The 72,089-nt window shown below is 43.5% G+C and overlaps 2 protein-coding genes across 5 annotated transcripts in view; one reads left to right on the plus strand and one right to left on the minus strand.

Annotated features, from left to right (window-relative positions):
• LOC110501877 (cobalamin trafficking protein CblD) overlaps nucleotides 1–1,335 on the plus strand; it is a 10,784-nt gene extending 9,449 nt beyond the window's left edge. For all 4 annotated transcript variants that reach the window (XM_021579728.3, XM_036959325.2, XM_021579727.3 and 1 more), the window contains exon 8: nucleotides 151–1,335. In XM_021579728.3, the coding sequence (XP_021435403.3) occupies nucleotides 151–351 (201 nt within the window). In that variant the 3' untranslated portion in view covers nucleotides 352–1,335. The remainder of the gene's footprint in view (nucleotides 1–150) is intronic.
• Nucleotides 1,336–19,436: 18,101 nt separating this feature from the next.
• On the minus strand, nucleotides 19,437–57,610 carry LOC110501878 (ly6/PLAUR domain-containing protein 6). Its single transcript, XM_036959327.2, has 5 exons — nucleotides 57,374–57,610; nucleotides 30,760–30,933; nucleotides 25,892–25,990; nucleotides 23,681–23,811; nucleotides 19,437–22,197 (listed from the first exon to the last, which is right to left on the minus strand). Exons 2-5 carry the CDS (start codon nucleotides 30,875–30,877, stop codon nucleotides 22,024–22,026), a joined length of 522 nt encoding a protein of 173 aa, XP_036815222.1. The 5' UTR covers nucleotides 30,878–30,933; nucleotides 57,374–57,610; the 3' UTR covers nucleotides 19,437–22,023.
• Nucleotides 57,611–72,089: the final 14,479 nt, after the last annotated feature.

The following is a 72,089-nucleotide window of genomic DNA, read 5'->3' on the forward strand; positions in this document are numbered from 1 at the left end:
ACAAACAGTACATACAGTTGTGACACAGTGATGGCAATTGTGTGGTCTTCTTGCCAATTGAAATGGATTATAATTGTTAAACTAAAGTCTTTCAAACATAAACAAGCAGTATTCAGATCTTTCCCTAAATGTCTTCTGTCTCTCTTCCAGTTCTTTGGGTCGTACACCAACAACACACTGTTTGAGACCGACGAGCGGTACTGTAACCTGGGCTTCAGCATCGAGGACCTGGGCTGCTGCAAAGTCATCCGCCACACCTTGTGGGGAACACATGTTTTTGTGGGGACAGTTTTCACCAACGCACCTCCCGATAGCCTTATCATGAAGAAGCTGCAAGGGAACTTAACCTGAATGATGGGAGAGTGTCTGGCATGTGGTTGCTATTATACCTTGATGTGTCATGGCCTCAACACAGGCCTCAACTACTGTTTGGAGAGCTGTTTGTTGTTCACATTTCTATAGAAACCCTCAAAATAGTACTAGGGTGAAATACCCACACACATGGTCCCTGAGGGTATTACCATTAGAGTATATGTATTTTTTTGTGTCTGTGCCAGACAGTGTTTTTTTTCCCCTTCGGTGTGTTGTGGTTGAAGGCCTGATTTTGAAAAGTGTCTCTCGTGCAACATTTTTTTCTCAGAGACTTAACTGTAGAAATAAAGGTTATATTGAATGTGAAATAGAAAGTGGTTAAAGCTGGGTTGACTCTGTCCAGTTAGTAGAATAAGTCATGTAGTTAGATATAAAGGTGGGTTGACTCTGTCCAGTTAGTAGAATAAGTCATGTAGTTAGATATAAAGCTGGGTTGACTCTGTCCAGTTAGTAGAATAACTCATGTAGTTAGATATAAAGGTGGGTTGACTGTCCAGTTAGTAGAATAAGTCATGTAGTTAGATATAAAGCTGGGTTGACTCTGTCCAGTTAGTAGAATAAGTCATGTAGTTAGATATAAAGACAATAAGTCATGTAGTTAGATATAAAGACAACACGGGGGATCTGCTGCTGCACATGACTTGGGTTGATCACCCGCCATTTTTTTATCAGAAGATAAGGGTTTACTTTTCTGATGTCATGAGATGAATCTCAAGAGCTCTTATTTGATCCATGTTACCTTCAGAATAGAGACCTCGTGTCTTGTTCACAGGTCCTGAGATCCAGTTAACCCTCAAATCCTTGAATATTGTGCTCGTGACAGTAATCAGTGCACTTAGGTCTGAAAGAGACGGGTATTGTCTCGCTCTACAAAATCAGCTGTTTTAGAAACGGGTCTGTGATTCTTGAGGCTGCTTTAATCCAGAAGTTCACACGTGAAATGCAATAAACCGAATAATCTTGTCACTGTGGTCAGTTCTTTCAGGGTGAAGGGAAAGAGGTTATTGTTGATTAACTAACCTTCATAGTACTAATACATTGATATATATACTGAACAAAAATATAAACGCAACATGTAAAGTGTTGGTTTCATGAGCTGAAATAAAAGCACACAAAAAATGTATTCTATATGCACAAAAAGCTTATGTGTCGTAAAAGGGAGGGATATAAAACTAAAATTATAACATTTAGATTGTAATTATTTGTCATCATGACCCACAGCTCTCATTGACTGTAAGAGGCACGTGTTGAACTTGATAAGCTGAAATGAGCACCTGTCGGTTCAGGCTGTTTTCCTGGAAGGTGTCAGTAGTAGGGCGTGTATGTGGTACCATTAACATTCATTGACCTCTACTGTTCCAACAATCACACAGCAGATGGGACATAATCTCCTTTTAGACACCGGGATTATTCCCTGCATCATTTAGATGGGTCCCTTGTCCACACGATCTGAGATGAATTGCCGTTGTTGTCTTTTGTACCTAGTGGGAATAATGCGTTCAAATTCACTATCCTTGTTCTTGCAGTCTGAACGTTGTAAGTACGTTATTGCTATGAGCCCAAAATCTAACTCTAACAAACACCCAACAACATAGCATAGGCCAGTAAACTATCCCACAAAATTAACTTGGTCAACTTTGGTATTTTTGTTTGTTGGTATTTTATTAGGATCCCCATTAGCTGTTGCAAAAGTAGCAGCTACTCTTCCTGGAGTCCAACACAGAACATTAAACAAGACATAATACAGAACATTAATAGACAAGAACAGCTCAAGGACAGAACGACATAAAAAAAAAAGGGGTACTTACTTGTAATTAATGAGTACATTCTTCAGGCAGAAATTTCACTACTCTGGACGTCTCTGACTTAGAATACGTGGACAACTACAAATACCTAGGTGTCTGGTTAGACTGTAAACTCTCCTTCCAGACTCACATTAAGCATCTCCAATCCAAAATTAAATCTAGAATTGGCTTCCTATATCGCAACCAAGCATCCTTCACTCCTGCTGCCAAACATACCCTCGTAAAACTGACCATCCTACCGATCCTCGACTTTGGTGATGTCATCTATATATTAGCCTCCAACACTCTACTCAACAAACTGGATGCAGTCTATCACAGTGCCATCCATTTTGTCCCCAAAGCCCCATACACCACCCACCATTGCGACCTGTATGCTCTCGTTGGCTGGCCCTCGCTTCATACTCATCGCCAAACCCACTGGCTACAGGTTAACTACAAGTCTCTGCTAGGTAAAGCCCCGCCTTATCTCAGCTCACTGGTCACCATAGCAGCACCCACTTGTAGCATGCGCTCCAGCAGGTATATCTCACTGGGCACCCCCAAAGCCAATTCCCCCTTTGGTCATCTTTCCTTCCAGTTCTCTGCTGCCAATGACTGGAACGAACTGCAAAAATCTCTGAAGCTGGAGACTCATATCTCCCTCACTAGCTTTAAGTGCCAGCTGTCAGAGCAGCTCACAGATCACTGCACCTGTACATAGCCCATCTGTAAACAGCCCATCTATCTACCTACCTCATCCCCATACTGTATTTACTTATTTGTCTTGCACCTTTGCACCCCAGTATCTACTTGCACATTCATCTTCTGCACATCTACCATTCCAGTGTCTAATTGCTATATTGTAATTACTTCGCCACCATGGCCTATTTATTGCCTTAACTCCCTTATCTTACGTCATTTGCACTCACGGTATATAGACTTTTTGTTTTCTTTTGTTCTACTGTATTATTGACTGTATGTTTGTTTATTCCATGTGTAACTCTGTGTTGTTGTATGTGTCGAATTGCTATGCTGTATCTTGGCCAGGTCGCAGTTGCAAATGAGAACTTGTTCTCAACTAGCCTACCTGGTTAAATAAAGGTGAAATAAAATAAATAAAAATGAACTCTGTCGTAACCAGCCATGACCGGGAGGTCAGTGGGGCGACGCACAATTGGCCGGTAGGGATATCCTTGTCTCATCGCGCGGGCCGGGCGCAGTGCGCGCTAACCAAGGTTGCCAGGTGCATGGTGTTTCCTCCGACACATTGGTGCGCTGGCTTCCGGGTTGGATGCGCGCTGTGAAGCAGTGCGGCTTGGTTGGGTTGTGTATCGGAGGACGCATGACTTTCAACCTTCGTCTCTCCCGAGCCCGTACAGGAGTTGTAGCGATGAGACAAGATAGTAGCTACTAAACAATTGGATACCATGAAATTGGGGAGAAAAAGGGGTGAAATTCAAACAAAAAAATAATAAATGTGATTTGATTTGATTTGACAGAGAAGAGCTTGGACTGGACTGAGCTGGAGCTGCCCTCCTGTAGGGGTGGGAGGGACAAAGACCTGAGGTGGCAGAATGGAGTGCTCAGTTGGGGTGTAGGGTTTGAGCATAGCCTGAAGGTAGGGAGGGGCAGTTCCTCTTGCTGTTCTGTAGGTATGGTTTTGTAGTGGATGCACGCTTCGACTGGAAGCCAGTGGAGTGTGTGGAGGAGCGGGGTGACATGAGAGAACTTGGGAAGATTGAAAACCAGGCGGGCTGCAGCATTCTGGATAAGTTGCAGGGGTTTGATGGCACAAGCGGGGAACCCAGGCACATCTAGTTCCGGAGTATGGAACTAATCATGGGGGCCTGGAACTAATCATGGGGGCCTGGAACTAATCATGGGCCTAGAACTCTGGAACTCTAGTCGGTTTAGTTGTGTGCTAATCATGGGCCTAGAACTCTGGAACTCTAGTCTGTTTAGTTGTGTGATTTCTCTCCCATCAGACAGTGAAAGGTTAATGGGCGAAGCAAGGCCCCATGCTGCTGACAGATCAGGCCATGAGGCACACAACAATTAGCCCAAATTCCAGGCAGGTTGCGAGACAGAGACAGTGATGGTTGGCGAGTGCCAGGGAGCAAACAACTTAACCTGGTTGTACTATCTCTGAATCCCGCAACTCTTCTGAAGTCTGGTACTACCGGGCATCTCTAACCATGGCCTCCTAGGTTTTAGTCTCAAGTTCTCATCACTACATACAGCAGGCCTACCGACTGTGGTTGACTGGGTCTGTCAGTCTCACAGATCAGTCTCGGTTCAAACACGAAGTACTTCTTATTTCTGCTCACAACTCAATGTTGACACTGGCTTTGTATGCCAGTGTCAACACTTATTTTTTTCTGTCATTGTGATTTCTGCTATTGTGTTGATGGAATATGACATGAAAGTAAAGTGTTTAATGTACGATTAGTCAATCAGTGTGTATTTCCATTTATCGTCCCCACAACTGTAACCAAGGGGTTAGTGTAAATATTATACATACTGTACAGTATGTGGATGAAAACTCTATGGTCCCCGTTTCCTGTCTAAAGAATAGAGGTCGAGGAGGTTGTTCTGTTAGTGATGAGAGGGGTTCTTGTCATTTCCTAAAGTCTGACTCCCTCCTTGGAATTACTTTCTTAAGGAAATGGCAATGGCCCGCCAGACAAGAAAAAGCTGTCTGTCGGTCTTGATATGAGCTGATTATGGATTGATCCTGTCAGCAATACAAAAAATATCCGATACTGTTACTGTGGGGTTTCACACATGCCGGCAGAATTTATTACATTAATTCATCTTTATTCATATTTAGTCAAGGTTGATAGCTAGGTCAGACTAGTTGCTTGTTAGTTTGCATTAAAAAAAAGAGTAATTAACATCAAACCTGACTTCCAAAGACAAATCATTTCCGACATTCAATTGAAATAGGATAAAAACATGTTTAGCCTGTATTTATTATTAAAAGACCCCATTAATCAACTGTATCACGCACACACTTCTTGTGATAAACAGGCTCCAAGGACCACGTGCAAAAACATTAAGCATACAGTCATGAGAAATCAGCGCTTGCTAAGTTTATTGTTTCAAGTTTACTGAGTCAGGGCCAGTGTTCAGCCAGGCCAGGAGGATGTACCTTATTGTAGGGAGTGGGAAAGAACAATGAAGAAACAAAACTATCTATAATTCATTATTTCCTGTTTAATTAACTGTCTGAACTCTACTGCATTCCTTCAAATTGACATGAATCTATTTCAAAACATATGCCGGTACCTCGTCTGCATTACATTCATGTACAGAACATCTCTGTGGCAGAGCTTTCATTCAGATCCCCAGAACCAGTTTTCATGATCCACGTTCCAAACGTTACAGACCTGCTGCTGGCCCCAGTCAGTGACAGTGTAGTCAGTTACAGACCTGCTGCTGGCCCCAGTCAGTCAGAGACAGTGTAGTCAGTTACAGACCTGCTGCTGGCCCCAGTCAGTCAGAGACAGTGTAGTCAGTTACAGACCTGCTGCTGGCCCCAGTCAGTCAGAGACAGTGTAGTCAGTTACAGACCTGCTGCTGGCCCCAGTCAGTCAGAGACAGTGTAGTCAGTTACAGACCTGCTGCTGGCCCCAGTCAGTCAGAGACAGTGTAGTCAGTTACAGACCTGCTGCTGGCCCCAGTCAGTCAGAGACAGTGTAGTCAGTTACAGACCTGCTGCTGGCCCCAGTCAGTCAGAGACAGTGTAGTCAGTTACAGCCCTGCTGCTGGCCCCAGTCAGTCAGAGACAGTGTAGTCAGTTACAGACCTTCTGCTGGCCCCAGTCAGTCAGAGACAGTGTAGTCAGTTACAGACCTGCTGCTGGCCCCAATCAGTCAGAGACAGTGTAGTCAGTTACAGACCTGCTGCTGACCCCAGTCAGTCAGAGACAGTGTAGTCAGTTACAGACCTGCTGCTGACCCCAGTCAGTCAGAGACAGTGTAGTCAGTTAGAGACCTGCTCTGGCCCCAGTCAGATACTGTAGCCAGTGTAATTATATATACAGATGAAGTCGTAAGTTTACATACACCTTAGCCAAATACATTTCAACTCAGTTTTTCCTGACATTTAATCCTAGAAAAATGTACTGTCTTAGGTCAGTTAGGGTCACCACTTTCTTTTAAGAATGTGAAATGTCAGAATAATAGTAGAGAGAATGATTTATTTCAGCTTTTATTTCTTTCATCACATTCCCAGTGGGTCAGAAGTTTACATACACTCAATTAGTATTTGGTAGCATTGCCTTTAAATTGTTTAACTTGGGTAATATGTTTCGGGTAGCCTTCCACAAGCTTCCCACAATAAGTTGGGTGAATTTTGGCCCATTCCTCCTGACAGAGCTGGTGTAACTGAGTCAGGTTTGTAGGCCTCCTTGCTCGCACATTCTTTTTCAGTTCTGCCCACAAATTTTCTATGGGATTGAGGTCAGGGCTTTGTGATGGCCACTCTAATACCTTGACTTTGTTGCAAGCCTCACCCTTTTCCCTCCAAACATAACAATGGTCATTATGGCCAAACAGTTCTGTTTTTGTTTCATCAGATACTTTCTCCAAAAGTATGATCTTTGTCCTCATGTGCAGTTGCAAACCGTAGTCTGGCTTTTATGGCGGTTTTGGAGCAGTGGCTTCTTCCTTGCTGAGCGGACTTTCAGGTTATGTCGATATAGGACTCGTTTTACTGTGGATATAGACACTTTTGTACCTGTTTCCTCCAGCATCTTCACAAGGTCCTTTGCTGTTGTTCTGGGATTGATTTGCACTTTTCACACCAAAGTACGTTCATCTCTAGGAGACAGAACGTGTCTCCTTCCTGAGCGGTATGACGGCTGCGTGGCCCATGGTGTTTATACTTGCGTACTATTGTTTGTACAGATGAACGTGGTACCTTCAGGCGTTTGGAAATTGTTCCCAAGGATGAACCAGACTTGTGGAGGTCTACAATTTTTTTTCTGAGGTCTTGACTGATTTCTTTTGATTTTCCCATGATGTCAAGCAAAGAGGCACTGAGTTTGAAGGTTGGCCTTGAAATACACCCACAGGTACACCTCCAATTTACTCAAATTATGTAAATTAGCCTAATAAAAGCTTCTAAAGCCATGACATTATTTTCTGGAATTTTCCAAGCTATTTAAAGGAACAGTCAATTTAGTGTATGTAAACCTCTCAACTCACTGGAGTTGTGATACAGTGAGTTATAAGTTAAATAATCTATCTGTAAACAATTGTTGGAAAAATTACTTGGCTCATGCACAAAGTAGATGTCCTAACCGACTTGCCAGAACTATAGTTTGTTAACAAGAAATTTGTGGAGTGGTTGAAAAACAAGTTTTAATGACTCCAACCTAAGTGTATGTAAACTTCCAACTTAATTTTTTTTTTTTTTTTACTAGGCAAGTCAGCAAACTCTTATTTACAATGATGGCCTACAATAATCCCAGGGTTGTCCAGAGCCAGGACGGGTGCTCTGTCTTTTCATTCTCATACCCACAACCACTTAATCCTGTTAGACCTTCATGCCAGGGAATTCATTCAATTAAGACACAGATTAGCACAGGGGTTTGCAATGAACTACAGGACTGGGTTTTGGGCAGACAAAAGCAAACACAGTTTACCTGACATAGACAGAGGGTGCTTCTGGGAAAGCTGCGGTGTGGGAGTGCTGGGCATAGAGAGCTTTGCAGCATGGCACATAGTTGGATCAGTAGAGCACAAATGTGTGTTGCCAAATTGGAGGTTAGTGATTTCCTTCCATACCAACTTTCATAACAAGCAAGCAATTTTCTATTTTTTTACACTTATAATCAGGTGTGAAAAGTTGGTTCTGTTCTTCTGTTTTACTGTAAAGGGGTCAGAGAACCCCCTCCATCTATCCGTCCGTCACGCTCTCCCTAACAAGTTGCCATGACGCAAACTTCCATAATGCATCTAAAACAGTTACACTTCCTGGATCACTTCCAAAACCAGAAACAACACCCATAAATATGTTGGGGTTTCTCACAACATGCTTCCTTACTGTCAATGTCTTACTTCAATATCCACTTTATTGTTTCGTCGGTTACGCCTAGAGACAATATAGCTGTGCCATTTTACCACGTTCCCACGGTAATGTCTTCATTTATAGAAATCCTTCTCAGCAAGGCTGACATTTTCCCCTCATATCATTTCCTACACTAATACTTCCTATATGCTAGAAGCATTAACAACGACAAATCAGGGTGTTTGATCTTTAGGGCCAGGGCCCGGTTTCCCAAAAGTATCTTAAGGCTAAGTTCATGTTAGAACCTTGTGGGAAACCGGGCCCTGGGCTGTTCACTGATAATTCTAACATGCACCAAAGCCTTTCATCGATTTAAACATTTTATTAGCCAGACTCTTGAAAAAATAACTGTTTTCCTTTGACCTTTTTCTGTTCCTTTTATCAGTGGTTTGATCTGGAAAAAGTAACACATTGAAATGATTAAGCAGTCTGAGTGAGCTGGTGATTACGGCAATTAAATAAATATGGGAAAGAGTTGGAGGAGAACTTGTGTTGGCCTCCTAGGTGGGCATGGACTCTACAAAGTGGATGGCATGGACTCTACAGAGTGGAGGGCATAGACTCTACAAAGTGGAGGGCATAGACTCTACAAAGTGGAGGGCATGGACTCTAAAAAGTGGAGGGCATGGACTCTACAAAGTGGTGGGCATGGACTCTATAAAGTGGAGGGCATGGACTCTATAAAGTGGAGGGCATGGACTCTATAAAGTGGAGGGCATGGACTCTACAAAGTGGAGGGCATGGACTCTACAAAGTGGTGGGCATGGACTCTACAAAGTGGTGGGCATGGACTCTACAAAGTGGTGGGCATGGACTCTACAAAGTGGAGGGCATGGACTCTACAAAGTGGTGGGCATGGACTCTACAAAGTGGAGGGCATGGACTCTACAAAGTGGTGGGCATGGACTCTACAAAGTGGAGGGCATGGACTCTACAAAGTGGTGGGCATGGACTCTACAAAGTGGAGGGCATAGACTCTACAAAGTGGAGGGCATAGACTCTACAAAGTGGTGAGCATGGACTACACAGTGGAGGGCATGGACTCTACAAAGTGGTGGGCATGGACTCTACAAAGTGGAGGGCATGGACTCTACAAAGTGGTGGGCATGGACTCTACAAAGTGGAGGGCATGGACTCTACAAAGTGGTGGGCATGGACTCTACAAAGTGGAGGGCATGGACTCTACAAAGTGGTGGGCATGGACTCTACAAAGTGGAGGGCATGGACTCTACAAAGTGGAGGGCATAGACTCTACAAAGTGGTGAGCATGGACTCTACAAAGTGGTGGGCATGGACTCTACAAAGTGGAGGGCATGGACTCTACAAAGTGGAGGGCATGGACTCTACAAAGTGGAGGGCATGGACTCTACAAAGTGGTGGGCATGGACTCTACAAAGCGGTGAGCATGGACTCTACAAAGTGGTGAGCATGAACTCTACAAAGTGGTGGGCATGGACTCTACAAAGTGGAGGGCATGGACTCTACAAAGTGGTGAGCATGAACTCTACACAGTGGTGGGCATGGACTCTACAATGTGGAGGGCATGGACTCTATAAAGTGGAGGGCATAGACTCTACAAAGTGGAGGGCATGGACTCTACAAAGTGGAGGGCATGGACTCTACAAAGTGGTGGGCATGGACTCTACAAAGCGGTGAGCATGGACTCTACAAAGTGGTGAGCATGAACTCTACAAAGTGGTGGGCATGGACTCTACAAAGTGGTGAGCATGAACTCTACAAAGTGGTGGGCATGGACTCTACAAAGTGGAGGGCATGGACTCTACAAAGTGGAGGGCATGGACTCTACAAAGTGGTGGGCATGGACTCTACAACGTGGAGGGCATAGACTCTACAAAGTGGTGGGCATGGACTCTACAAAGTGGAGGGCATGGACTCTACAAAGTGGTGGGCATGGACTCTACAAAGTGGAGGGCATGGACTCTACAAAGTGGTGGGCATGGACTCTACAAAGTGGTGAGCATGGACTCTACAAAGTGGAGGGCATGGACTCTACAAAGTGGTGGGCATGGACTCTACAAAGTGGAGGGCATGGACTCTACAAAGTGGTGGGCATGGACTCTACAAAGTGGTGGGCATGGACTCTACAAAGTGGAGGACATAGACTCTACAAAGTGGAGGGCATAGACTCTACAAAGTGGTGAGCATGGACTACAAAGTGGAGGGCATGGACTCTACAAAGTGGAGGGCATGGACTCTACAAAGTGGAGGGCATGGACTCTACAAAGTGGAGGGCATGGACTCTACAAAGTGGTGGGCATGGACTCTACAAAGCGGTGAGCATGGACTCTACAAAGTGGTGAGCATGAACTCTACAAAGTGGTGGGCATGGACTCTACAAAGTGGAGGGCATGGACTCTACAAAGTGGTGAGCATGAACTCTACACAGTGGTGGGCATGGACTCTACAATGTGGAGGGCATGGACTCTATAAAGTGGAGGGCATAGACTCTACAAAGTGGAGGGCATGGACTCTACAAAGTGGAGGGCATGGACTCTACAAAGTGGTGGGCATGGACTCTACAAAGCGGTGAGCATGGACTCTACAAAGTGGTGAGCATGAACTCTACAAAGTGGTGGGCATGGACTCTACAAAGTGGTGAGCATGAACTCTACAAAGTGGTGGGCATGGACTCTACAAAGTGGAGGGCATGGACTCTACAAAGTGGAGGGCATGGACTCTACAAAGTGGTGGGCATGGACTCTACAACGTGGAGGGCATAGACTCTACAAAGTGGTGGGCATGGACTCTACAAAGTGGAGGGCATGGACTCTACAAAGTGGTGGGCATGGACTCTACAAAGTGGAGGGCATGGACTCTACAAAGTGGTGGGCATGGACTCTACAAAGTGGTGAGCATGGACTCTACAAAGTGGAGGGCATGGACTCTACAAAGTGGTGGGCATGGACTCTACAAAGTGGAGGGCATGGACTCTACAAAGTGGTGGGCATGGACTCTACAAAGTGGTGGGCATGGACTCTACAAAGTGGAGGACATAGACTCTACAAAGTGGAGGGCATAGACTCTACAAAGTGGTGAGCATGGACTACAAAGTGGAGGGCATGGACTCTACAAAGTGGTGGGCATGGACTCTACAAAGTGGAGGGCATGGACTCTACAAAGTGGTGGGCATGGACTCTACAAAGTGGAGGGCATGGACTCTACAAAGTGGTGGGCATGGACTCTACAAAGTGGAGGGCATGGACTCTACAAAGTGGAGGGCATGGACTCTACAAAGTGGTGAGCATGGACTCTACAAAGTGGAGGGCATGGACTCTACAAAGTGGAGGGCATAGACTCTACAAAGTGGTGAGCATGGACTCTATAAAGTGGAGGGCATGGACTCTACAAAGTGGTGGGCATGGACTCTACAAAGTGGAGGGCATGGACTCTACAAAGTGGAGGGCATGGACTCTACAAAGTGGAGGGCATGGACTCTACAAAGTGGAGGGCATGGACTCTACAAAGTGGTGGGCATGGACTCTATAAAGTGGAGGGCATAGACTCTACAAAGTGGAGGGCATGGACTCTACAAAGTGGTGGGCATGGACTCTACAAAGCGGTGAGCATGGACTCTACAAAGTGGTGAGCATGAACTCTACAAAGTGGTGGGCATGGACTCTACAAAGTGGTGGGCATGGACTCTACAAAGTGGAGGGCATGGACTCTACAAAGTGGAGGGCATGGACTCTACAAGGTGTCAAAACTGTTCCACAGGGATGCTGGTCCATGTTGATTCCAATGCTTGCCGCAATTGTGTCAAGTGGGCTGGATGTCCATTGGATGGTGGATCGTTCTTGATACACACGGGAAAATGTTGAGCATGAAAAACCCAGCAGCGTTGCAGTTCTTGACTCACTCAAACCGGCACACCTGGCACCTACTACTGTACCATACCCCGTTCAAAGGCACTTCAATATTTTGTCTTGCCCATTCACCCTCTGAATGGCACACATACACAATCCATGTCTCAATTTTCTCAAGGCTTAAAAATCCTTCTTTAACCTGTCTCCTCCCGTTCATCTACATTGATTGAAGTGGATTTAACAGGTGACTTCAATAAGGGTTCATAGCTTTCACCTGGATTCACCTGGTCAGTCTGTGTCATGGAAAGATTTCCTAATGTTTTGCACACTCATTGTATAACACAATGTCTCCAGAGTTCTTTAAACACACAACCTGGGTTCAAATACATGTGAATTTTAGTATTTTTTATTTAAAAATATATTTTCAATGTGTTTGAGTATCTTCAAATAATGTGGCGCAAATCAACTACTTCTATTGGAAGTGTTTGAAAGTATTTTCTAATACCTGGATGAAATGTATTTTTGTCATTTTGAGCCAGTGTGTATGAGTCAGTGTATTTTAGTCATTTTGAACCAGTGTGTATGAGTCAGTTTATTTTAGTCATTTTGAGCCAGTGTATTTGAGTCAGTGTATTTTAGTCAGTTTATTTGAGTCATTTTGAGTCAGTGTATTTGAGTCAGTTTATTTTAAATCAGTTTATTTGAGTCCTTTTGAGTATTTTCAATTTTAAAAAATCTAAATACTTACTTCCAAATGTCTTTGAAAGTAACTGAAATACCCCCAAATAGTATTTTAACCCAGGTCTGACACACACACACACACACACACACACACACACACACACACACACACACACACACACACACACACACACACACACACACACACACACACATACACACACACACACACACACACACACACACACACACACACACACACACACACACACACACACACACACTGTAATCTCATCTGGCCTGTGCTCCAGATACACTTTTAATCCCCTTCCCTGACATTCCAGGGGGATTGTGGTTCACAGCTGACCAACCCAGTCACCAGGGCACCCATATGCCCCTGTAATCATACCCCCCCATCCACCCCACGTACCCCCATCCACCCCCCGTACCCCCCATCCACCCCTGTACCCCCCTGTACTTATGTCCCCTTCCTCTCTTTCCTGTCTCATCCTTTCCATGGATCAGCAACCATCCATAAAATCTCTGTCATGGTTGTTCACGCTCCATTCTCTGCTTCTCTACAGTTCACAACACCCCTACCAATCCAGGTGCAACGGCTTCATCAGTCCTATCACTGTTTCATTACATCAATGTAAGAACATTAAAATAGGATCAAATTAACATTCGTATAAGGTAGTGTCCTAATCTCTGGCCATTTTCAGAATCACAAGCACTTCGACCTAGCTACACTGTCACCTCTTATTTAAAAAAATATATTAAGTTCCACAGACATGTGACTAACAGAAATTGAATAATATGTCCCTGAACAAAGGGGGGTCACAATCAAAAGTAACAGTCAGTATTTGGTGTGGCCACCAGCTGCATTAAGTACTGCAGTGCATCTCCTCCTCATGGGCTGCACCAGATTCGCCAGTTCTTGCTATGAGATGTTACCCCAGTCTTCCACCAAGGCACCTGCAAGTTCCCGGACATTTCTTGAGGGAATGGCCCTAGTCCTCACCCTCCAATCCAACAGGTCCCAGACGTGACCTTGAGATCCGGGCTCTTCGCTGGCCATGGCAGAACACTGATATTCCTGTCTTGCAGGAAATCACGCACAGAACGAGCAGTATGGCTGGTGGCATTGTCATGCTGGAGGGTCATGTCAGGATGAGCCTGCAGGAAGGGTACCACATGAGGGAGGAGGATGTCTTCCCTGTAATGCACAGCATTGAGATTGCTTACAATGGCAACATGCTCAGTCCGATGATGCTGTGACACACCGCCCCAGACCATGACAGACCCTCCACCTCCAAATCGATTCCGCTCCAGAGTACAGGCCTCGGTGTAACGCTCATTCCTTCAACGATAAACGTGAATCCGACCATCACCCTTGGAGAGAGATAACTGCGTCTTGTCAGTGAAGAGCACTTTTTGCCAGTCCTGTCTGGTCCAGCGACGGTGGGTTCGTGCCCATAGGCGACGTTGTTGCCGGTGATGTCTGGTGAGGACCTGCCTTACAACAGGCAGAGGCTGAGCATTGATGGAGGAATTGTGCGTTCCTGGTGTAACTCGGCAGTTGTTGTTGCCATCCTGTACCTGTCCCGCAGGTGTGATGTTCGGATGTACCGATCCTGTGCAGGTGTTGTTACACGTGGTCTGCCACTGCGAGGACGATCAGCTGTCCATCCTGTCTCCCTGTAGCACTGTCTTAGGCGTCTCACAGTATGGACATTACAATTTATTGCCCTGGCCACATCTGCTGTCCTCATGCCACCTTGCAGCATGCCTAAGGCACATTCACGCAGATGACCAGCGACCCTGGGCATCTTTCTTTTAGTGTTTTTCAGAGTCTGTAGAAAGGCCTCTTTAGTCTCCTAAGTTTTTGTAACTGTGACCTTAATTGCCTTCCGTCTGTAAGCTGTTAGTGTCTTAACGGCCGTTCCACAGGTGCGTGTTCATTCATTGTTTATGGTTCATTGAACAAGCATGGGGAAACAGTGTTTAAACCCTTTACAATGAAGATCTGTGAAGTTGGAGTTTTACAAATGATCTTTGAAAGACAGGGTCCTGAAAAAGGGATGTTTCTTTTTTTGCTGAGTTTAGATATGGAGACAATGGACAGCCTTGTTTTACTCCACTTAAAAGCTATGTCAGGTAACCATGTATACTGTAGTCTACTTTATGTCAGGTGAACATGTATACTGTAGCCTACTTTATGTCAGGTGACCATGTATACTGTAGTCTACTTTATGTCAGGTGATCATGTGTACTGTAGTCTACTTTATGTCAGGTGACCATGTATACTGTAGTCTACTTTATGTCAGGTGACCATGTGTACTGTAGTCTACTTTATGTCAGGTGACCATGTGTACTGTAGTCTACTTTATGTCAGGTGAACATGTATACTGTAGCCTACCTTATGTCAGGTGACCATGTGTACTGTAGTCTACTTTATGTCAGGTGACCATGTATACTGTAGTCTACTTTATGTCAGGTGACCATGTATACTGTAGTCTACTTTATGTCAGGTGACCATGTGTACTGTAGTCTACTTTATGTCAGGTGAACATGTATACTGTAGCCTACCTTATGTCAGGTGACCATGTGTACTGTAGTCTACTTTATGTCAGGTGACCATGTATACTGTAGTCTACTTTATGTCAGGTGACCATGTGTACTGTAGTCTACTTTATGTCAGGTGACCATGTATACTGTAGTCTACTTTATGTCAGGTGACCATGTGTACTGTAGCCTACCTTATGTCAGGTGACTATGTGTACTGTAGTCTACTTTATGTCAGGTGACCATGTGTACTGTAGTCTACTTTATGTCAGGTGATCATGTGTACTGTAGTCTACTTTATGTCAGGTGACCATGTATACTGTAGTCTACTTTATGTCAGGTGACCATGTATACTGTAGTCTACTTTATGTCAGGTGACCATGTATACTGTAGTCTACTTTATGTCAGGTGACCATGTATACTGTAGTCTACTTTATGTCAGGTGACCATGTATACTGTAGTCTACTTTATGTCAGGTGACCATGTGTACTGTAGTCTACTTTATGTCAGGTGACCATGTATACTGTAGTCTACTTTATGTCAGGTGACCATGTGTACTGTAGTCTACTTTATGTCAGGTGACCATGTGTACTGTAGTCTACTTTATGTCAGGTGAACATGTATACTGTAGCCTACCTTATGTCAGGTGACCATGTGTACTGTAGTCTACTTTATGTCAGGTGACCATGTATAATGTAGTCTACTTTATGTCAGGTGAACATGTATACTGTAGTCTACTTTATGTCAGGTGACCATGTGTACTGTAGCCTACCTTATGTCAGGTGACCATGTATACTGTAGCCTACTTTATGTCAGGTGATCATGTGTACTGTAGTCTACTTTATGTCAGGTGACCATGTATACTGTAGTCTACTTTATGTCAGGTGATCATGTGTACTGTAGCCTACCTTATGTCAGGTGACCATGTGTACTGTAGTCTACTTTATGTCAGGTGATCATGTATACTGTAGTCTACTTTATGTCAGGTGATCATGTGTACTGTAGCCTACCTTATGTCAGGTGACCATGTGTACTGTAGTCTACTTTATGTCAGGTGACCATGTGTACTGTAGTCTACTTTATGTCAGGTGATCATGTGTACTGTAGCCTACCTTATGTCAGGTGACCATGTGTACTGTAGTCTACTTTATGTCAGGTGACCATGTGTACTGTAGTCTACTTTATGTCAGGTGATCATGTATACTGTAGTCTACTTTATGTCAGGTGATCATGTGTACTGTAGCCTACCTTATGTCAGGTGAACATGTATACTGTAGCCTACCTTATGTCAGGTGACCATGTGTACTGTAGTCTACTTTATGTCAGGTGACCATGTATACTGTAGTCTACTTTATGTCAGGTGATCATGTATACTGTAGCCTACTTTATGTCAGGTGAACATGTATACTGTAGCCTACTTTATGTCAGGTGATCATGTGTACTGTAGCCTACCTTATGTCAGGTGAACATGTATACTGTAGTCTACTTTATGTCAGGTGAACATGTATACTGTAGCCTACTTTATGTCAGGTGATCATGTGTACTGTAGCCTACCTTATGTCAGGTGAACATGTATACTGTAGCCTACTTTATGTCAGGTGACCATTATTACCATTGCAAGAATACCATTGCCACCGGCAACCATTTGTTTCAATGCACAGCGTCTGCTAAATGGCACAGGAATCCAGAGAGCCCTGTACTGTGCTGTGTCGTTGGGTGTTTCCCCTGCAGTGAGAGAGGACTTGATGTGTTTCCATTGCAGATCCCTCTTCCCTGAGAGTCCTCGAAGGGTAATTAAAATCTCAGCAGGTAGAAGCTGAACAGGATATGCAGCCGTGCCCTCATACAATGAGGGTCATTCTTGAAACCCTGCACCAGCCAGGCATCCGACAACTAGGCCTGAAACAGCACTCAATCACAATCACTAAAAACATGTAATTTAACAACCAGGCCTGAAACAGCCCTGAATCACAACATTTATATAAGGGTCAAGCTCTATCTTTTCCTGTTGCAGGCTTCTCTCTCTGCTCTCCCCTCTCTCTCTCTCTCTCTCTGCTCTCTCTCTCTCTCTCTCTGCTCTCCCCTCTCTCTCTCTCTCTGCTCTCCCCCCCTCTCTCTCTCTCTGCTCCCCCCCCCCTCTCTCTCTGCTCTCCCCTCTCTCTCTCTCTCTCTCTGCTCTCTCTCTCTCTCTCTCTCTGCTCTCCCCTCTCTCTCTGCTCTCCCCCCCTCTCTCTCTCTCTCTCTCTGCTCTCCCCCTCTCTCTCTCTGCTCTCCCCCTCTCTCTCTCTCTCTCTGCTCTCCCCCTCTCTCTCTCTCTCTCTGCTCTCCCCCTCTCTCTCTCTCTGCTCTCCCCCTCTCTCTCTCTCTGCTCTCCCCCTCTCTCTCTCTCTGCTCTCCCCCTCTCTCTCTCTCTGCTCTCCCCCTCTCTCTCTCTCTGCTCTCCCCCTCTCTCTCATGCTTCTGTATAGCTGTGGTTTCTTGTTGACTCCTCTAAACTCATGTTTCTGTGTTTCTCTTTTCCTACGATGAGAGGCTGTGAGAGCAGATCTCTGGGCACCACAACCACTCCACCGGTCACCTTTAAATGAACAAAGATCTTGAGGCAAAAGAGAAAGAGGTTAATCCCTTTGAAAAAAAAAGGATTGGAAATGACACTGCAGGGTCTAAAGCCTGAGAACGCTATTGCTGTTTTCACTGCCCCTGAAAGAGGAGAAGGCAAAAAAAAGAGAACAAGATATTTTTCTCCCACTGACTGCCATACATATACGGCTGTTTCCAGATTAGGACATCACCTAAGAACTCCAGCTACCACTGACGCCACCTCAGAGTGAAACCTAAAGCCTTTAGAATTTTCTACAAAGTCAACTTCATTTTCGCCGCGGAGTCCATATGCGGTAGGAAGAGGACAAAGGCCCCAGGATATTAACCCCCGACTCCCCTGGAGATCTATCCAACTGGGGTCATGTTCCCAAACAACGCCTCACTATGGGAGCAGTCTGAGGCCACTGGGACCAGACCATAACTCACCATGGAGGACATCACCCAGTCCCAACAGATTTTACTGTTGTATTGTATTTGACCACTTGTTTTGACTGTTTGCTCAAGTAATTTGGATCTGAATTGGAACAAAGCACCACAATTCACTTTATTTTCAATGTTAAACTGTCATATTTACTCTTGAATGCCTTCTCTGGAATGATGCACTTTTACCTAGTGGCTATTGCTTATACTGTTGCATTCCATCCCTTTGCAGTCCAATACACCAGACACTGTATACTACCAGTAGGGCTACCCTGCCCTGAGGATCAGCATAGCGACCATTCCTCACCCAAGGGGGACATAAACACTGTCCAGACTGAAGGGTTGTTTGTTTGCTTTGCCACCCCTAAGTATTAGAACGGGGAATCAGGGGCCTGTCAGAGGCACACAGGGGCCTGTCAGAGGCACACAGGGGCCTGTCAGAGGCACACAGGGGCCTGTCAGAGGCACACAGGGGCCCGATCAACACTCCAGACATGGCTTATCAGGAACTGCTGCCGATTCTACTGATGACATGGGTCTGCTCGGTTCCGAAGAGTCATCCTCAGATGTCACTTTTATATTTATGACCACTGAAAGTTGGACGGCTGGGACTGGGACTGGGGTTGGGGGCTGGGGTTGGGACTGGGGCTGGGACTGGGGTTGGGGACTGGGGTTGGGGACTGGGACTGGGACTGGGACTGGGGTTGGGGCTGGGGCTGGGACTGGGGCTGGGGCTGGGACTGGGGCTGGGACTGGGGCTTGGACTGGGACTGGGGCTGGGGCTGGGACTGGGGCTGGGGCTGGGGCTGGGACTTGGGCTTGGGCCGCAATTGATGGAAATTCTGCAATCTGTGGAAAAGGGACGGATATGAATAGCAATGGAATGCAGATGCATGGCAAAAATGGGACATCTATCAAATGATCCTCACCTACAGGAATCTCCCACTAATTCCTATTGTAGTGAGAGGACGAAGCGTAGTGATTGAATGCTGATTCTCTTGTCTGACTCTGAATGGGTATTCAGGCCTAGTTTGGTCAGACCATTGGTTGAATTAGTATCCAGCACTACAGTAGTATTGTTTTGTTGCTCAAATAACACTTATCTCATACGCCATTGGCTAAGTGGCCATGTCTTCATCTTTAATATGAAGTTACAAAGTCGTTCACATCTATATATACACAGTTATTTACAAAAACATTGCATGTAAAAAAACAGAGATGATATTTACATGATATCAATTGGCACAACATAACATGCAACAGCCACGTTATCAATGTTGATAAACTCATGCAAACGCACTTGTACGGTGCTTCTCTAGAGTCAGATTAAGGCAACATCTGGCAAGATATGTTGGTGTAACTTAGTGTAATTTTAGACCGTCCCCTCGCGCGAACCAGGGACCCTCTGCACACATCAACAGTCACCCACGAAGCATCGTTACCCATCGCTCCACAAAAGCCGCAGCCCTTGCAGAGCAAGGGGAACTACTACTTCAAGGTCTCAGAGCAAGTGGCGTCACCAATTGAAACGCTATTTAGCGCGCACCACCGCTAACTAAGCTAGCGTTTCACATCCGTTACATTGGCTCTCAGGTCACAATGCAAAAGACCTTGTGAAATATTTTAAAGATAAACTCTAGTATTGCCTGATTGATTTAAAGGGGAACAACATGTTCTAGCCCTTAAAGGGATACTTCGGGATTTTGGCAATGAGGCCCTTTATCTATTTTCCTAGAGTCAGACGAACTCATGAATACCATTTTTATGACTCTGTGTCCAGTATGAAGGTTAGAGGTTATTTCGCGAGCCAATGTGAAGTAGCGTTAGCACAATGACTGGAAGTCTATGGGTATCTGCTAGCATGCTAACAGCGAAACTACCTCCAACGTCCTTCGTACTTGACACAGAGACATAAAATGGTGTCCATGAGTTCATCTGACTCTAGGAAAATAGATAAAGGGCCTCATTGCCAAAATCACAAAGAATTCCTTTGTTTACCCCATAAATAGGACCCTGTGTTTTGAGCAATCGTCACATGACCTGGATTTGAACCTTTATTTAAAGCTGCCCCCTTTTTCTGTTTGTTTCAGATGGTCCAGAACCATCCTCAGACAAATGCAAATCAGGTGCAATTCTCATTTCTGGATAAGCTCAGAATACAGGATAAAATCTTGCTGTGATAGTGGACAACACAAGGCCCACCATAAAAAAAAACGGAATGTTTATTTATCAAATGTGAACAGAGCAGACTACAGTAGATAAAAACGTTTGCCATCTGTAAATCACGCTTCACTCTTTTCCTCTTAGCATTTGCCTGTAAGTGAGAGAGAGAGAGATGAGATGGAGATGGAGAGAGATGGAGGCTTGCACACCTTGGTTCAAATACCATTTGAAATGACCGGTCTCCTCTATGTCTCGGGCGGTCGGCCTAAACAAATCATAAAAGCCTGGAGAACAATAACACTGTATTTGCTTACTCTGCATTTTTCTCGGCCAGCCAGGCAGCCACGCCGGCCAACAAAGTGTGATGGATGACAAACATGTCACGAAACACCGTATAAACACCAGAGGTATGTGTCACGAGAACGGAAAACATTAAAACAGGGGTGAGTGAAAGACTGTAGAGCATCCTGTGTGGCTCAGTTGGTTCAGCATGGTGTTTGCAACGCCAAGGTTGTGGGTTCAATTCCCACAGGGGACATGTATGAAAATGTATGCACTCACTACTGTAAGGAGCTCTGGTTAAGAGCATATGCAATGTAGTATCAGTAAATAATGGTGTCATGCATTGTTGCCTCTCACTAAAACTGCAGTGCTAGAATTACAGTACAGCTCCCGAAGCCTAGCCCAAGTGCTGTGCTTAGCTATGGGGGTTGCTTCCACTGTGTGGAAAGTCCGATTTATTTTTCATGATCGGAAAATGTTAAGCCAAAATAGACCTGTAATTAACTTTAATCCTTTTTAAGGTTTGAGGAAATAGTTTTTCCACAACAGAAACGCAAAGCGTTCTACGTTTGTTTGATGGGCACCAGGCTCTCATTCTGTTGTTAAAAAGACTCTCCACATACTACACATAAAAACATGAGCAGTGTTATCTGTTCCACTTTACCTAAATGCTAACATTTCACACATACATAATCACTGTCTAACAAACATGTTCCTCAAAAAAATAAATACTATGTATATGTACATAATGTGTCAAACATACAACATGGGGAAGCGACTCACAAATGTGAAAACATAAAAACACAAAAAAGGTTCAAGCTAAACTAATCCTCACAGAAGCTGCTGTCTGTCTGTCTGTTATTCTTCCTCCTCACTGGAAAATATGGCAGCTTTTACAATGACCTATAGCCTACTGACGAGTCCAGACACGCCACGGTTCCCCTCCTTCTGTCCCTGTGCAGAAGACTAGTAGGGGGAGAATACTGTGATATTTAGTATGTTTGATCCTTCACGATTGACAGCCATATTGCCTATTTCAGAAGCAGTGTCGAGCTCTAAGTGCTTGTTTTATTGAGGCCCTGCATAACGATGAAAGGTCATCAAAACTGGTTTCCTATTGAATTAAAAGGGAAATAAATTGTCCAAAACCTGCAGTGAGTCCTATCTCCATCGGGTGTATATTGAGTCCATCTAGTCGTATCAGACCTTCAACTGTTAAATAAAATGCTCTATATATGTGTGTTTCTTTCCACTGGTCAGACATAGGTGGAGATGAGCAGGGTGAAGTAGAGCAGGCTGGATGTTAGTGTGTAGCACTGTGAGAGCCCTGTGGTGCCGCTGAGGGGTGAGGTGGTGGCGAACACAGCCTCAGTCATGTTCCAGGGGAGAGGAAGGTTACAGATATTCCCCTCACAGCATGCTGTGCAAACCTAAGGAGAAACGTTTCACCATTAGATATCTCTCTCTCTCTCTCTCTCTCTCTCTCTCCCTCCCTCCCTCCCTCTCTCCCTCCCTCTCTCTCTCCCTCCCTCCCTCCCTCCCTCGCTCCCTCCCTCGCTCCCTCCCTCCCTCCCTCCCTCTCTCTCTCCCTCTCTCTCTCCCTCCCTCCCTCCCTCCCTCCCGTGGAATCAATTTCAGTTTTCCATTTTTACTAACAGACATCGGGCCGTTAGTATAGCCTTTGACAGACATATGGTCTATAGTATTGAATATGGCATTTACTTCTAAAGGGAATGCGCCTTATGAAATGTTTTACACATCCTTTCATAAAGTTAATGTCCAACTTTTATATAAGGGTCAAGCTCTATCTTTTCCTGTTGCAGGCTTCTCTCTCTCTCTCTCTCTCTGCTTTCTCTCTCTCTGCTTTCTCTCTCTCACTCTGCGCTCTCTCCCTCTCTCTCTCTCTCTCTCTCTCTTTCCCCTACTCTTTCTCTCTGCTCTCTCTCTCTCCCCCCCTCTCTCTGCTCTCTCTCTCTCCCCCTCTCTCTCTCTCTCTCTGCTCTCTCTCCCCTCTCTGTCTCTCCTCTCTCTCTCTCTCTCTCTCTGCTCTCTCTCCCCTCTCTGTCTCTCCTCTCTCTCTCTCTCTGCTCTCTCTCTCCTCTCTGTCTCCCCTCTCTGTCTCCCCTCTCTGTCTCCCCTCTCTCTCTCCTCTCTGTCTCCCCTCTCTCTCTCCTCTCTGTCTCCCCTCTCTCCCTCTCCTCCTTGTCTCCCCTCTCTCTCTCTCTGTCTCTCCTCTCTCTCCAGGGGAATCATGCAGACTTCCCAGGTTGTGAGGACACACCATGGCAGTGTACTGGAGTGGTGGTGGTGGTGACATGGACTGGGCTGTAACATAAAGGGCCATGTTCACATAGTCTGACCCTGGTTATTGACCCCCCGGACAATTTTAAGTAAATATCATTTAAAGTACTACTTGAGTAGTTTTGGGGGTATCTGTACTTGACTTTACTATTTCCTTGACACAAAAAAGTACTCGTTACATTTGTAATACTTTGCAGGACAGGAAAATGGTCCAATTCATACATGTATCAAGAGAACAACCCTGGTCATCCCTACTGTCTCTGATCTGGCATACTCACTAAGTGCGCATTCTTCATTTGTAAATAATGTCTGAGTGTGCCTCCAGTTTATCCATAAAAAAATAAGTTTTTTAAATGGTGTCTGTCTGGTTTGCTTAATATAAGATTTTTTTCTTATTTTCCAAGTAAGAAAATGCCATGCCCAAGGTCAACCAGAATAATTACGCCAGAGAAACCCCTACCCCACATCATTCCATTCTATCCTCCCAACACCAGGCCAAACTATTCCCCTCTTCCCATCTTGAATCTAACCTCCCAACACTATTCCCCTCTTCCCATCTTGAATCTAAACTCCCAACACTATTCCCCTTATTGAATACTCCCCACTCCTTACCCTGGTTCCTTCATTGTCTTCTTCAGAGCATCCAGTAGAGAGGCAGTCTCCCAAAGCCACACAACGCTTTGTCACAGAGACACTGTCCCCCTCCATGTCCATCTTGTGCCGCGTGTAACAGTATCTAGCCTCTGTTGAGAATAATAAAGATAGTAAATAAGACATATTGACCTGGTAGCTACAATGCCACTTTTTGGTTAGCATGGATGGATACTGAGTTAACTCAGCTTAACCAGGGACTAAGTATTGAGAGAAAAACTGTAGTTGTTTTTTTTCTGTTCAGTTTGTGGGATAAAAACACCACAGACTAACTCCATCTAACGCCTCTGCCATACGGTGTCTAAATTGAAGTCTCTGCCATACGGTATCTGAATTGAAGTCTCTGCCATACGGTATCTGAATTGAAGTCTCTGCCAAACGGTATCTGAATTGACACCTCTGCCATACGGTATCTGAATTGACACCTCTACCATACGGTATCTGAATTGACACCTCTGCCATACGGTATCTGAATTGACACCTCTGCCATACGGTATCTGAATTGAAGTCTCTGCCATACGGTATCTGAATTGAAGTCTGCCATACGGTATCTGAATTGAAGTCTCTGCCAAACGGTATCTGAATTGAAGTCTCTGCCTTACGGTATCTGAATTGACACCTCTACCATACGGTATCTGAATTGACACCTCTGCCATACGGTATCTGAATTGACACCTCTGCCATACGGTATCTGAATTGACACCTCTGCCATACGGTATCTGAATTGACACCTCTGCCATACGGTATCTGAATTGACACCTCTGCCATACGGTATCTGAATTGAAGTCTCTGCCATACGGTATCTGAATTGAAGTCTCTGCCATACGGTATCTGAATTGAAGTCTCTGCCAAACGGTATCTGAATTGACACCTCTGCCATACGGTATCTGAATTGACACCTCTACCATACGGTATCTGAATTGACACCTCTGCCATACGGTATCTGAATTGAAGTCTCTGCCATACGGTATCTGAATTGAAGTCTCTGCCAAACGGTATCTGAATTGACACCTCTGCCATACGGTATCTGAATTGACACCTCTACCATACAGTATCTGAATTGACACCTCTGCCATACGGTATCTGAATTGACACCTCTGCCATACGGTATCTGAATTGACACCTCTGCCAAACAGTATCTAAATTGACACCCTCTGCCATACAGTATCTGAATTGACACCCTCTGCCATACAGTATCTGAATTGACACCTCTGCCATACAGTATCTAAATTGACACCCTCTGCCATACGGTATCTGAATTGAAGTCTCTGCCAAACGGTATCTAAATTGACACCCTCTGCCAAACGGTATCTAAATTGACACCCTCTGCCATACGGTATCTAAATTGACACCCTCTGCCATACGGTATCTAAATTGACACCCTCTGCCATACGGTATCTGAATTGACACCTCTGCCATACGGTATCTAAATTGACACCCTCTGCCATACGGTATCTAAATTGACACCCTCTGCCATACGGTATCTAAATTGACACCCTCTGCCATACGGTATCTAAATTGACACCCCTGCCATACGGTATCTGAATTGACACCCCTGCCATACGGTATCTGAATTGACACCCCTGCCATACGGTATCTGATATACTCCAAAGTGACACATGACTGTAGGTCACCTTGGTCACTTTTAGTATCAAACCCACTAAAACCTGGAGGAAATGCCAATCATACCATGTTACACAGTGCATTCCAGGCAGTTTAGGTCAAGCACAGCATCTCTCCATCCCAAAATCTATGAAGTTGTTATTCATACAAAGAATGTGTCTTGGGCTCGGCCACAGTAATTTATTAGTCCTTAAGGGAGTGCTGTAAATCTGGCCTGATTGTGGTCGCGGCACGCTAACTCTCTTGATGAGGTTAGCTATTTATGAGCTAAACATGTCAACAGCAGGGTGACATTATACTCAATAATACACAGCTACAGATGCCTCCATTGAACCAACAGAGTGTTAATTTACAACTTTGTTGGAAGCACTCAGAGAAAGAACACCTAATGAGAACACCTAATCTAAATACAATATAAGAGTAGGCCTATCCGAGAGCAGAGGGAGTGTAGAATTTACACATTGAGTATTACTTCCTGAGCTTAAAGTCATAATGTAATCATCAACAGTGCTGAGAAGAACAATGGTTTGTCCTAGTGGTCTGACTCACCTTGTGGGCAGTACAGGTCTGGCGCCCAGCGATTACACTCATAGTTGTCAGGTGCTTCTTCACAGGTGAAGCACTTGAACCCGCCTGGGAATGGAGTAGCTGCGGAAACATACACACACTTAGAAGGGGTCATGCACAGGGCACTGGGACAGCCATAACGAATCACCTTAACAGACATGAATAAGCTATATACAGAGGTTCTGAAACGTTTCATAAGTTATACACTGAGTGTACAAAACATTAGGAACGTGATCGACTGACCAGGTGAATCCAGGTGATCCCTTATTGATGTCACTTGTTAAACCCACATCAATCAGTGTAGATGAAGGGGAGGAGACAGGTTAAATAATGATTTTTAAGCTTTTGAGACAATTGAGACATGGGTTGTGCCATTCAGAGGGTGAAAGGGCAAGACAAAATATTTAAGTTCCTTTGGTGGTAAGGGTCAGGCGCACCGGTTTGAGTGTGTCGAGAACTGCAACGTTGCTGGGTTTTTCACGCTCAACAGTTTTCTGTGTGTATCAAGAATGGTCCACCACCCAAAGGACATCCAGCCAACTTGACACAACTGTGGTAAGCATTGGAGTCAACATGGGCCAGCATCCCTTGCGGAACACTTGACATCTTGTAGAGTCCATGCCCTGACGAATTGAGGCTGTTCTGAGAGCAAGGGGCTGCCACTCAATAGTAGGAAGATGTTCCTTAATGTTTTGTACACTCAGTGTATACAGAGGTTCTGAAATGTTGAATAAGATTTGCAAGTTCATACCATAATCTGTGTTAATAACATTAGTTTAGGAAATCTGGACAGAAAAATATGAAGCATCTGGATAATTAAGATGGATAAAAAAGTTTGGAATGCATCGAAGGCCTTATTTTGGATTGGTTTAATATAGTCACACTTCTAATAAGGACTCTGAGAAACCATTGTCTGGGGGAACTCAGTCCTTCCAAACATATACTGTAGTTTAATCTATCTCTCTTTATAGCTGTTATCACCATCCAAGCCATTTATCTCTCTCCCACAATTGTTCTCATATAGACCTATAGTGTCAAGTACAGTTTAACCCATCATGCACTCTGCTAATCGAGTAAAACACTAAGACTAAGAGCATGTAGCCCAGTTGCTCCCTTCCCTTCTCAATTATTGGCCATATGTTGTGAGCAAACAGACGAGGAAGCTGTTAGTCTTTCCAATTTCGCACCATTACATTAATCTAATTGGCCAGGTCCACACCCTTCCCAAGTGACAGCTGAAGGTCTGCAGAGCAGGCAAACACCATTTAGAACACAAAGTATGTTGCCAATCACCATGGCTACATCTCCAATGACACCCTATTCCTCATGTAGTGCACTATATATCCTAAAGGGCTCTGCTCAAAAGTAGTGCAGTTCATAGGGAATAGGGTCCCCTTTGGGTCGCATGACATGATACTTTATTTCACCTTTATTTAACCAGGTAGGCAAGTTGAGAACAAGTTCTCATTTACAATTGCGACCTGGCCAAGATAAAGCAAAGCAGTTCGACACATACAACGACACAGAGTTACACATGGAGTAAAACAAACATACAGTCAATACTGCCATGTTATGTCTAGCTAGACCATGATACCGCCTTGCCATGTCTAGCTAGACCATGATACCGCCTTGCCATGTCTAGCTAGACCATGATACCGCCTTGCCATGTCTAGCTAGACCATGATATCGCCTTGCAATGTCTAGCTAGACCATAATATTGCTTTGTCATGGCTAGCTAGACCATGATACTGCCTTGCCATGGCTAGCTAGCTAGACCTTGATACCGCCTTGCCATGGCTAGCTAGCTAGACCATGATATCTCCTTGCCATGTCTAGCTAGCTAGACCATGATACCGCCTTGCCATGTCTAGCCAGACCATGATACCTCCTTGCTATGTCTAGTTAGACCATGATATCGCCTTGCAATGTCTAGCTAGACCATGATACTGCCTTGCCATGTCTAGCTAGACCACGATATCGCCTTGCCATGGTTAGCTAGACCATGATACTGCCTTGCCATGTCTAGCTAAACCATGAGACTGCCTTGCCATGTCTAGCTAGACCATAATATCGCCTTGTCATGGCTAGCTAGACCATGATACTGCCTTGCCATGGCTAGCTAGCTAGACCTTGATACCGTCTTGCCATGGCTAGCTAGCTAGACCATGATATCTCCTTGCCATGGCTAGCTAGCTAGACCATGATACCGCCTTGCCATGGCTAGCCAGACCATGATATCGCCTTGCCATGGCTAGCTAGACCATGATATCGCCTTGCCATGGCTAGCTAGACCATGATACTGCCTGGCCATGGCTAGCTAGACCATGATATCGCTTTGTCATGGCTAGCTAGACCATGATACTGCCTTGCCGTGGCTAGCTAGCTAGACCATGATACCGTCTTGCCATGGCTAGCTAGACCATGATACCGTCTGGCCATGGCTAGCTAGACCATGATATCTCCTTGCCATGGCTAGCTAGACCATGATACCGCCTTGCCATGGCTAGGTAGACCATGATACTGCCTTGCCATGGCTAGCTAGACTACTCCTTCATCTCCCCAGGAAATCTGTCTAGTTACCATATCACTCCCTAGCAGCCTCACTCACTCACTCTCTCACACACACACACACACACACACACACACACACACACACACACACACTTACCCTTCCACATGCTCACATGTATACACTCACGCACACACACAGCTACCCACACAAGCCAACTCACTTGCGTACACACACACACCAAATCCCCAGTGGGGCTAGAGGGGTGGCCTCGAGCCGACACAGATATCTCCAGTATCCCGGAAACCTGATCCCGGGAGTTCTGTCGCTCTGTGATGAAAGAGACACAGATCTTAAGAGTTTGCTTTCTAGCTATGCAGGGGCTTGTTTCTGAGACGTGGGAGGGCTGACCTCTAACATGACCGCGACCGCGGCCTGGGGAGAGTTAGGGTTGTTTCAGACCATAATCTAGCGGCTTATACCTGGCATATGTCCTTCTCAGAGGCCTACAGTATAGTGACCCAGTCTGTTGTTGTACACTGACTGGGGTGAGGGGAGGGCCAGGGGAGAAAGAGAGAGTGAGAGGGAGAGAGACAGATTGACAGAGAGAGAGAGAGAGAGGAGAGAGAGAGAAAGCGTGAGAGAGAAAGAGAGAGAGAGAGAGAGAGAGAGAGAGAGAAAGCGTGAGAGAGAGAAAAGAGAGAAAAGAGAGAAAAGAGAGAGAGAAAAAGTTGTGGCTTGGGAACATGATCTAATTGACACTGAGGACCAATTAGTGAGTGTCCACATTCTGGCCACGCTGGAACATTCTGTTCGGGTCATAAGAACAGCCAAAGGACAATAATCAATCAGTTACCCTCAGCTGGGTCTTGTTGATCATCATCACATTGCTGGTTCATGCCACTAGAATTCTAATCCACATGACAGTTATTTGCTGTTAGAATTGTCTTTGATTTGTTGATAATGGAAGTCATAAACATCATACACGATAAGAGACAAAGCCACAGTGCTGTAAAAAAAAAATGTGTCCCCTTTCAGATTTTCTCTACTTTTGCATATTTTTTATACTGAATGTTATCAGATCTTCAAGCAAAACCTAATATTAGATAAAGGGAACCTGAGTTTACAAATAACAAACAAATATATATATATATATATATATATATATATACTTATTTTATTTATTCAATAAACAATGTTATGCAACACCCAATTCGACTGTGTGAAAAAGTAATGACCCCCTTACACTAAGTAACTGGTTGTACCACCTTTAGCTACAATGACTGCAACCAAATGCTTCCTGTAGTTGTTGATCAATCTCTCACGTTGCTGTGGAGAAATTTCGTCCCACTCTTCCATGCAGAACTGGTTTAACTAAGCGACATTTGTGGGTTTTCAAGCATGAACTGCTTGTTTTAAGCCCTGCCACAACATCTCAATTGGGATTAGGTCTGGACTTTGACAAGACCATTTCAAAACTTCAAATGTGTTGACCATTTTCATGTCGACTTGATTGTGTGTTTTGGATCGTCTTGCTGCATGACTCAGCTGAGCTTCAGCTCACAGACAGATGGCCTGACATTCTCCTGTAGAATTCTCTGATACAGAGCAGAATTCATGGTTCCTTCTATTAAGGCAAGTTGTCCAGGTCCTGAGGCAGCAAAGCATCCCCAAACCATCACACTAGCACCACCATGCTTCAGCGTTGGTATGAGGTTCTGTGGAATGCAGTGTTTGGTTTTCGGCAGACATAATGGAACCCACCTCATCCAAAAAGTTAACTCAAGTTTGCCAAAAAGCACCTGGATGATCATCAAGAGTCTTGGAAGAATGTTCTATGGACAGATGAGACAAAAGTATAACATTTTGGACGACATGGAAATATTAAATAGCCATCAATAACATATAGATGCTAATATACAGTGTGTAAAATGTTGCTAATATGTGGATGAGACTAAAGAGGGCAGAAAGCACTGACAACATGGGGCGTCTGACTGCCCAGTAGCTATGCACGGAGTCACATGACCCTACACCTCAGATCAACGAGACGTGCCTGGTGGTGCAGAGGGGTGGGGGGTGGAGAAGGGTGTGGCGGGGTGCAGAGGGGTGGGGAGGCAGCAGACAGTTGCTGTGCCAGCTGTGGATCTGTCTGGTTAGGCTGGGGATCACAAGTTCACTGGATACCCCTAACTGCTATTCATGCATAGCCTCTGACCCACTTTTTCATAACCCTTAAAGAGATTCTCCGGTACTTTTGTTTACTTTTTTTTAGCAAATAGTCCTGAAAGTAGGCTCCCGAGCCAAAAGTGGTCCCCAAAAATATAATAATAAAAACTATTACTTGAGGGATGGAGGTAGATGATATCCTGTTCTGTGAAGTCCTTTGATTGGGCCATTTTCAGCCAATCAGCGAGGACCATCAGCAGTAGGACCCAGGCCACTGCAGGCCAGGGTTCCATTGCTGGCCGCGGCTTCACACATGCAGGTCTCTGATTGGACAACAACACGATGACACCTGCAGAGGAAAAGAGAGCCCACATGTAACCCGATTCTTAGTTAAAGTACCTGTTTGAGTCTATATAAAATCATGCTTCATTTTGCACAATGCAGACAATCCCTTTGGATGTCTGATCAAGGCTTCCTGACTGCCTATCCCAACTACATGCCATGGAACAGTGACCCATGGGTGTCTCCGGCCCTATTGGAAAACACAGAGGAAAGATACTAGACATCCACCAGACCAGAAACAACAGAGCAGTGTTCCTCATTACAGCTGCGTTCGAAATGGCATCCTTTTCCCTATGTAGTGCACTACTTTTGACCAGGGCCTGTACGTCTTTAGTCAAAAGTAGTGCACTGCGTATGGAATTAGGTGCCAGTTGGGACGCAACCTACATCTATTATCCCCCCCAGTCAAACATCTCCTCACTAGTTCCAAGGACAGTCCTCCTTTGCACCCCAGTATATCTACTTGCACATTCATCTTCTGCACATCTACCATTCTAGTGTTTAATTGCTATATTGTATTTACTTCGCCACCATGGCCTATTTATTGCCTTACCTCCCTTATCTCACCTCATTTGCTCACATCGTATATATACTTTTTTTTTCTTTTCTTTTGTTCTACTGTATTATTGACTGTATGTTTGTTTAATCCATGTGTAACTCTGTGTTGTTGTATGTGTCGAACTGCTTTGCTTTATCTTGGCCAGGTCGCAGTTGTAAATGAGAACTTGTTCTAAACTAGCCTACCTGGTTAAATAAAGGTAAAAAAAAAAATGTAAAAGTGAAATAAGTCAAGGGATATTAATATCTTTAACGGCACCGTATGAGTTTCCAGGTAAGTTATGAGAAAGAAGCAGCATTGCGATTCTCAGCTGACACCCACACAAACATGTTTCCCTAAAAGACATTCCAACTGATACAATCTAACACTGCACATTTCTGGTTGACAAGGTATCAAGAGATGAGCACATAATGGATTTCAACAACACGAGGTCACTAGCGTCATTGAAATGAAATATATTTGAGGGACAGTAGATACCAGAGCATTGGTGTCAGCAACTAGTAGACAAACATCTTTGAACGGAATGGGCTCCAATCACAAAGCTAGTCATTCTACTGGTTGTTGTAGACGGGACTTTCCTTGCAGGCCAAGAAACTAATCATATTCTTGAGGAAGGTGACGTTTATTAATTTGAAACTCCGTCAGAGGTACTGTGTGATCTTTAAATCCACTGGTGAAGAAAGCCTGCTGTTGTGGAACACGTCTAACCTTTCACTTAGTAATTACTAAATTAATAGCTTGTTCAATCTGGATTGTACAGGGTGGAGTGCTGGACAGCTGGCAATATTTCCCACCAACAACGTATTAGTCTCTCAGTTTGCAGGCATAATAGTAATGGAATATTCTGCCATTTAGGATGGACAGTAGACCTGCAATGTAAAGGTGCAAGTGGTGGTGACAGCATGACGGTTCAATGGTACACACAGGAAAATTCAAGATACATTAACCCGGAAGCCTCTCACGGGGGACCCAACTGGCAGAATCCAATTCATTGAGAATAACTCCTCTCTCCACATTACCAACTTTACCACGGAGGACATAGGCATTTACATCTGCCCTGTAGAGGAAGGATATCATTGTAGTAGTAACCTGATATTGACGTATGTTAAGGATCTGTATATGCACGGCTTTGTGGGAGAGAGGCCTGCACTACCTTGCTTTAACACTGACTCAAATACGACACAGATATGGTGGGACACCTACAAGAAGGGAAAAGGCATCACATCATTGCCATCTGAAAACCATTCGAGTGACCTCGCTGACCTCGGAAAGCAGATGCATGTGGTGGATGGAAGAGAGACTGGGAATTACTCGCTGGTAATCCCATTCCTGATGCTGAACCACTCTGAGGTTTACTCCTGTCTGAAGCATCACAATCAAGTGAAGAATCTCATCCAAAAGGTATATGCTAGTGGTCTGCCCAAAGTCTGACCAGCTCACACAGTTCTTCTCAGAAGGAGAGGAGGTTGCTCTCCGCTGTAACTCTAATTCTAGTCTAACCGGCTTGAGTGGAGAAGAAAGACTACTGAAGGGGACGATGTCATTCTGGTCAAATCTACTTGACAAATCAGAAAAGCAACCATATCGGAGGATTTGAATGGCCAAATAAATGCATCTCAACCTCACATCTCTCTGGTCCTCTCTAACCTGTCACTGGGGGACAGTGGGGAGAACTATGTCTGAACGGGGAGGTGAAGGGGTGTGTGTATGGATAACTACTACCTTCTTAATTCATGAGGAGAAAGACCCCTTTGGCATTGACTCAGCTTTCTACACAATGTGGTCTTTATTGATGGTCTGTGGTCTGCTGGTGATGGTCTGTGATGTGATCGCTATGAACCTGAAGACCAGGAGAAGAGACCAGTCTTCTCAAAAGAGCAGGAGGGTAGCAGCCCAGCCTTATGGAATGCCTGAAATATTATTGATTTGTTATTATACACGTCATGAGAGGGAAATTTGATTTAATCAAAAGTTATTCCGGAAGGCTTATGGAATGAAGTTATTCCGGAAGGCTTATGGAATGAAGTTATTCCGGAAGGCTTATGGAATGAAGTTATTCCGGAAGGCTTATGGAATGAAGTTATTCCGGAAGGCTTATGGAATGAAGTTATTCCGGAAGGCTTATGGAATGAAGTTATTCCGGAAGGCTTATGGAATGAAGTTATTCCGGAAGGCTTATGGAATGAAGTTATTCCGGAAGGCTTATGGAATGAAGTTATTCCGGAAGGCTTATGGAATGAAGTTATTCCGGAAGGCTTATGGAATGAAGTTATTCCGGAAGGCTTATGGAATGAAGTTATTCCGGAAGGCTTATGGAATGAAGTTATTCCGGAAGGCTTATGGAATGCCTGTGGCTGTCTGTCTTCAAAGCCTGAGGCATTGTGACGTACAGTAGGGTGACTGCCATTGGATAGACGTATCAAGACAAGGCTTGTCCATCAACCCCGAGGGAAATGTAGGGGTTGGCTGGTGTAATTGTGTTCTCCTCACCCTGAGAAAGACCTTGGGCCATTCTGTCAGAGAGAGAGAGAGCTGACAGGGATACAGAAGAGAGCCTTGTCAGGGGACAGCCCTGTGGTTGTTTTTTATTCTTTAAACAAAGATTGAAACCATTTATGCATTTGTCACATACAGTTGAATCAAGGTATGGAGGTACAAGACACAGAGAGGGGTTCAAAGCAAACTGATTAAGAAACTGTATTTGAGTAAGAAATTGTATTTGGCTCATTCCTAAGATCAATACAAACAAGAAACAACAACAAATACATTCCACTTAACTTCACATTCAGTTCAATTTAATCTGGTAAAATCTGACACCCCCAGTCATAAATCAAACGGATTCTTATTAGAAGATTTACCTCTGAGCCTCACTGGGTAATTTTAGGATTAGCTCTCAAAGTCAGGTGACCCAAACTGAGCAGTGAATTCACCAAACCAAATCAGATATTTCTCACAAATGGCAGCAAACTCCTTGAGACATTACACTTTAAAGTCTCCTGTAAGCCATCTTTTATACATCCCATTGGCTCTTCAGTTAACCGGTGATGTCATTAAGGACAGGCGTACAAAAACCATTAGCGCTTCTGTCGCCCAGGGCGACCAGGCCGCTGTGGTTGGGGGGGTGATAAAGAACTTTAATGTATTTAACCAAGCAGCACCATCTAAGAACACAGCCAAACCACAACCTTCTACTCTGGATTTATAAGCTTTAATATTTGACATTGTTATATCAAAGCTGCTAAACCAAGTTTACTGTGGATTAGGATTTGTATTGTGTATGAGCCTAGAGGCAGGTAGCTAAAGTAACATGGGCCAAAGAAATCTAAAAGACTAAGGAAATGATCTTTATCTTATTGACGCACTGTTTGATTTTCAGCATACCAAAACAAAACATCTTTCATTTTCTGGGCTCTGGCTCATAGCGTACTGCGAGTGTTTTCCCTTCTTTACGGCAAGCTGTTGTTGGAAAGATACGATACGTTTGTTTATCTTATCATGTTAAATCAGATTCTTTTTTTAACTAATGACCCAGAGCAAATATTTTCATTTTAGTCTGAGCTATTGGCAGGGTACCTGATTTATAAACACAACAGAACCTTTTGGTGTAGGGATGTTTCTGTGACAGAGAAGATGAGGGCTGGAGGTTGTGGTTGTGCTCGAAATTGTCATATGAAATATAATAAAGCCTTATGGGAATGCAGAAACCATCGTAATACTCAATGTAAGTCCGCAATAATGGATTTGATTTGAATAGATTAAGCAATAACTAAGAGCACAAAACGTTCCAACAGAGCCATCACGACGGCAGAGCCATCACGACGGCAGAGCCATCACGACGGCAGAGCCCTCACGACGGCAGAGCCCTCACGACGGCAGAGCCCTCACGACGGCAGGGCCATCACGACGGCAGGGCCATCACGACGGCAGGGCCATCACGACGAGAACAAGTGTGTTCAGACAACTGATATGTAATAGCAGAACACTTTATATATACAAGTAACTGCCATAATAAAGGAAACACTTCAGTAAATGAAGGATACAGATTATATTGAAAGCAGGAGCTTCCACACCGGTGGGGTTCCTGAGTTAATTAAGCAATAAATATCCCATCATGCTTAGGGTCATGTATAAAAACACCCAGTCGCCCATTATTTTGACTACCATGGTTAGAAGAAATGATCTCAGTGACTATGAAAGAGGGGTCTGAAAGAAGCTTAGGGGGTTTAAAGAGTGTGTGTGTGTGTGTGTGTGTCTCAGTCACCAGATCTCAACCCAACTGAACACTTATGGGAGATTCTGGAGCGGCACCTGAGACAGCGTTTTCCAACACCATCAACAAAACACTGAATTATGGAATTTATTGTGGGAGAATGGTGTCACATCTCTCCAATAGAGTTCCAGACACTTGTAGAATATATGTCAAGGAGCATTGAAGCTGTTCTTGTTCATGTTGGCCCAACAACCAATTAAGACACTTTATGTTAGTGTTTCCTTTATTTTGGCAGTTACCTGCAGGTTGTCAAAGTTATCAGAAAAAAAGGGGAATTCAAAAATATTCCTGCATTTGCTGAACAGTGGCATTCAAGCCTGAACTAATCTCTACAATCACACAGGACTCTTCCCTTCAGCAGCACACTAACCTGACTGCAGAGAACCATGTAGGATAATTTGTTAAGGTAAAGTACGTCAAGCCCCAAACGATAACAGCCCATCAGGTAAGAGTGCTCTCGAGCCAAATGTTCTTTACCATTTGGCCATCAGATTTGCCCCCAATGCTCCTTATAAGACACATCCCTGCACTCTATACTACTCTGTAAACTGGTCATCTCTGTGTACCCGTCACAAGACCCACTGGTTGATGCTTATTTATAAAACCCTCTTAGGCTTCACTCCCCCCTATCTGAGATATCTACTGCAGCCCTCATCCTCCACATACAACACCCGTTCTGCCAGTCACATTCTGTTAAAGGTCCCCAAAGCACACACATCCCTGGGTCGCTCCTCTTTTCAGTTCGCCGCAGCTAGTTCTAGTTTCAGTTCGCTGCAGACTGGAACGAGCTGCAACAAACACTCAAACTGGACAGTTTTATCTCAATCTCTTCATTCAAAGACTCAATCATGGACACTCTTACTCACACTTTGTGTGATGTATTGTTGTCTCTACCTTCTTGCCCTATGTGCTGTTGTCTGTGCTCAATAATGTTTGTACCATGTTTAGCGCTGCTACCATGTTGTGTTGCTACCATGCTGTGTTGTCATGTGTTGCTGCCTTGCTATGTTGTTGTCTTAGGTCTCTCTTTATGTAGTGTTGTGTTGTCTCTCTCGTCGTGATGTGTGTTTCGTCCTATATTATTATTTTCATTTGAATCCCAGCCCCCATCCCCCGCAGGGGGCCTTTTGACTATTGGTAGGCCGTCATTGTAAATAAGAATGTGTTCTTTAACTGACTTGCCAAGTTAAATAAATGTTAAATAAAAAAACACAAATAAAATCAGGGTTTGCCATTTGAATGCTACTAAAACATGTTGTTGACTGTGTTACAGTAACTGTGAGTACGATAACATGAGTATTGGCAACGCTTCACTGCAAACTGTCAAGGGAAGTCATGAGGGATGGTTGGTCGAGTAGTTTCTTTAGAAAACGACTTGTTTACATTCAACACCAGAATCAGTGCCGCTCAACTACACTTGTTCATTACAGCTCTCCTGTATACACATACATCGTGTAATGCAATTTCTACTTTCAATTTGATGCCAGGAAAACCAACACCCACCTATTTATTGAGCTAAGCATCACAAAACAAGAAACACAAAACAACATATACAGGCTATGCAGAGTCACCGCCCTATGTAACACACCTCCTGGCCCGCTGGACACTGGGCTGTGGCACTCTGTCGCCACCCTGGACTGCATTGACTTTCCTCCCAGAGATGTTATCATGGTTGAAGGTCCACAGTGTATTCAGGCAGAGACCAAAGAGAGAGGTGTACATATCAACCAGCGGCAACCCTGACCCATTTCCTGTTTCGGTCTGTCAACAGGGTAGACATTAGCAACTACTGTAGCAGGTAGACAGACACATACATGAAGCAATATTGACAGTACAGTAAACTGTCGACACACTAGAGGAAAAAAACGACCAATAGAAGTATGAAGTCTGACAAAAGTTCAAATACTTTTACTTAATCAGTTTGAGAGATGTGGTAAACACTAACTTGAAACCATTTTACTTACCTAAACTTTATGCCAACAGACACATTCTTGCATGACCTTACAGTATAAGCTCTAGGGCAAAGGGCTTTCTTTGTCAGGAGTTTCTTGACCACGAAGTCTGTCTTAGAACACGTATTTAGAAAATACCAGCATTCCAGACCTCCCCCATTTGGAGTGAAGTGATTACCTAATTCCATTATTTCCCCAGATGGAATCACTTTCTCAGTAGCACATTAAGTCCTTAGAGGACTGTTGAGGTTCTAAAACAAGCCAGAGAAACCGTTGACTCGCCACAGAACTGATGAGGCAGATCAGATGTGTGTTTCTGATAGACTAAACTCTGCCTGAACCTCTACAACTCTGGGGAATACAAAAGAATAGCTCCTATATGAATGAGGAGAAAGCTAACGGACACAACCCCACAGGCATCCCATTGACATGGGTAGTGGGGACAAGGGTCTGGTTTCAACCTTCAGGTCTCCACACAGAAGCCTGTGGACATCTTCTTTACCTCCATCTCTCTGCAAGGAGTCTAGATTTACATGTTACATGCTAATGTTTCTGTGTTGGGAGGTGACACTGTGACCTTGTCAGCAGGTGCCTGGCCTGATAAAGACCCCTCCCACTAGGACTGGGACTAACAAATAGACCAGATTCGAACAGAAATTGAGAAGGATTGAGAAAGACACAGGGCGACTAACAACATAGTTTATCTACAAAGGTCAAATGGATAACGGAATTACAAAGGAATTGCCTACAAATTGAGATAAAAATGACCACTAGCTAAAAGCTTCCCACAAACTATGGGTGTTTGCAAAAATAGATTTAAAATGGCATTTGATGTCGGTCTTCGTCTGTTTTGAGATCAGCACTAGGAATTTCTTTAACAGAGCTTCCTCTTCGATTAATTCATTAATAATCTTAACTAGAGGTCGAACGATTATGATTTTTCAACGCCGATACCGATTATTGGAGGACCAAAAAATATCGATTAATCGGACGATTTTTATATATATATATATATTTGTAATAATGACAATTACAACAATACTGAAATAACACTTTTATTTTAACTTAATATAATACATCAACAAAATCAATTTAGTCTAAAATAAATAATGAAACATGTTCAAATTGGTTTAAATAATGCAAAAACAAAGTGTTGGAGGAGTAAAAGTGCAATATGAGCCATGTAAAAAAACTAACGTTTCAGTTCCTTGCTCAGAACATGAGAACATATGAAAGCTGGTGGTTCCTTTTAACATGAGTCTTCAATATTCCCAGGTAAAAAGTTTTAGGTTGTAGTTATTATAGGAATTATAGGACTATTTCTCTCTATACCATTTGTGTTTCATATACCTTTGACTATTGGATGTTCTTATAGGCACTATAGTATTGCCAGCATAATCTTTGGAGTTGATAGGCTTGAAGTCATAAACAGCGCAATGCTTGAAGCATTGTGAAGAGCTGCTGGCAAATGCAGGAAAGTGCTGTTTGAATGAATGCTTACGAGCCTGCTGGTGCCCACCACCACTCAGTCAGACTGCTCTATCAAATATTAAATCATAGACTTAATTATAATATAATAACACACAGAAATACGAGCCTTGGGTTAATAAAATGGTAAAGTCCGGAAACTATCATTTTGAAAACAAACCGTTTATTCTTTCAGTGAAATACAGAACCTTTCCATATTTTATCTAACGGGCGGCAACCCTAAGTCTAAATATTGCTGTTACATTGCACAACCTTCAACGTTGTGTCATAATTATGTAAAATTCTGGCAAATTAATTACGGTCTTTGTTAAGAAAAAATGATCTTCACACAGTTCGCAACGAGCCAGGCGCAGCCCAAACTGCTGCATATACCCTGACTCAGCTTGCACAGAACGCAACAGAAGTGTCACAATTTCCCTAGTTAAAATAAATTAATGTTAGCAGGCAATATTAACTAAATATGCAGGTTTAAAAATATATACTTGTGTATTGATTAGGTACATTGGTGCAACGACAGGGCTTTTTTTCACGAATGCGCTTGTTAACTCAAGTAGGCTGTGATTCAATGATAAATTAACAGGCACCGCATCGATTATATGCAACGCAGGACAAGTTAGATAAACTAGTAATATCATCAACCATGTGTAGTTAACTAGTGATTATGTTAAGATTGATTGTTTTTTACAAGATAAGTTTAATGCTGGCTAGCACCTTACCTTGGCTCCTTGCTGCACTCGCATAACAGGTAGTCAGCCTGCCACGCAGTCTCCTCATGGAGTGCAATGTAATCGGCCATGAACGGTGTCCAAAAATACCGATTAGCGATTGTTATGAAATCGTCCCTAATTAATTGGCCATTCTGATTAATCGGTCGACCTCTAATCTTAACATGCCATCTGAGATAAGCATCGATCCTTGGTCAAACAGAGAGCATTAAAAAAATATTTAAAAAATATATGAGAAACATTTTAATAAGTCATAATAATTAATAGATGGTTGAGAAGGGCAACCTTTCAGTCAGGAAATTCTTGGAGTAGAAGTTCAATGGCACCACCCTCCCTTAACCTCTGCCAGGTCATCTGCCATTAACTACACTTGTCATGAAAACCTTCATACCTGCCACCTGCTGGCAGGAAGCTGTGGTCAATTGTTTGTATAAGGTTGGAATGTTCCCTTTTGTTTAACAGGTCTGACGGCAGGGGCTGATACACTGTTGGTTGGCGGATCGCACAGCCGTAGAGGTTATCACTGTTGGAGAAGAAGAGGAGGAACCCACGGTCTCATTTCTTAGGTCTCATTTATTTACCTGTGTAGTATTTTTCACTCTCTCTTTATCCATTCCACCACACGGACAGGACGAATCTCACTCTGAGGTGACAGGTTAAAGGTCAAAGCATCACACTCCAGCCTTTAAAACATTTTAGAGCGGTTGCATTTCCCCAAACCTCTCCCTTTTAGTTTTTCACCAAAACAAGTGGCTGGTCGGAGCAACAGATCACAGACTCGGGATTGTGGCTTTAAATGCAAATGCATAGGAAAAAGGTGTGTGTCTAGGAGTGCCTTACGCTTAATTAGCCTGATGTGAGAGGTCAATAGGGAAGCAATGAACCAAAGTGGCCCTTCATCCTTATAAGGTCCCTCTCAGTGCCCCTCATGGCCCAAGGGGAGTAGTGAATAACTCCAGGTGGTTGTGGACATTGGAGGAGGGAAACATTAACACCACTCATAAACAAACAAACCCCATTCATCACACAACCTTAGTGAAATGTATTCTCTAGTTGCAGATCCACATACTGTAAGAAACAGAATGACATTTGCCTTGCCTCCGTACACCTGGACACACTGTCATCCCATCCCATTCTCCTTTCAGATATGTTGCCAAAGTCAGACCTCACGTTAATATTACTTCAGATATAAAAATCCAAACCCCAACCCAAAACGTTTAGGTTCCGTGCCTGAGCCTTGTGGGTGAGAGCAGTAGAGACCCTTTCTGTAATGCTGCCAGCATTGTAAGGCAACGTGTGGACCGCAACACCATCTCCTGGGCTGAGCAACGACCTGTGAACTGTGGTTCCTCCCTTCTGACTGAGCAGCAGAAATGCAAATCACCAGGAGTCTTGTGACTCCGAGAACTGGTCTGATCAGATTCAGTAAGGGAGGGAGGAATGGAGAAGGTAGGGAGGGAGGGGGGAGAGAAGGAGGGGAGAGTGGTAAGGTAGTACCTGCAAGCTTTTCTTCCTGTGCTGTGTGCCTTTTACATTTGTGCACATTTCAACCGCGTTGGACCCAGGGAACAGAAGGGAATAAAATACGATAAACGTTATTATTATAGCATAATAAGACCCAGTGTTATGTTACCGTAGGAGGGGTTTGCCTGAACTTGCCTTCTCTGCTGAAAAAAAAAGCTCAACAAATCTATGCAGTATGAAGACCTTTTGTCCCATAACAAATCCAATTATGCTATTCTCTCAGAGCGATTCAGAGTAACAAAGTAAAGCTGATTAAACGCAGGGCTGACATCCACAGTCGAGACAAACCCCCATTGATCCAAAAGAGCCAGAACAATGCTTCACCAACCACCATCTCTCTTGTCATTTGCCATATGGCAGCAGCCAACGATGCCCCAGCCCCTTGGTAGCCTACCCACAAACCCCGGGGTTGCATTCCACATGGCACCCAGTATTCCCGATAACATTTACATATTTTGCATTACTTGTCTCATATATACTGTATTCTATCCTATTCTACTGTATCTTATTCTATGCCACTCTGACTTCACTCGTCTATGTATTTATATATTCTTAATTCCATTCCATTACTTGAGATTTTTGTGTAATGTTGTGAATTGTTAGATATTACTGCGCCGTTGGAGCTAGAAACACAAGCATATCGATACACCCGCAATAACATCTGCTAAACGCACTGACAAATAAAATGTATACAGTGCACTACTTTTGACCAGGGCTTATAGAGCTCCGGTCAAAAGTAGGACACTATATAGGGAATAGGGTGCCATTTGGGACGCAGATTGGGAGTCAGATCGGATCAGAATCACTGGCTGCTTCATTGAAATCCTACATGCGACCAGCACAAACCTAATTCAGCAGTTTTCTTTTGAAGTGCTCCAGGTCAGTTGTATAACTTTCTAATCCCCATCTCGACCGCTTGGCGCCTACGAAGACCCAGAGGATTAGCCATGTAGCTGGTACTCATGGAGGGAGCAGGCTGCTGGCTACAGCCTACAAATGCCATGGCCAGGAATAAAGGGTGTCCACTCTACAATAATGATACAGCGGAATGTCGCCTGCCTTGGCCTTGACATGGGATCTGCCTAGGTACTCCTTTTAAACCAGACTTAAGTCACATGATGATAGACACAAGCTATGAGATATGCAGATTTACCACAGTAGGGTGAAACTGTCTGGGCCTGTAATAAAAGAGAGTGTCAGGAAAGAGACACATTATATAATGAAGACTTAATTAGGATTGTATGGCTCAACAGTTTGGCAATATAGTCATTATAGTCAATGCCTGTTTGTGTTGGTGTATACAGTTTATTAGGTACACCACCCTGTTCACGAAAATGGTTTGCTCCTTTTCGAACCATATAAAGCAGGCATTGAGGCATTCAGTTACTGTTCAATTGAACGTTAGCCTGGGCAAAACGAGTGACCTAAGCAACTTTGAGTATGGTCTGATGGTGGGTGCTGGGCGCGCAGGTTCCAGTATCTCAGAAATGGCTGACCTCCTGGGCTTTTCACACACGACAGTGTCTAGGGTTTACAGAGAATGGTGCGGCAGACAAAAGACCTTCAGTCATCGGAAGTCCTGTGGGGGAAAACAGCTTGTTGATGAGAGGTCGAAGGAGAATGGCAAGAATCACGCAAGTTAACAGGCGGAATACAACAGGCAAATAACGGCGCAGTACAACAGTGGTGGGCAGAACGGCATCTAGGAACGCACAACTCGTCAGTCCTTGTCACGGATGGGCTATTGCAGCAGACGACCACACCAAGTTCCACTCCTATCAGCTAAAAACAAGAAGAATCAGCTCCAGTGGGCACACAATCACCAACACTGGACAATTGAGGAGAGAAAAAACATTGCCTGGTCCGACGAATCCCAGTTCCTGTTGTCAGGATTTGGCATAAGCAGCATGAGTCCATGGCCCCATCCTGCCTGGTGTTAATGGTACAGGCTGGAGGCAGTGGTTTAATGGTGTGAGGAATGTTTTCCTGGCACACGTTAGGTCCCTTGATTCCAATTGAGCAACGTTTCCATGCCCCGAAGAATTCAGGCTGGTCTGGAGGCAAAGGTGTGTCCGACCCGGTACTAGATGGGTGTACCTAATAAACTGTTCCATTCAATTGCTAGTGAGTAGGCTAGTTATATACTTTAGAAGACAAGACACCACTCCATTTAAAGGAGCAGGGAACTTTCAACTGTGGAGTTAATGTTTTAGGGCCTTCTAGAAAATAAAAGAATGCTCCAAGTGCAATGCGATCAAAGCTTCATTTACTTTTAACTAGAGGTCGACCGATTTATCGGAAATGTCCGATTAATTAGGGCCGATTTCAAGTTTTCATAACAATCGGAAATCGGTATTTATGGACACCGATTTGTCAGATTTTTTAAACATTTCTTATTATTATTTTTTTTCACACCTTTATTTAATCTGTATTTAACTAGGCAAGTCAGTTAAGAACACATTCTTATTTTCAATGACGGCCTAGGTGGGTTAACTGCCTCGTTCAGGGGCAGAACGACAGATTTTTACCTTGTCAGCTCGGGGGATTCAATCTTGCAACCTCACAGTTAACTTGTCCAACGCTCTAACCACCTGATTACATTGCGCTCCACGAGGAGACTGCCTTTTACGCGAATGCAGTAAGCCAGGATAAGTTGCTAGCTAGCATTAAACTTATCTTATAAAAAACAATCAATCACTCATAATCACTAGTTAACTACACATGGTTGATGATATTACTAGTTTATCTAGCATGTCCTGCGTTACATATAATCGATACGGTGCGCATCGTTGCTCCAATGTGTACCTAACCATAAACATCAATGCCTTTCTTAAAATCAATACACAGAAGTATATATTTTTAAACCTGCATATTTAGCTAAAAGAAATCCAGGTTAGCAGGCAATATTAAAAACAAAACGAGACATGACCTTTTTCAAGGTCAGTCTCGCAAAAAGACGCATTCTTGCGTTCTAACTACCCGCTATTCAAAGCGTTCTGAACAAATTAAGGGAATTGTTCACAAACATTGGCACATCCTAAAATCCGATGATAGTCTCGGTAATGTGTTTTCGGACCTTCCCTTGGTCGTATTCTCGCGGGGCAGAAATCTCAGAGACCAATTGGTAAACTCTGATTTACCACCCCAAGATATTCCTGAACAACGTCTATTTGTGCCCCTACTGGATGGAAATTACAAATGTAATGGCTGTGCTCAATGCAATGGCACTTATAAATGTAGATCCTTCAAACACCCACAAACAGGGAAATCGATCCCAATCAAAGGTGTTATTACGTGCTCCACTAAGGCAGTTATTTATCTTATAACTTGTTCTTGTGGTAAAAATTATGTAGGTAAAAAAAAAGCGAAAGTATTAAAAGTACGTATCTCAGAGCATCGTAGCACCATTAGGTGTAAAAACTTTACTTATCCACTTGCGGCCCACTTCTTGGAGACAGGCCACTCGATTTTGTCTCTGCGTTATATTGTCATCGAACATGTCACCCTCCCTAGGAGAGGGGGTGACCTTGATAATTTATTGTTAAAACGAGAGGCTGCCTGGATCTTTAATTTAAAGACCCTTGCGCCCTTCGGTCTCAACGTAGACTTTGATCTGAAGCCATTCTTGTGATTATTGTGACTTTGCCATTGTAATTGTGTGTAAACTTGTATAGTCAAATTAATCTACGATCGTATGCTATCCATTTGTTTGTATGCTGTTCTTTGTATGACATTTTAATATTTGATTATTAACCAATGATATTAGGCCACTCCTGGTCATGATTACAGACACCTGTGTCTTTTGACACTATATAAACGAGTCATCCCGCAGTGTTTGTGATTATACCCTGATGAAGACAGCTTGGCTGTTGAAACGTTGGTATTACATTTTTTGCATCTGAGCTCCAAGAGTGTGCGGCTCTCTTTTATTTTATTTAGCAGGCAATATTAACCAGGTGAAATTGTGTCACTTCTCTTGCGTTCATTGCACGCAGAGTCAGTGTATATGCAACAGCTTGGGCCGCCTAATTTGCCAGACTTTTACGTAATTATGACATAACATTAAAGGTTGTGCAATGTAACAGGAATATTTAGACTTATGGATGCCACCCGTTAGATAAAATACGGAACGGTTCTGTATTTCACTGAAAGAATAAACATCTTGTTTTTGAGATGATAGTTTCCGGATGCGACCATATTAATGACCTAAGGCTTGTATTTCTGTGTGTTATCATGTTATAACTAAGTCTATGATTTGATAGAGCAGTCTGACTGAGCGATGGTAGGCAGAAGCAGGCTCGTAATCATTCATTCGAACAGCACTTTCGTGCGTTTGCCAGCAGCTGTTTATGACTTCAAGCCTATCAACTCCCGAGATTGGGCTGGTGTAACCAATGTGAAATAGCTAGCTAGTTAGCGGGGTGCACGCTAATAGCGTTTCAAACGTCACTTGCTCTGAGACTTGGAGTAGTTGTTCCCCTTGCTCTGCAAGGGCCGCGGCTTTTGTGTAGCGATGGGTAACACTGCTTCGAGGGTGGCTGTTTTAATTGTGTTCCTGGTGGGATGGAATGGGATGGAAGCTATACTGTTACACTGGCAATACTAAAGTGCCTATAAGAAAATCCAATAGTCAAAGGTTAATGAAATACAAATGGTATAGAGAGAAATAGTCCTATAATTGCTATAATAACTACAACCTAAAACTTCTTACCTGGGAATATTGAAGACTCATGTTAAAAGGAACCACCAGCTTTCATATGTTCTCATGTTCTGAGCAAGGAACTTAAACGTTAGCTTTCTTACATTGCACATATTGCACTTTTACTTTCTTCTCCAACACTTTGTTTTTGCATTATTTAAACCAAATTGAACATGTTTCATTATTTATTTGAATCTAAATTGATTTTATTGATGTATTATATTAAGTTAAAATAAGTGTTCATTCAGTATTGTTGTAATTGTCATTATTACAAATAAATGTAAAAAAAAAAGAAGAATCGGCCGATTAATCGGTATCGGCTTTTTTTGTGTCCATTAATCGGTATCGGCGTTGAAAAATCATAATCGGTCGACCTCTACTTTTAACTTCATCCCATTAAAATATGATCAGTATTTATTGAAGCATTTAGGCCTACATAAATCACATTAACTCAAATGCTGTCGTGACATCACACAACAAAGACCAGGCGAGCACTCCTCTTAATCACAGGGTCATTTCCCAAATGTCTAAATAACGACCTTTATCCCGACATTCTGTGTTTTCTGGCCTGTAGCTGTAGCTTTTTTTTTTCTCAAACAAAGCTTGTAAAATTTGCCTGTATTTGGCTGTCCTTTAGTATTGAATCATGTTTACGACCTAACCTATGAATATGAAAACAGTAAATATATTATGATCATTAAAAAAAAGACACGTTCATTTCAAAGCAAACATGAGCAGGATTAAACAAAGTTCTATAGAAATGTGAACATTGATCATAACATCAAAAGAGGGTTAAACAGAATACTTTTTAATATCTCACATGTGACTGGGGTTTGGTGGGAAACAGAGGGGCTGAGGTGGGGGGTGATGTACCCCGTAACAGCTGTAGAAGGTTCGGACACAGCTGTAGAAGGTTCGGACACAGCTGTAGAAGGTTCAGACACAGCTGTAGAAGGTTCGGACACAGCTGTAGAAGGTTCGGACACAGCTGTAGAAGGTTCAGACACAGCTGTAGAAGGTTCGGACACAGCTGTAGAAGGTTCGGACACAGCTGTAGAAGGTTCGGACACAGCTGTAGAAGGTTCGGACACAGCTGTAGAAGGTTCGGACACAGCTGTAGAAGGTTCGGACACAGCTGTAGAAGGTTCGGACACAGCTGTAGAAGGTTCGGACACAGCTGTAGAAGGTTCGGACACAGCTGTAGAAGGTTCGGACACAGCTGTAGAAGGTTCGGACACAGCTGTAGAAGGTTCGGACACAGCTGTAGAAGGTTCGGAGAGAGGGTCTGCACCTGATCCCTGTGAACTTGATGGCAACATGAAGCCATGGGTCCAGTTGAAGTCAACATAGGAGCTAATTGGGATTTATCCCTTTTGTTTAAATAGAGGTACAGTACACAGGACGGGACAAACCTCCCTGCTCAGTGACAAAATCATTTTACACCACATGTGCCGGGATTGGACAGGTGACTTTAAAGGTTTAATGAGGAAAGCTCCTCTTTGGTGTTCCCCAGGTGGATGAATAAATGTACAGTACAGTGTTATTGCTGAACAGCTATAAAACTGGACTGGTTCTGATTTTGTTTGAGATTGATTGAACATTTGAGGCCAACAGTGCTGAGGCTGGGCCTGCAGTAACGAGACAGACGACAAGACCCATATAAACAACCCGTCAACTGTTGATAAAAGACAGTTGGCACCCCCCCTAAATATATTGTTATTTTTTACTGCTGCTCTTTAACTACTTATTACTTTTATCTCTTATTCTTATCCATATTTTGTTTAAACTGCACTGTTGGTTAGGGGCTCGTAAGTAAGCATTTCACTGTAAGGTCTACACCTGTTGTATTCGGCCCATGTGACTAATACAATTTGATTTGATCTTTCCAACCAGAACTCAACAAATCTCTGCTTCTCCGATTTACTCCATAGCAGCCCGTGGAAGTGACACTGAAGTTACAGGAGATCTTACAGGTCTGCTCGCCTTGTGACGATCTCATTTCTCTCAGTAAATATGAGACCACATTTGAACATGAACTCCTTTCTTCCCAACAACAGAGTCTGTCAAAAAAAAAGCACACAATTAGACACAGTGCTTCAGCTTTAAACAATATGTTCTGTAAAGGCCTGACTTCAAAGTCGGAATGACTGGCCACTTCGTTTGGAAGAAAATGACCATGTAACCTGAGGAAAATTGGACTGATCGACTCACAGTCAGAAAATATCGTTTCAAGCGTTCAATTGAAGATGGGCTTAGGTCTTAGACAACTACAAAACAATGTTGAATGTTACATTTTACTATTGGAAATGCTCAGGTCATGGAAGGGAATTATTATTTTACTCATGGGAAGAACAACTGTGATTATTGTAGTATATCCAAGCTTAGGAATTCAATAAACAGAATGTAAAACAGGAAATGGCTTAATAGAAAGGAAATGAATGATCCTTTAATTTATTTGACTGAGTTTTATTGCTTGCTTTCCGTTTGCATGCCAGAAAAATGGGTAACTTTGCAGAAAAAAACCCCATGGATACTCCTAGTACTAGTACAAAGCATGATTTATGCATAAGACACCATCCAATCACATTCATGGCATAAAAGTGCTGAACTTCAAAGAAATATCATCAAACGACATTTCTCAAGAGACGTGCTTGTATCTCTGGTTGTGGATAGAAGAACCGTGCCCCTTTACGCTCTGTTCCATTCAAAGGGTTGAGCAGGGTGCCGAACTTGCCTGCACACTAAAATGGAGGTTAATCAGCGGTTCTTCATACTTCACTGCAATGCAAATGAACACCGCAACACTCTGTGATGAGAAAATACACAGCATGAAACCACCCAGATATCAAAACACAGAAAATTCATATCAGTTGAATATTTAGGATCTGCCACTCGGTCGATACAGCAGATTATGGTAATCAAGCATCCTTAACCCCAATATACCAGGACAATAAAATACAGCAGAATATGGTAATCAAGCATCCTTAACCCCAATATACCAGGACAATAAGAGACAGCAGGTTCACCCCAAGATGGAAGCCTCTTCCAGGCACACAGTGGCTTGAGGGATACGGTGTGGACAAATCAAATACATCTGTTTTCACGAAACCATTCGGAAAGATGCCAAGGGGTGGTAATTAGAATCAAAATCTGAAACTGAACTGGATTCTACAAGGACACACCCCTCTGCAGCCATGGGAAATCCTAGGAAAACCCTGCCAGAGGTTTTCTGTTAACTAATATACTGACTACACACACGTGCGTCCGCCATCGCGGTCATGACTACGCAGGTTAAAATACCATGTGTATGTGACCAATAACATTTGATTTGATTTGATTTGGTGATTTGTAGAATTATTACCCGGAGTCAAACAAAATCATGTGTTTCTCTTGTCCGATGATTAATCCACAGACAAAAAAAGTAAACCTAGTTAGTTTTTAGTTAATACTTATAATTATAAACTGCCCTGAATGCTGATTGGCTGACAGCCAAGGCGTTTGACAAAACATTTATTTTTACTGCTCTAATTACATTGGTAACCAGTTTATAATAGTTTATAATAAGGAACCTCAGGGGTTTGTGATATATGGCCAATATTCCACGGCTAAGTGGCTATGGGCTGTGTCCAGGCACTCTGTATTGCGTTGTGCTTGAAAACAGCCCCTAGCCGTGGTAAATTGGCCTATATACCACACCCCCTTGGGTATTATTGCTTAATTAAAGGGTGTCTACCCACGCTGCCCAGTGTGGGTGAGAACGCGCTTTGGTAATTACATTTCCCTTCCTTATGTTATAAAATACATTTCACCAGGACAAATAGGATTATGTTCTGATTATGTTCTGAATCGTCCAGTGGGGTCTTTCTCTCACATATCATTAACATTAAATCCAAAAAGTCAGATTTCATAATATATCCTACATTATAACCTGGGTGGTTCGAGCCTTGAATACATTTTGTAGTCGAGTTGTTCCCGCGGGTCGCAAAAAAACAAAATTAGAATGAGACGACCTGATGAGGATAAAGTCTTTGAAAATAAACAGCTTGGTACACGCTCAGTGCTCTGTTTGACATTTCATACAGGTACGCTTGTTTTTGTGCAAAATGAAAAATATGAACGTCTCAAAATCACCATCCCTCTTCCCTCTTATATTGTTTTATGTCCTGAAGGAAGATGAGTTCGACAGGAAAGTGAGCCGGTCAGGTAGCTAGTAGCCCAGAATCAAGCCGACACTATTAGAAAAAAGGGTTCCAAAAGGATTATTCAGCTGTCCCCATAGGAGGCCTCTTTGTGGTTCCAGGTACAGCCCTTTTTGGTTCCATGTAGAACCCTCTGTGGAAAGGGTTCTAAATGGAACTCAAAGGGGTTCTACCTGGAACCAAAAGGGTTCTACCTGGAACCAAAAAGGGTTCTTCAAATGGTTATATTATGAGGACAGCCAAAGAGCCCTTTGAGGTTCTAGATAGTGCCCTTTTTCCAGAAAAATGTAGCTGACACGATGCAGTTTTCCTGATTTCAAACCACTTTTTTTTCTCTGGCCTCCATTGATTTAGTCACCCTAATTCTGGCCATTCACAAAGATAAAAACTCACAAGGATAAAAACTGATTATGATAACAGACTGATTATAACAGACATGAGGTTTGGACCATTGGGTTTCTTATGCACACAGCCATGCCCTTATGATTCCACTAGATGTTAGAAGGGTTTCTACCCTGCAGTACGGAGCGTTGGAGCAGTGACCGAACAGATACATCTGGTCGTAAAAGTCATCCATGCGGTTAAACTTCCACAAACTTTGCCGAATAATTCCCAGAGAGCAGCATTATTAGTATGTCAGACTACAGGAATATACATCAGCTAAAGGGAACCACATAATCTACAGTAATTGTTGGTTAACACGCGTAGGCTACAGATTACAATTAAAGTACTGTCCTCAAAAATACAGTAACCGTGTGCATAATTTGATTGAGAATAATCAAAAGAGCCATCTTAAACCTGATTGGACTAATTTGTGAATGTTCTGAGTATTACAGATGCCGGATCATAGCTCGGAACTCAGATCTCGACCACCACTTACCTCCACTTTGAGCTGTGACCCAATTGAACATCATGGCGATGACAAGTGTGCACCTTTGATTTGAGAGGACTGTGTGAGGGCAGCTGAGAAGTTCCTGAGTCTCCTTGTGGAGTATTTCTGTATACTGTCTTTCAGTCCAGAGAGAGAAAGAGAGAACACAAACATACCACACAGAGTCCCAGGACAGCAACACAATTACACCCAACAAAATCAGGAGAAAACAAAAAGATAATTACTTGACACATTGGAAAGAATTAACAAAAAAACAGAGCAAACTAGAACGCTATGTGGCTCCAAACAGAGAGTACACAGTTGCAGAATACCTGACCACTGTGACTGACCCAAACTTAAGGAAAGCTTTGACTATGTACAGACTCAGTGAGCATAGCCTTTCTATTGAGAAAGGCCGCCGCAGGCAAAACTGGCTCTCAAGAGAAGACAGGCTATGTGCACACTGCCACAAAATGAGGTGGAAACTGAGCTGCACTTCCTAACCTCCTGTCAAATAAATGTATGACCATACTAGAGACATACATTTCCCTCAAATTACACAGACCCACAAAGAATTAAAAAACAAATCCAAATTTGATAAACTCCCATACCTTTTGGTTGAAATACCAGTGTGTCATCACAGCAGGAAGATTTGTGACCTGTTGCCACAAGAAAAGGGCAACCAGTGAAGAACAAACACCATTGTAAATACAACCCATATTTATGTTTATTTATTTTCACTTTTGTACTTTAACAATTTGTACATCGTTACAACACTGTATATATACATAATGTGACATTTGAAATGTCTTTAGTCTTTTGGAACTTGTGTGATTGTAATGTTTACTGTTCACTTTTTATAGTTTATTTCATATTTGTTTATCTATTTCACTTGCTTTGGCAATGCAAACATGTTTCCCATGCCAATAAAGACCCTTGAAATGAATTGAAAGAGAGAAAGAGAGATCAGAGAGAGAGGAGAGAGAGAGACCTATCCTAACCAAATATATATATGTGTGTGTGTGTGTGTGTGTGTGTGTGTGTGTGTGTGTGTGTGTGTGTGTGTGTGTGTGTGTGTGTGTGTGTGTGTGTGTGTGTGTGTGTGTGTGTCTATAAAAAAAGGGAGACAGAAAGACATGGCTACCCAAAGAGGAGGGTCTATGTGGTCACTGCACGACTTGGGAGGTAGAGACAGATGGTGCACTTTCCCTCTACTGTGGTAAATACTCCTCAATATGATCATATTTTTTCAAGAAATATCTAAATCAATTCCCAACTCCTGTCCATTTACTAATGACATATAGCTGGGAATTATTCTGGGTGAGGGAGGATCAGCAAATATTACAAAATGTACACCGCCCTATAGGACTCCCAATCACAGCCAGATGTGATAGAGCCTGGATTTGAACCAGGGATTGATGCCTCTTGCACTGAGATGCATTGCCTTAGACCGCTGCGCCACTCAGGAGCCCTTGTATGTATGTATATCATTGCCATAACCTGAGGGACATCCCATGACCAGTAATTCCCTGAAGTATTTACATTGTATTTAACTTACTAGTGGAACCATCATCATGTTGTTGTTTATTTATATTTACATTGTATATAACTGACAGTAATACATAGTGGAACCATCATTCATGTTGTTGTTTATTTATTAGCTATTATTTATTTTTATAATCGTATTTTCTTTAATTACATTTATCGAGCGAAGATTACAGAATACAACACCAGTAGTGTTATATCCTGTATACATGATTATATGTACTATTATTACTACTACTGAAATGAACTAGATTTCATTATACTTACTGCATTGTACTTTATTTACTGAAATACTGTACCACTATACTGCTTTGGCAATATCTACAAATTGTATTTCATGCCAATTAAGCAATCTGAATTCAAATTCAAGAGAGGGAGGAGGAGAAAACAGACAGAGAGAGCAAGAGAAGCAGAGAGCAGAGAGAGAGAGCAGAGAGAGAGAGCAGAGAGAGAGAGCAGAGAGAGAGAGCAGAGAGAGCGAAAGAGAGAGAGGACAGAGCGAGACAGAGAGAGAGAGAGAGAGAGAGAGAGAGAGAGAGAGAGAGAGAGAGAGAGAGCAGAGGGAGAAGGCGAGAGCAGAGGGAGAAGGAGAGATCAGAGGGAGCGAGAGAGAGAGAGAGAGAGACAGAGACAGAGGGAGAAGGAGAGAGCAGAGGGAGGGAGCGAGAGAGAGAGAGAGAGAGAGCAGAGGGAGAAGGCGAGAGCAAAGGGAGAAGGAGAGAGCAGAGGGAGCGAGAGAGAGAGCAGAGGGAGCGAGAGAGAGAGAGAGAGAGAGAGAGAGAGAGAGAAGGAGAGAGCAGAGGGAGAAGGAGAGAGCAGAGGGAGCGAGAGAGAGAGCAGAGGGAGCGAGAGAGAGAGAGAGAGAGAGAGAGAGAGAGAGAGAGGAGAGGGAGAAGGAGAGAGCAGAGGGAGAAGGAGAGAGCATAGGGAGAAGGAGAGAGCTGAGAGAGGAGTGAGCTGAGAGAGAAGGAGAGAGCTGAGAGAGAAGGAGAGTGCTGAGAGAGAAGGAGAGTGCAGATAGAGCTGGAGAGCGCAAGAAGGAGAGAGAGAGAGTGAAAGAGAGAGAGCGAAAGAGAGTGAAAGAGAAAGAGCGAAAGAGAGTAAAAGAGAGAAGAGAGCAGAGAGAAAGAGAGAGAGAGAGAGAGAGAGAGAGGGCGAGGGAGAGAAGAGAGAGAGAGAGAGAGAGAGGGCGAGGGAGAGAAGAGAGAGAGAGAGAGAGAAGCCTGCAACAGGAAAAGATAGAGCTTGACCCTTATAAAAAAGTTGGACATTAACTTTATGAAAGGATGTGTGAAACATTTCATAAGGCGCATTCCCTTTAGAAGTAAACGCCATATTCAATACTATAGACTATATGTCTGTCAAAGGCTATACTAAAGGCCCGATGTCTGTTAGTAAAAATGGAAAACTGAAATTTCTTTATCTGTCTGCTGATTAACTACCAGACATGCTCTGGTCTGCCATCCAGGTCTACACCAGGAAACAGGGTGGCATATTCCACCACGACTTCCTGTGTCAGTGCGTTCTCTCTCTCTCGCACGCACTATCACCATTCTCATGTTTTTTTCTCCAATAGCATCTCGTTCCTGGGGCTAAATTACTGCAGCTAACTCAGATACTGTAAACGGCAGGCAGAACCAATTTATCACTGAGAAAACAGTCAACACAGCATTCTAGCAAGACCAACACAGAGTTGAAAGCACTTAGAGTATACTTTAACAGGCCTAGTTTATCATGTGTTTGAAAGCAAAAAGGGACGGACGAAAGACCATCAGGCACGTTACACAAGCCATCCATCAACCTGGCAGGGAGGCTCAACAGCAGACCTGTCTGTCCCAGGACATAACTGAGTGAGGGTTCCTACAGCAGTCCATTACCATCCTCCACCAGCACCATACCTGCATCTTCCAGCCAGGTAACAGCCCCCATCCCCCATCCCCCTGCCAGGAGCCACCGAGGATAACGACCAGACAGCCTGCATCTTGCCTCCACATCCTTGTTGTTATTAACCACGTCTCAAATTACACCCGGGGGTGTCTCACCGTCCCCCATTCCTGGTCCATCACACCGCCACCTACAACTACACCCCCCCCCCCCCCCCCCAGGTGGCACATCTGTCTCTGCCCAGCCGCAGCGCCACGTTGACTGGTGATGATGTCACAATGGGTGACCGGGAGCACTTTCCACCAGAACACCACATAATGGACTGTGTCCAAGCTAATGAGGAGGAATAGTGTGGACAGAGGAATAGTATGGACAGAGGAATAATGTAGATAGAAGAATAGTGCAGATAGAGGAATAGGGTGGATAGAGGAATAGTATGGACAGAGGAATAATGTAGATAGAAGAATAACTGCCTTAATTTTGCTGGACCCCAGGAAGAGTACCTGCTGCCTTGGCAGGAACTAATGGGGATCCATAATAAATACAAATACAACATTAGGGCACTATGAAGGGAATAGGGTGCTCTTTGGGACGCATCCTCCGTTTACTGGAGGACCTTTCATCTCAGATGGTTCTTCACACTGAATTAAACACACTTATCCTCTATTCTGATGACATATCAGTTAATTTACTCCTCTATTCTGATCACATATCAGTTCATTTACTCCTCTATTCTGATCACATATCAGTTCATTTACTCCTGTTATTCTGATCACATATCAGTTCATTTACTCCTCTTATTCTGATCACATATAAGTTCATTTACTCCTCTTATTCTGATCACATATCAGTTCATTTACTCCTCTATTCTGATCACATATCAGTTCATTTACTCCTCTATTCTGATCACATATCAGTTCATAAGTAAGGTCGTTGTCGGTGATGACGTGCTAGGGATTTCAACTAGTTGCACAGATTGTCTAGAAGTGTATCGGTGTCCTTATCTAACCTTTGACACAGATGAAACCCCAGGGAAAATATCATACCCGGTGATAAAGTGGTCTATGCTACTATAGGAAGACAACAACATCTCATAGTTTCCCTTCTAAAATCTGCGTATTTTGGATAAACGTCTATTTTTGACACATTAATTCTGCTTTTTTGCAGGGTTCATTCCATGTGTTGACAGGGTTAAAACAGAGGCAACTCAAAAGGTTAACAGTTTAGTTTGGTTTGGGGAAGGGCTTTAAAAAAGTATTATAAAAAAACAACTCGCTATTACCATCAAGTACTCTCACGGCTTGCTAGATCATTGTGAACTGCAGTGGCACAGTGGTCTGAGCAGCGCACTTCGGCTCTGAGCATCACGAGCTCGTACCCAGTGTTGGCCAATCGTTTTCCTTTTTTTTTGTGTGTGAGTGCTGAGCAGGACGTTCTCAGGACCTTTTCAAACGTCCGAAATCAAAGTATATTTCTAGTGATCAGGCTGAGGAGGGACCCTCTTGTCATCAACAGACATTTTTCTCTGACCACCAGATTTTAGTGGCACTCATACATGGCATAAATGGGTACAGGGATGCACAGCAAAGTGATCTGAGCCAACCTGACAGGACTACCACCACAGTATGAGCACTCAGAGGGGAGCAGCCTAGCAGGAGGAAGGAGGAGGGAGGAGGAGGGAGCAGGGGTGACCAGGGGGGAGTAACCTCTGACTGCAGAATATGGAGCAACGAGAGACCACTCCCAAACAGATGCACTAAAATCCACATAGCAACAGCAGCAACCCCCCCGTGAACAAAGCCCCCTTCTCTCCACCACTGAGGGTGTTACGAACAACCTCTGGCCTCCGTGGATACATCTGTCTGGGGGTAGGGAAAACACTGTACATGGACAAGACAAGGGTATGGGAGCCTCCATGCTCATGTTAGTCTACATTAACATCCATTGCAATATTGAACAGTGGATCAGGACCCTGTAATACTGACCAAACGTGTGAAATTGAAGCTGCACGCATGGCATAGCACTGCACACAGAGGGTGGTATGTATTTAGTACAATCTGATAGGGGTGTGTTCTGTTCCAAATGGAGCTCATAGTTTCTACTCCTTGAATTAACCAACCTCTTGATTTAGGAATATAACACCTACAAAACGTAGAAATGTCATTATTGTGTAATAATAACAGTAACTAGTAATATGTAGCCTAATAATTATCTTGTGGAGAATCAAACAGTCCTCTTTTGTTCAGGGAGTATCATTTGTTAATATCAAACACGAAAACAGATTTTCAAATATATTTCACATTATAATCAATTTGAACGTCTCATTTTACTCAAATGACAGGCTACATTTTCTCCACCCATATAGGAAGTATTATTCATATAGTCATTAGATCATATTTTCTCTCTCTATTCTGGTTATCATGTTATAGTCCTGACTCCTGACACAGGAGGATGGGGGTCAAAGTGGGTCAACAAGAAGCGCATTACTACAGAAACTCAACACAAAAACATTACGCACTACATATAGTATCATATTGCACTCGGTTTTTCTATTCCTGTTGTACTATGCATTTTCTTTCTCAAATAATGAATCATGTAAATGTATCCAAAGCCTACTTGATGGGGGGGGGGGCTCCGTTCGCATTATATGCAACGGCATAGCCACTCGTATTGTCGCTTATTGATCCCATGTGTATTTGCGGTTCCTAAATAAACGAAACACTTTACTCACCAGGAATTCCTCCTGCAGCCTTCAAACTTCGCCTCGGGTCCAAGCTTTAGAATAGTCCAAAAACAAACATACACTCCTCCGTTTGTTAGCTTTTCGCGTTAGGTCGGTGTATTCGCTACGGATGTGACTCTTTGAACGTCTTTGAAATGGAATAGGCTGCATTAGGTGACGGGTTATTGGGATGATTTGCAACGCCGATCCTATCAGAGGTTGCGGGAGGCGTGTTCAGTACCGGCTGGGACGGTCCCAATAGGCTGCGCACCTCGATATTAGGAATACATTGAATTGAGGTAGACAGACAACACAAATTTCACTTATCCCTTATTCTTCCAGTAAAGTAATATTGCTGTCGTCTTTGAAGTGCAAACAATACTTTTCTTTCAAAAATATAGGCCAATCCACATTTCTGTGTCCATCTTCTCCAGTTTGTCGGCAACATCAGAACTTGAGTGAAGGCTATTGTTCATTACAGCCACATTAGCATGTCAATTTCATTTTAAATTGTGTATTTTACTATTGATTAAAAAAAACGTTGATGACTCATTATTTTGTGGATCAAATCAAAGATCCAATTCAATCCAAAATTGTTCGATGGGATTGAGGTCAGGGCTCTGTGCAGGCCAGTAAAGTTCTTCCACACCAATCTCGACAAACCATTTCTGTATGGACCTTGCTTTGTGGACTGGGGCATTGTCATGCTGAAACAGGAAAGGACCTTCCCCAAACTGTTGCCACAAAGTTGGAAGCATAGAATTGTCTAGAATGTCATTGCATGCTGTAATGTTAAGATTTCCCTTCCCTGGAACTAGCCCGAACCATGAAAAACAGCTACAGACCATTATTCCTCCTCCACCAAACGTTCTACTGCCGATGTTTGTCTATGGAGATTGCATGGCTGTATGCTAGATGTTATACACCTGTCTTCAACGGGTGTGGCTGAAATAGCCGAATCCACTAACTTGAAGGGGTGTCCACATACTTTTGTATATATAGTGTATGTACATATACTGTAGGTAGTGGTCAATTGACTAGGCGACAGGATAGATAATAAACAGTAGCAGCAGCGTATGTGATGAGTCCAAAGAGTTAGTGCAAAGAGGGTCATTGCAGATAGTCCAGGTAGCTATTTGGTAGTCTGATGGCTCGGGGGTAGAAGCTGTTCAGGGTCCTGTTGGTTTCAGACTTGGTGCATCTGTACAAAGAGAACAGTCTGTGACTTGGGCGGCTGGAGTCTTTGACAATTCTTAGGTCCTTCCTCTGACACCGTCTGGCATAGATGTATTGGATGGTAGGGAGCTCGGCCCCAGTGATGTACTGGGCCATATGCACTGCCCTCTGTAGCTCCTTGCGGTTGGATGCCAAACTAAGCCTTACTAAGCGGTGATGCAGCCAGTCAATATACTCTCAATGATGTAGCTGTAGAACTTGTTGAGGATCTGAGGGCCAATGACACATATTTTCAGCCTCATGAGGTGGAAGAGGCGCTGACGTGCCCTCTTCACAACTGTGTGGGTGTCTGTGGACCATGTTAATTATTGAGTGATGTGGACACTGAGGAACTTGAAGCTCTCGGCCCGCTCCATTACCGCCCCGTCGATGTGGATGGGGGCGTGCTCTGCTCTCCATTTCCTGTAGTTACCGATCAGCTCCCTCCACTGGTCGAACTTTAATAGGAGGGAGAGCAAACAAACAAAACATCACTCATGCTTATAAGACTACTTACAGGGTAGGCTAACACTTTAAAAAAAATGTTTTACAGTGCGTGTGTTTGTTCTTGTGTGAATGCAGCTGTGTGTGTGTCAGGGTTGGAGTCAATTCGAATTGAAGGCAGTCAATTGAGGAAGTGATTTGAATTTAATTGAAAAAAAAGCCAAAATGTACTTTCTGAACTGACTGACTTAATTTCAAATTGACCCCAACCCTGGTGTGTGTGTGTGTGTGTGTGTGTGTGTGTGCGTGTGCGCGTGTGCGTGTGTGTGTGTGCATACGATAACTGTTGAACGACAGGTAGGCCTATTTGACATTTGATGACACTTCACAGTACCAACATGTACTAACACTGTAGGCCTGTATGCGAATCGACGCTATAACAGATTTACCACAGAGACATAAATGGGGGCATGATTTACGTGCTGATTATGTATTTTAAAGATCTCCGCTTCCTTTGCTGAAACCAAATGGGAGGGTTGCTCGCTCTTGATAAGTAAATAAATCAAGGACACATTAAACGATCTGCCTAAAGTTACACCTCAAATGGAATGTGCCCAGGTTCTACTGTATGTCTGGATGTTGAGTTTGATTTGTGTTGTGCGGATCTGAGAGTCAGCGGAACGGAACTGCTTGTGGATGAAAGTCATGTTATTTGGTGGAAGCGTTGATAGATATATGGCTGGTGCATTGTCCCATGAGGAGAGAAGGGATCCTTTTCTCTGGTGCTTCTTGTGATCTCGGTCTAGTCTTAACTCTAGAGTTAAGAGTTCTGTTGTTATTAGTAAATGTTGGGATTCAGCTGTTGAACGGTTTTGAAGCAGGCTTTCCAGCTCAACTATTATTTGTTTATCTTGTATAAGGGCAATTATTATGTAATTAATACATTGTTTAAAACATGAATTCATCATTATATTTCAAATCACGGCTTCAAGATTTTTTTTCAAATTTGATCACGTTCAGGGCGGGCGGCCTTTGATTTGCATACGTTTTATCAAGAGACCTCCTGTGTGTTCACGCGCTTGCCGGTTCACAATTTTTTGGGGTGTTATGGTAAAGAAAAGACCAGAGACAACTCATGAGTTTCAATTTTGGGGAAGCTTATAATTTAGCCTACCATTTCTACCGATCTGTGTGCCAGTTGAGATTATTTTATATGCGCATTTTCGTGGAACAGTTTAATTTCAATAATAACATTTTCGTTTCTCAAATTTATTGTCCCATGGTTAATCATAAAAATCTGAATTAAAAAAATATAAAATATAAATGTTAAAATGTAACTCTGGCGATAGCACCAGCCTCTGCCATATTGACTCTTTGATAGATTACACTGTGATCCATTGGCGGCTAAAGAAATGAGCGCATGGAACTCAGAGATAGCCTATAATAGGCAGTAGGCCTGTAACTTCCATCATCAACTAAGTAAAATACATAGGCCTAAAGCCTTCATATATCCTAATGAAAATAAGATTTCTTTCAAATTATCATGAATCTCTCTACTCCGCATGTCTGCCTAGAATTTCTTGCACCTGTAAGCTCGGGACAGACAGCTGTTTTTTTGTGACGTTTCCACTGGATATACGAGATCATCAGATCCTGATTCTGTATGTTTCTCTTTCACATCGAGGCTTGGCGATTATCGAGGCCGGGAGAGTATGTTGAAAATATGTTTCAAATACTGTGAAGAACAATTATTATTCACAAAGGATGTAAAAAAAAATGTAAAGACTTCCTGTGTGAGGTGAAAAAAAAAGAATGATTAGTGGTGGGCGTGGTGAGTTAAGACAATCAGAAATCCCAAATGGGAACTTTCCTACATATGCAGGTAGGCCTACTTCTGTGGGTGCTCAGGCGGCACTTTGTGAGAGAAACCAGACACATGCTCATTGCTCACATGCAGCACTCCAAACAAAAGACCGTTTTAAAAAATTGACAAAACTCATAAATGGTTATGAAATAAACCAAGACTTGTTTCTCATAAGTGTAGCAGGTTGTGAACTCTGCAAACAAAGTTTCCACTCCGATAACATGCATTGTAGACCAATGGTACATTTACGAGGCCTACAGGTGACATGTAATGTAATGGGTAATTGATACAACATATACAAATGGAAAACCATTCACACAATGAATGCTCCCTAATTGGCGGGAGACAGCTGAGCGCATTCTGGGAGAGCTGAGTGCATGTATGCTGGAGAGAGAAGCGCTATATCTTTTCCACACCCTTCCCCTTCTTCTTGTTGCAACATTTTCTATTATACTCAAGACACATATTTTAGATGCTTTTCGCTGACAGCAGCAAATCAATCAGCTAGGCCGCTTAAATGCGTGTTTCTCATAATAGGCATAGGCTTATCTATGCACTTGGGATTTGAAACAATCCACAGCTATTTTTTAAAGAAGCTAATGATCCTCTGTGGCTAATTCATGCTCTCTGGTGAAGTATTTTGAATGATTTTATTTAGACAGGAGTAATTGTATAATTTTGGCAAGACATCCATTTGCATTAGAGGAAGCCAGCAGCCGAACAGAGCACTGTGCTATCGCCAACTTTCCTTTCCATTTCGCAAGAGGCTAAAATCAGAGATCTGTATAATGATGAGATGCTCATGTCTCCACCCTAACAATGGGGAGTCGTTGTCCCAAAGGCGGGAAGACAGGCTAGAAGCTTAGTTCTGCTTAACATGCCCATAAAAAAACGCATTCAGCGTTTTCTGGACAGACTTTGTCGAGAGTGAGCCCTCTCGCTTTGCTTCTTCCTCTCTGCTAAAACTATCACCGGAGAAGGAGTCAGAGCGAGCCACACATGGGATAAACAAACGTACAGTAAATAACACAATAGAAAAATCTATATACAGTGTGTGCAAATGTAGTAAGTTTAGGGAGGTAAGGCAATAAATAGGTCATGGTGGCAAAATAATTACAATTTAGAATTAACACTGGAGTGATAGATGTGCAGATGATGATGTGCAAGAAGAGATACTGGGGTGCAAAATAGCAAAAAAATAACAATATGGGGATGAGGCAGTTGGGTGTGCTATTTACAGATGGGCTGTGTACAGGTGCAGTGATCGGTAAACTGCTCTGACAGCTGATGCTTAAAGTTAGTGAGAGAGATTTAAGTCTCTAGCTTCAGTGATTTTTGCAATTAGTAACAGTCATTGGCAGCAGATAACTGTTAGGAAAGGCGGCCAAATTAGGCTTCACCTAGCAAAGACTTATAGATGACCTGGAGCCAGTGGGTTTGGCGACGAATATGTAGCGAGGGCCAGCCAATGAGCGCATACAGGTCGCATTGGGGGCCACGGAAGGAGTGTTGTATGGCATTGAAGCTCGTATGGGGGTTTGTTAACACAGTGTCCAAAGAGGGGCCAGAAGTATACAGAATGGTGTTGTCTGCATAGGGGTGGATCAGAGAATCACCAGCAGCCAGAGTGACATCATTGATATATACAGAGAAAAGAGTTGGGCCGAGAATTGAACCCTGTGGCACCCCCATAGAGACTGCCAGAGGTTCGGACAACAGGCCCTCCGATTTGACACACTGAAATCTATCTGGGAAGTACAGTCGTGGCCAAAAGTTTTGAGAATGACACAAATATTTATTTCCACAAAGTTTGCTGTGTTAGTGTTTTTAGATAATTTTGTCAGATGTTACTATGGAATACTAAAGTATAATTACAGGCATTTCATAAGTGTCAAAGGCTTTTATTGACAATTACATGAAGTTGATGCAGAATCAATATTTGCAGTGTTGACCCTTCTTTTTCAAGACCTCTGCAATTCGCCCTGGCATGCTGTCAATGAACTTCTGGGCCACATCCTGACTGATGGCAGCCCATTCTTGCATAATGAATGCTTGGAGTTTGTCAGAATTTGTGTGTTTTTGTTTGTCCGCCCGCCTCTTGAGGATTAACCACAAATTCTCAATGGGATTAAGGTCTGGGGAGTTTCCTGGCCATGGACCCAAAATATCAATGTTTTGTTCCCCGAGCCACTTAGTTATCACTTTTGCCTGATGGCAAGGTGCTGCATCATGCTGGAAAAGGCATTGTTCGTCACCAAACTGTTCCTGTATGGTTGGGAGAAGTTGCTCTCGGAGGATGTGTTGGTACCATTCTTTATTCATGGCTGTGTACTTAAGCAAAATAGTGAGTGAGCCCACTCCCTTGGCTGAGAAGCAACCCCACACATGAATGGTCTCATGATGCTTTACCTTTGGCATGACACAGGACTGATGGTATCGCTCACCTTGTCTTCTCCGTACAAGGTTTTTTCCGGATGCCCCAAACAATCGGAAAGGGGATTCATCAGAGAAAATGACTTTACCCCAGTCCTCAGCAGTCCAATCCCTGTGCCTTTTGCAGAATATCAGTCTGTCCCTGATGTTTTTCCTGGAGAGAAGTGGCTTCTTTGCTGCCCTTCTTGACACCAGGCCATCCTCCAAAAGTCTTCGCCTCACTGTGAGTACAGATGCACTCACACCTGCCTGCTGCCATTCCTGAGCAAGCTCTGTACTGGTGGTGCCCCAATCCCGCAGCTGAATCAACTTTAGGAGACGGTCCTGGTGCTTGCTGGACTTTCTTGGGCGCCCTGAAACCTTCTTTACAACAATTGAACCACTCTACTTGAAGTTCTTGATGATCCAATAAATGGTTTATTTAGTTGCAATCTTACTGGCAGCAATATCCTTGCCTGTGAAGCTCTTTTTGTGCAAAGCAATGATGATGGCACATGCTTCCTTGCAGGTAACCATGGTTGACAGAGGAAGAACAATGATTCCAAGCACCACCCTCCTTTTGAAGCGTCCAATCTGTTATTCGAACTCAATCAGCATGACAGAGTGATCTCCAGCCTTGTCCTGGTCAACACTCACACCTGTGTTGACGAGAGAATCACTGACATGATGTCAGCTGGTCCTTTTGTGGCAGGGCTGAAATGCAGTGGAAACGTTTTTTGGCGATTCAGTTCATTTGCATGGCAAGAGGGACTTTGCAATTAATTGCAATTCATCGGTTCACTCGTCATAACATTCTGGAGTATATGCAAATTGCCATCATACAAACTGAGGCAGCAGACTTTGTGAACATTAATATTTGTGTAATTCTCAAAACTTTTGGCCACGACTGTAGTTGGTGAACCAGGCGAGGTAGTCATTTGAGAAACCAAGGCTATTGAGTCTGCCGAAAAGAATGCAGTGATTGACAGAGTTGAAAGCCTTGGCCAGGTCGATGAATATGGCTGCACAGTACTGTCTTTTATCGATGGCGGTTATGATATCGTTTAGGACCTTGAGCGTGGCTGAGGTGCACCCATGACCAGCTCGGAAACCAGATTGCATAGCAGAGAAGGTATGGTGGGATTCGAAATGGTTGGTGATCTGTTTGTTAACTTGGCTTTCGAAGACTTTAGAAAGGCAGGGCAGGATAAATATAGATCTGTAACAGTTTGGGTCTAGAGTGTGGTTCTGATTCTGTCTGGCTAAAAATAGGATGACATGCCATGCTATTTTTTGTCCAGACAGCATCAGCTGCATGGTCTACACATACTGGGACAGAGGGGCGCTGTTTGGCTCGATCGGATGCTTTATCTGAGAATGATGCATCTTTCTGTCGGTGTGCAACTCGGTCAAATGAATTATAAATATTTCAATATTTTATTTGGACGGGCAAGGAGGTACGGTAGGGCAGGCAGGCCCCCTAATGCCACCCGTAACACCGTCCCTGGTCATCTTCCAGAGCAGTTATTCATTGGCCTACATATGTTTACCAGCATATAAACTCAATTAGGCTCTGGGGAACCAAGCTAGAGATGGTATCCTTTAAGAAAGTTGGCATGATGCACATTTAATTCATGACCAAGTGACCTCAACTTGCAGTTTGAATAAGAAACAGACATGTTTCAGAGTAGAGGTCTGTCGCCTATGCAAAAATGTGTTTGATATGCACAATGTCTCACTGATTAAATTAAGACAAACATTTTGTCATTTTGGGATCTCAGTGCAGGAAAAAAACTAAATGGACTAGAGGCTCATTTAAAAATACCCAGAATTTCATTGATTTCATTAAGTTATGCGTCTTGTGAACACATTTTTACTACGTAAATCAAATAATTATATTACCCAACTGCGTGCTTATTAAAATGTTGACTTATTTTCCCTCCTTCCGTACACTGCCTCCTATTCATGTAATCCAACTGTCGTGAAAAGATCATCGGTTCCATGTACAGATTTCAAGCATGTCTGGATTCCACGTGCAGTTAAGCTAAAAAAAAAACAACAACAGTCATTTGCCATAATTACAACCTCATCCTCCCTGAGGATCAGGTGTCTTCTAATGGTGGAGTGAGAATGTCAGAGGGCCCATCCTCAACATAAGGATGATTTTACTTCAGGATAAAAGAGGAAAGAGAGAGAGAGTAGGTAGAGAACAGGGGGGGGGGTGAGGGGGTGTCTGGAGAAGAATAGGGATACCTAAGGAATGGAAGCTGAGAGAGAGGTGACCATAGGTTCACATATTAACACTCAGTAACATATAAAGGGATGAGAAAGAGAGAGAGAAAGAGAGAAAGAGAGTGAGAGCCTGGCCTAATCACGTCACTCAGCCTGACGTGTCATAACTAGATTTATCTGTGATGGTGTGTGTACAAAATGCCTACAGAAAACCCATTGCAAGTACAGCTCAGGCAGACCATCAAAGCATATTCATATTTCAATATAGCTTCTGTCTATTTTTAGGCATTGTATTAAAGTTCCATTGATTAATTATCTGAAAATCTTCCCTCCGCCAACTATGCTCGACCATATCTTGTTTTCATTCCATTTTTTTCTGAAAAATAACATGGTGAAGTTATAAGCCTACCTCTTCCTTCTGACAGGGGATGCTGCCCGCAATGCAGTCTGGGATATCACATCCTTTAACGTTATCAGAGTTGGTCCTGTCAATCAGGAGAGACAATGGTTACAGTGAGGAGAACAAGTCTGCAGACAGAGGCCCATTCATATAGTGGTGAACATCAAGTCTGCAGTCGTACAGAGGACACAGGAGAGAGGCCAGGGCTCAGGTCTACCGCTCCACTGCAATACAAGACCTGAGAGCATTTTCAGACACAAGGCTCATCCCATCTCACAAGCCTGTTTGAAGTGCACTTTGGAAACGACTGCATGATGAAGCAAAACGGAAACTTTTCCTCTAGAACTCTCTGGTATTTATCATGTGGAAATACAGTGAGCAAAATCTGACCACAAATATAGCTGGGATTAAAACCCTGGATAGCAGAAATGATTAACACTGTACTGTATATATTTGTGACAGTGTCTTTAAAGGGGAATGGAAAGACTTTAGGAAGTACATGTAAATCTCTCTCCTGCTCTCCTGCCAGTGATGCAACCACACCAACATGGCGATTTACAGTTCTAGTTTTCTGGCGTTGTAAATCCTAGTGTTTCCATTCCCCGTTTAAAGATCCATTGAAGTGACCTTCGCTGTACCTTCTGTTTGATTTTTCACAGCTTTCTAATACATTTAAACCCAACTAAATCTCCTTCAGCCCAGAGGGGTGTGTTACTGTGTGCATGTCGAGTCTAAGTGTTTTGTCCACACATCAGAGCAGAGCTGTAGAGACAAGGCCTTGGGCAAGGGAAGCTACTGACAACACCCTTGGCCTCCTCTGTTAGCACCTCAGACAGGGTAGCATGTTTGGACTAAATGCAACCATCTGTACCCTAAACAGGGTTGGGGAGTAACTGATTACATGTAATCTTATTACAAAAAAAAAACCTGTAATCAGTTACAGACAAAAAAAACCTAGATCCATCTTTTACTTTTAGATTTGTGTGTATTGTTGTGAATTGTTAGATATTCCTGCATTGTCGGAGCTAGGAACACAAGCATTTTGCTACACTCGCAATAACATCAGCTAAATATGTGTATGTAACCAATAGCATTAGATTTGATTACTTATTGGAATACTTTTAAATTCAGGAAGAATGTTACCGATAAAGTATCTAATATCTTGACACCTCCTGATTCAGTATGTCTGACATGCTACGAACAATCTACAGAATCTCATTAAAATAACATTAGATTAATTATTTTAGGAAACCGTTATCAACAATCTAATCTGTATATAGAGATTCCAGATATTTATGTCTGTGAAATAAAGGATATATACTTCAGACACCCTAGAAAAGTTGCTGGTTCGAATACCCGAGCTGACAAGGTGAAAACTCTGACGATGTGCCCTTGAGCAATGCACTTAACCCTAATTTTCTCCAGGGGCATCGTACTACTATGGCTGACCCTGTAAAACAACATATTTCACTGCACCTATCCGGTGTATGTGACAATGAAACATCATTTATTTTATCTAAGGAAACAAGTCACCCTCTCTGTGAATGATAGGAGCCACCTGTCCTGTGACCCGGGTCAGAGGCAGAGTCATTCCATCCCATGGTCCCTACAAGGGGACCTTAGTCTGTGGCCAACACCTGACACCCTGTTCATGGCCATCAAATGACATCTCCTAAAACGTAGGGGAGATGGACAGAGACAGAAATACGACGTGAGACAGGACATCTCCTAAAACACAGGGGAGATGGACAGAGACAGAAATACGACATGAGACAGGACATCTCCTAAAACACAGGGGAGATGGACAGAGACAGAAATACGACGTGAGACAGGACATCTCCTAAAACACAGGGGAGATGGACAGAGACAGAAATACGACGTGAGACAGGACATCTCCTAAAACACAGGGGAGATGGACAGAGACAGAAATACGACGTGAGACAGGACATCTCCTAAAACACAGGGGAGATGGACAGAGACAGAAATACGACGTGAGACAGGACATCTCCTAAAACACAGGGGAGATGGACAGAGACAGAAAGATGATGTGAGACAGGACATCTCCTAAAACACAGGGGAGATGGACAGAGACAGAAATACGACGTGAGACAGGACATCTCCTAAAACACAGGGGAGATGGACAGAGACAGAAATACGACGTGAGACAGGACATCTCCTAAAACACAGGGGAGATGGACAGAGACAGAAATACGACGTGAGACAGGACATCTCCTAAAACACAGGGGAGATGGACAGAGACAGAAATACGACGTGAGACAGGACATCTCCTAAAACACAGGGGAGATGGACAGAGGCAGAAAGATGATGTGAGACAGGACATCTCCTAAAACACAGGGGAGATGGACAGAGACAGAAAGATGATGTGAGACAGAGTTACTGTTTCAGTCACAATGCTTGTTGCTGGTTATCAACATAAAAATTATAATTAATAATAAATACGTCATAATAACAGACAATACATTTTATTGAATTAATTGAAAATTTCCCAAACTGCACAAGGACAAGAGGCTGAGAACAACTAGCGAGAGTATCGACATCTCTGATGTGAGACCAAAAAGCAATCTCTGACTGTTCATAATTGGATATCTCAGCTCAGTCAACCTGAAAGACTAAATACAGGTCTTCAAGTAACTGCTCTGACAGGTTTCAGCTTATGTTCTGTGGAGGCTTGACAGCATGTTGAGGAGTTTCCCTCTGTAGCGTCTTAGTTATTGCACCTGGACATTCCCGGACTCTCAACTGGCCTTTAGACTTAGAACATAAATCATAGACCACAGACGCCGAGACGCGATAGTCCGGCTTTCCATCGTGACATAGCTTCCTGGCTCTGAGGCCAGCACAGAACACACCCCTTACCACAATTTCCAACCAACTGTGGCTCCAGTACGCGCCCTCTATTAATTTGAATGTGTTGACAGTTGGAGAAATAGCTTGAGCTGCGCCCTCAAACTCAAAAAGTATGAATGCCAATAGTCTAATATTTTCGAACACTGCTGTGTGTACACATGCACATTTGGTACTCTGATAGACGGTTAACAGACTCTTATGAGTTAACCGACTCCTATGGGTTAACAGCGTCTCTGTACAATACACATTGAGAGTGTAAACAGGCCAGGAGTCTCTTTAAGATGAATTAAAGGGTTGGCTTTGAGGGGATATTATGAGGAAGACAAGAAAAAGTTGTCCGCCTCAAGATATGATCTATCCATCAACACATTTCTTCAAAACAGATGCAGGCCACATTTGGAACCTCATTCATACCATATAAAAGAATGACTGCCAAGACCATCTGAATACAGCAGTCAGCTGATAGCAACTAATCTTTTCTCGTTTTTCAGTTTACCACCTTTCTTTTCAAACATCAACTCCTCCTCCTGTTTTGCACCTCTTCCCCTTCAGAAGGTTGAAAAGGTTTGGCATGGGCCCTCAAATCCTCAAAAAGTCCTACAGCTGCACCACTGAGAGCATCTTGACTGGCTGCATTACTGCTTGGTATGGCAACAGCACCGCCTTCGATCGCATGGCGCTACAGAGGGTGGTGCGGACAGCCCAGTACATCAATGGGGCAGAGCTCCCTGCCATCCAGGACCTCTATTCCAGGTGGTGTCAGAGGAAAGCCTGGAAAATCGTTTAAGACTCCAGCCACCCAAGCCAGAGACTGTTCTCTCTGATTTCGTACCGCAAGTGGTACCAGTGCATCTAGTCTGACACCTGAACAGCTTCTATCCCCGAGCCAGAAGACTGCTAAATAGATAACAAAATGGCTACACAGACGATCTGAGTTGTCTTTTATTTTGCATTGTCTCTATGCACACTCACAGGACTCTACACACTCTCACACACACACTGACGCTGCTGCTACTCTCTATCATATATATCATGATGCCTAGTCACCTTACACCTATACATATCTACCTCTATCACTCCAGTATCTCTGCACATTGTAAATATGGTAAATGTTCTTCTTATTTCTATTTTTGCTCTACTCATAAGGGCACAAGGCGAGACCCAGATGCAGACACGGGAGGCAGATGGTTTGAGTCTTTTATATTATATCCAAAAGGGGTAGGCAAGAGAATGGTCGTGGACAGGCAAAAAGTCCAAATCAGTTCAAAGTCCAGGAAGTACAGTGTGGCAGACAGGCTCGAGGTCTGGGCAGGCAGAGTGGTCAGGCAGGTGGGTACAGAGTCCAGAAAACAGGCAAGGGTCAAAACCAGGCGGCCTAGTAAAAGAGAACAGAAAAGGCAGGCGCACTGGAAAAACACGCTGGTTGACTTGGAACGTACAAGACCTACTGGCACAGAGAGACAGGAAACACAGGGATATATACACCAGGCATAAGAAGCGACACCTGGAGGGAGTGGAGATAATAACAGGACAGGTGAAATTGATCAGGGTGTGACTACTTGATTTTATAGTACTACTGATATTGATTACTGCATTGTTGGGTTTAGAGGTGGCAAAAAAGGCCTTTCACTGTACTTGTGCACGTGATATTAAAACTTTCAACTTGTGTCAACCTCTGTCTTAGTCTTTAAAAGTCATCCTTATTAAGAGAGAGAGAGAGAGAGAGAGAGAGAGAGAGAGAGAGAGAGAGGGAGAGAGAGAGAGAGAGAGAGAGAGACTGATGTATGGCTGAGTTGCTACTGTCTCTCTTTTCCACACCTAAAGCCACAGCCACATACTCAGCTCTGACTGGATCCCCAGTAGCATAACCAGTCTTTGGGTAAACATGAGTAGTGAGATCCCAGCAGGGTCTCTGGCATCATACAGAGGGAGTGAGATCCCAGTAGGGTTTCTGGCATCATACAGGACGAGTGAGATCCCAGTAGGGTCTCTGGCATCATACAGGAGGAGTGAGATCCCAGTAGGGTCTCTGGCATCATACAGGAGGAGTGAGAGCCCAGCAGGGTCTCTGGCATCATACAGGAGGAGTGAGATCCCAGTAGAGTCTCTGGCATCATAGGGCCTCTCCTGCTGGGACAGAGTGATGGGATGTGGAAAGCAGGTCACAGGGCTGGTCTGAGGAGCCTTGAGTTCAGTGTTTTCACTACACTAAAGGCAAGGGCCTGACCTGCCATTAAAACTGTGGGGTGGGCTGGAGGGCCGTGACTCTCCCTGCAGGATCCTCTAAGCCCTGGGCCTCAAGTCTGAAAGGGCATAATGACTAACCCAGACAACATGTGTTGACACCTGGCAGGGGATGAGGCTGGTATCACATGATGAGAGGACCTGTAGAACCAAATCAAAAATGGCAGTCTAGCAAATCAGTATCACTGATGTTGAGGGCCAAATAATTGACAACATGGTGGCTCCAATTCTTCCCATAAGTGTGTATATACAGTGCCTTTGGAAAGTATTCAGACACCTTTACTTTTTCCATTTTTTTTTTTTTTCATTTTTCCATTTTGTTACGTTACAGCCTTCTAAAATCAACTTATTTACATAAGTATTCAGACCCTTTGCTATGAGAGTCGACCTTGAGCTCAGGTGCATCCTGTTTCCATTGATCATCCTTGGAGATGTTTCTACAACTTGATTGGAGTCCACCTGTGGTAAATTCAACTGATTGGACATTAGTTGGAAAGGCACACACCTGTCTATATATGGTCCCACAGTTGACAGTGCAGGTCAGAGCAAAAACCAAGCCATGAGGTCGAAGGAATTGTCTGTAGAACTCAGAGACAGGATTGTGTCGAGGCACAGATCTGGGGAAAGGTACCAAAACATTTCTGCAGCATTGAAAGTCCCCAAGAACATTGTGGTCTCCATCATTCTTAAATGGAAGAAGTTTGGAACCACCAAGACTCTTCCTAGAGCTGGCCGACCGGCCAAACTGAACAATCGGGGGAGAAGGGCCTTGGTCAAGGTGGTGACCAAGAACCCGATGGTCAGTCTGACAGAGCTCTAGAGCTCCTCTGGGGAGATGGGATAACCTTCCAGAAGGACAACTCTCTGCAGCACTCCCCCAATCAGGCCTTTATGGTAGAGTGGTCACTCTGAAGCAACTCCTCAATAAAAGGCACATGATCGCCCGCTTTGAGTTTGCCAAAAGGCACCTAGAGACTCTAAGATCACGAGAAACAAGATTCTCTGATGAAACCAAGAGTCTGGAGGAAACCTGGCACCATCCCTAC

This window comes from Oncorhynchus mykiss, chromosome 22 (genome assembly GCF_057628025.1).
Source record: "Oncorhynchus mykiss isolate SJ-2025 chromosome 22, ASM5762802v1, whole genome shotgun sequence".
Lineage (NCBI taxonomy): Eukaryota > Metazoa > Chordata > Actinopteri > Salmoniformes > Salmonidae > Oncorhynchus > Oncorhynchus mykiss.

What these genes read in the sequence shown, in the direction of transcription:
- LOC110501878 (XM_036959327.2), bottom strand. Translation starts at nt 30,877, where the DNA reads ATGGAACCCTGGCCTGCAGTGGCCTGGGTCCTACTGCTGATGGTCCTC. An exon ending in CATCTACCTCCATCCCTCAA is followed by an intron (nt 25,991 to 30,759) that starts GTAATAGTTTTT and finishes ATGTTTCCGCAG; the next exon opens with CTACTCCATTCCCAGGCGGG. An exon ending in AGACCTGTACTGCCCACAAG is followed by an intron (nt 23,812 to 25,891) that starts GTGAGTCAGACC and finishes TATTCTCAACAG; the next exon opens with AGGCTAGATACTGTTACACG.